We start from the raw sequence: 61,668 nt of genomic DNA on the forward strand, positions 1-61,668 counted from the left end.
GACACTGAGAGTGGGGCTCTACTTAGGACAGCATGTGTAGGTGGAATGGGGCCTTGCAGAGTGCTGAGTCCATTCGGCCGAGCTCTGGCTGGCCTCATGAGGCCTCAGAGAAATGGGAAACTCAAAGTATTTTTAAAGACCAGAACTACTAGAGAGACAGGGTGATGGATGGAGTGGTAGGATTTGCATTTGGGGGGGGCCTGCCAAGTTGACCTCAGAGCGCACAGACCTGCTGGGTGCTAATAGGGCTCCATGCCCAGGAAAGGTGAATTTGGGTGCAGGCAGTTCAAGAAGCAGTATGGAGGGATACCTCCATGCGGGGTTGGGGTGAATTCAAGAAGAGTTTTGACTTTTTTCTTGGATTTATTTATACCCAACCTCTTTCTAAAAAGGTATTATAGTAGCTTTCCACAAAGGACATATGCAAAAAGGTCAGGCAGCTAGAAATAGAAAATCAGGCCCGGGAACAATTTCCATCTGAAGTGAAGGGCCACACAGCAAAGGGCCCTGCTTCTCCCAGCTCCTGGGGATGAACCGGTGAGAAAAGCAGAATGATCCCAAAGGGGAGGAAGAGGAGAGGATCTGGCTGACATAAACAAACACTGCACCAAAAGTCAAAAATCTTGGGCTTCCCTGGTGGCGCAGTGGTTGAGAGCCCGCCTGCCGACGCAGGGGATACGGGTTCATGCCCCCGTCCGGGAAGATCCCACACGCCGCAGAGCGGCTAGGCCCGTGAGCCATGGCCGCTGATCCTGCGCGTCCGGAGCCTGTGCTCCGCAGCGGGAGAGGCCACAGCACTGAGAGGCCCGCGTACCGCAAAAAAAAAAAAAAAAGTCAAAAATCTAGATTCGTCTCCAGGTTCTTCCCCTTCCTAATTGTATGAGCTTGGGTAAACATAGCATCTTTCTGAGCCTCAGTTTCCTCATCTGTAGACACGAAAATAAAAATATCTGAGTCACCACAAGTGCATAACACAAGACTCCGTTCCTGGAAGCTACCTGACCCACCTGTACAATTTGCATTGAGACCCACCCTTGGATGGGATCAACTTCATGGTGCACACGCTGCATAACTGTGCCCCTGGGAATAGATCATCACTAGAGGAGGAAAGAGAGGGAAGAACCAAGGAAGTACGTTTATGGTGCCTGCCAGCCCCTTGCCCTTCTGAAGTGGGTCCACGCACAGTCTCTCTGAAGCAGTGGCCCACAAGCAGCCATGTTTTATATTCATGACCCCCTCCTCCAACCCAGTGGATTGGATCAGGGGTGGCACTTAACCCAAGGGCAACTTATCAACAGGTTTCCCAGGGATGTACGTATGACCGGGCACAAAATGGTGAGCCAGTCGAGTGGGCTCTTTCTCTCGAGAACTTGAGTCTGTGAATGCTGGGAGCTGTCACTGGAAGGTTGTGAGGGAGACTTAGAGCTGGAGATGTCTGGAAAGCAGAAGTCATGAAAGCGCAGACACTATGAGTCAGGAGAGAACTGCGTGGGTAAAAAGAAGCAGATGCTGGAAAGTGGCTGAGTCACGCCAGGGTGGTTATCGATTGCTGTTGTAACAAACCATCTCTAACCTCAGGGACTTAAAACAACGCTTATTTTATTTTACCCCATGACTTCATGGGTCAGGAATTTGGGCAAGCTGGGCTGGGCAGTACTTCTGTTCCCTGTGGCATCAACAGAGGTGTTCAGCTTGTGGATGGGCTGGTCTGGAGGGTGCAAGGCAGCTTCAGGCCCATGTCCGGTGCTTTGCAGGAGACGGCTGGAGGTCTGGACTCAGCTGGGATGGTCTACTAGAGCCCTTCACGCAGCCTCTCCAGCATGTCAGTCTTGGGGGAGTTGGATGTCCTACATGCTGGTTCAGGGCTCCCAGAAAGAACATTCCAAGAGGCCTGAGCTGAAGCTTCAAGGCATCTTCAACTCAGAATGTCACATTCTATGGGCCAAACAAGTCACCAAGACCAATACAGATTCAAGGGGAAGGGAATTAGAGTCCTGTTCCCTATAGGTAGGATAACAAAAGATTTGTGGCCATCTTTACTCTGCCAGGTGAGGAGCCATAAACTCCTAAAACTACCTTGAATGCAGAATACCCAGCTGGTTTAAGAAATTCATCCCTGTTATGGCTCTTGTGTTTGGCTTTCTGAGAAAGTCTGTCCGCCTCACTACATGGAGCCTCACAGTAATGCCCCTGTACTTGAGTGAGGTCGAGTGAGTCTCTCTTCCTGGTACCCAATGAGCCAACCCAAAGCAGTGGTGGGCTCCAAGCTCCAGAAGAGAAATCCCAGGTGTGGCAGCAACAAGTTACCCAAGGTGTGAGCTGACAAAGGTGGGGCATGGAGCCTGCAGTCTTGTCACCTTTCTGACCCTCAGTTTGCCCATCTGAAACAAGGAAATGAAACTCTCTGCTCTACCTACCTGTTACTACCGAGTAACACGATAAAGTCTCTTCCTGTTCTTTGCCTGATCTCCCGGTAGTTCATATCATGACACATCTGCCCTTGATTTGGGGTCATGTCACAAACCTTCACAAGGAAGTGAACGTTCCCCATCACTGCCTGTCCCCATGATCTTGGCAAGCCTGTTTCTCCCAAGGAAAGCATAGGAGTAGATGATTGAAATAAGTGACTTTAAGGACATCCCAGCTCTGAAATTTTAGCATTCTGAGAGGTCTGGGAAAAGGGAAGGGTTGGCACAAAATGATTTGGGGGCAAGTGGGCAGCTAACTGGTGGTGAATAAGGGAGGCCAAGTAGAGTGCAGAGTGGGGCTTATGGGGCCAGCACAGAAACAGAGATTGGGGGTTGGGGGTGGGCAGTACAAGTGTATAGGAGGGATGGTGGGGCTGGGTGTTGAGAAGGGAAAGGGCAGAGTTCTTACAGGTAGTGGATCAATTTTATTCCTCCTTCTTTGTCTTCCTTCCTCTTCCTTGAGCCTTCTAAGTTTTTGTCACCCCTCTTGGCCTGTGCATACTCTGTTTCCTCTGCTTGGAAGATTCCCTCTGCCCCCAAAGGCTAACTCCAATCATTCTTTAGGTATCTTCTAAATGTCTCTTCTTCAGAGAAGTCTTCCCTGGAGGCCCAACACAGATAAGACCCTCCTCTTACCTTTTTCCAGAGCACCAATTTCCCTCACAGCATTAATTGTGCTCATAAGGATACATTTTCCAGTGCAATTATGAGCTTAGTGTCCACTAAACAGGAGCTTCCACGAAGGCAGCATTTAGGAGTTAGTTGGGCTGGGCACCAGGCTGCAGGTCCCCACTGTCCACGCCACAGAGCAGGAGCCATGATGTTGGGGCCGAAGGGAAGAAGGGCTCCCTCCAGGGGCCTGAGGGGAATCCCCAGGCTCTCACCCATACCCCCTCCAGGCCCAGCCCACCTGCCGCCAACACACAACGCCTGACCCGGAGCGCTAGAACACCGCAGCTTTATTGATTGAAACAACCGCGTCCGCAACTAGAGGTTACATCTGGGGGGTGTGGGGGGGAAAGGGGAACAAAGAAGGGGCAGAGGCTGGGGCGGAGACAGAGAGCAAGGCAAAGGGGTGAGGATGGGGTCATGTGACTAAAACAACCCCAGTCCCTTTCACCCGTTAATGAGGGTCTCCGGTTGTGCTTTTTACCTTGGTGGTAGGGTGGGCCTGGGCACGGAGGGGTTGGCTTTCTTCCAAGTCTGGAGGCCGCAGGGCTGGAGCAGTACCCTCCTTCCCCTGCCCTTTCTCCTGGGTTGGAGGTAAAGGCCTTGGTGAGCTGGCTACCCTGGGGCAGGAAGGATGCTTGGAGGCCATGGGTGCAGAGGGGCCAGCAGAGTTGTGCTGAGATGGTGATTATGTGAGCATCTGTGGGGGGATGCCAGGAGGGAGGGCATTCCTAGGGGTGCCCCTGGGAAATGAATGCAGGTGACATGAGGGGAGGGGCTGGTGGTGGGCAAGGGCCATCTCTCTGGACCTCAGCTTTCTCACCTGTACAGTGGGGACACTGGATTAAATGGTCTCTAAGGTCCCTTCCAGCTCTAAGGGTCAAGGGATCCCCAGGAAAGAGTGGTCCTTCTGCCCTAACACACACCCTCACACACACACACACTCTTACTCGGGCATACACCCTCTATCTCACACACACACACACCCTCTCATCCACGCACACACACAGAAGCACTGACTCAACAGAGAGGGGGTGCTATCCTGCCTTTGGAATTGAGGAGAGCTCCCCTGAACCCAGAAACTCAACCAGTGGCCCTACAGGGACCCTCCATTGCAGGTTCACCCACCCCATTCCTGAGGACAGACCCTGAAAATACCCCCGTCCCCCTTGAGCTGTCCAGAGAGAGGAAAACACGAGGATTAGCCCTGCTCCCCCAGGTTCCCCTGGTCCTTAGGGGGAAGTCAACAGGATAAGGACACCAGGACACATTGACCTTCATTCCCAGCCCAGGCTCATGTGAAGACAGAGGGGAGGCGAAAGAGAGTCCCTTTCATCTGGGAGCCTGGGGGAGGGCAGCAGCCATAGCCAGTGTGGGCAAAGGGTGTCAGCCTCCATGTGGCACCCAGGCTTGACCTGGGGCAGGAGGGGCCGTGGCCTGGGATGCGGGGCCAGAATTGGGGGCAGGGAGACAGTACCTCTCCCAGTGCAGGGCCCAGTAACATCTGTACCAGCACCCAGAGACAGGGATGTTTGACCAAGCTCCTCCTTGCTGCCTGGCATGAGCAGTGGCCAGAGGTGTGACAACCCCAGGACTGTAGTACCTGGCTTCCAAGGCTGGCTCCACCTTAACTGTCTGTGTGACCTGGGGCAAGTCCCTCCTCCTCTCTGGGCTTAACTCTCATTCCTACCATGAGAAGTTAGGATCTCTATGCCCCATCCCAGCACCGACAGCCTGAGCCAGGGGCTTTCACTGAGCATAGGGAGAGGGCAAAGTGAATGAGAAAGAAGAGTCAGAGCTATCCCAGAGAGGGCAGAGGCGGAAGGAGCGTCCCAGGAGCAGGGGGCTTGGTCTGCAGGCTTAGCTCGGCACCCCGGGTGGCCGTCTATGGTTCCAGGGGCAGGACAGCCAAGCTGAGGCTCCCTGTCTCTTACCTATACAGCACCTGGCCCCAGGAGTCCCTTTGTCCCCCAGACACCAAGCTGGAAGGGACAGGGGTAGAGGACCCTAACACCCTGAGGGCTGACCCTGGACTCCCTGTTTTAAGGCCACAAAATGCCTCAGCCACCCTGACCCAGAGGGTGAGACTGCCACTGGGGAGATGCACTGGATCCAGCCAGACTGGTCTCCCCTGGGCTGGGGGTCCTCATGGGCCACCAACCAACACATGGACACTGATACCCACTGGCACACAAAGACACGCATGGCACAGGTGACGCTGACACAGAGGTGCTGACTCACAGGCACACAAACACTGACTCACAAGTCACCCAGGGACACACAAAGACACTCATTCCTTGCAGGACCCCCCACCACACACACACACACACAGGCTAGCACCCCCCTAGGTGCTCGCATCACACACTGTTAATGTCAGCACACACTGACACCCACATCCGCTGCAGACCTGCTGGCACATGCAGACACACGCAAGGACCAAGGATCTCAGCGGCTCCCTCGGGCACTTTGTTAGCCCAGGTCAAGCCACCCTGGAGTCAGGGCTGCCCCGGTCCCACCCCGACCTCCCTCTGGAAGTGCTCCCTGGTGCTCCCCCACTCCGCACTCTCTGTCCACATGACCATGTCCCCTCTCTCCAAACAGACCAGAACTCAGAGGCCATGTGTATGTGCTTCAGCTCAGCTGACATATGCTGACTCCCTTTTCTGTATCCAGCTCTACAGATGTGGAGGTGAACAAGGGAGAGAGGGTCTCCATTATGGAGCAGCCAGAGCAGGGGACAGATGTATTCAAAGGTCATCTGAGGGCAGTAGGCATGGGGCACCATGGAGCCCCAAGGAGGAAGCGCTCTGATCTCCAGCACCCATGCCAGCCAGGGCACGGGGGAAGCACCTGGCAGGTGATAGGCCAGTGGTTCCTACTCTAGGGTTCTCCTGAGGAGCTTTCAAACATTTCTGATGCCAGGTTGCACTCCAGTCCAATTAAACTGGAATCTCTGGAGCGGGCCCCAAGCATTGGTACTTTCTAAAAGAATCTCTGGTGGTTCTATTCTGCTGGGAACCACTGATTTCTATAATCCATTCCGCTAGGCAAAGCCCGTTGAGAGATTTCCATAACAGACCCACTTGTGCTGGGCATGAGGGTGGGATGGGGTCAGGGGAGGGTTGGAAGGCTCAGAGGAGGAGCTCACAGTCTAGTTGGGACAACAGACCCTGCACAGATGGGACAATTAAGGAACAATACCCGCAGAAAAATGGCAGCACGTTCTGGGAACCTGGAGCCACTCATTTCGGACAGAGGCCTTGGCTTGGCCGGGAAGGCAGCCACGCTGGTCGGGTATCAGGAGTCCCCACTCCAGCCCTGGCCTGGCCACCCACCAGCTGTTGGTGATGATGATAACACCAGCCTGGCAGAGCTGAGATGGGCAGCGTTTACTCTGGTTTCCCTTCTCTGCAGCTGTCCCCACCAAATGCTCCAGGAGGAGCCCTGTGACACCTCCACCAAAGATGCCTTCATTTCCATAGGGTCATCTGTAAGCTCTTTGTCACCCGTAGGGGATAAAAGGTAGAAATTCAGGTGGTAGCAGGCAGCTTGAGACTACAGAATAGGGCTGAAGTGGCATATTTGGCCAGCACTCCACAAACATTCATGTCACAAATGAAGATGGACATACTGACATACGCAGGCACTCACAAGAGACGGGGGTTAGACCCAGCCTCGCATATGGATAACTGCACACGCAGATACATATTTGCACACGCTCCTGCTAGAGATATACCCACAGTGGTACACAGACAACAGATGGGCCCACACATGCTCACACGTGCACACCCACACAGCCCCATGCACACGCACGTGATGACTCACCCTGGAAGGGGTTGGGCCTCCTCTCTCCCATGGACTGCTAGGAGGGGGGCTCAGGGATGACAGTGAGGAGGAGGTCTAGGTCCCATCATGTCCGTCTCAGTCTCCCAACCCAGGACCAAGGGCATGGAGCCCTTTCCCAGTTTTGGGGCACAAGGCTCAGCTCCCAGGGAACATGGTGACCAGCAACTGCCCCACACACCACCCCCAGCCCTACAAACCCCTCCCCTTTCACTGACCCTGGGCGGGGAAGGGAACAGCCTATTAGACAGTGCTTTACGGTGGAGGAGGACAGGGCAGCCCCCTACACACACCCCATCCAGAGCACCCCTTTGTGGCAAGTATATAAGAAATGGAGGTTCCACTCTACTCCTAAGATCAATGTCCAATATGGGGGCATGAAATCATAAAAGCAGGACTTCTCCTCTGCCCCTCTTGGAGCCAAGCCTCACCCCAGAAAATGGCTTGGCCACCACCCCTCCCCCATGGCTCAGCTGGGGTCTGAGGTTAGGCCAGCCGAGCAGGGCAGGGACTGTGCTCTCAGGAATACAGCTGCTTGTGGGGTGGGGTGCAGTGGGATGGGGACGGTGGGGAAGGGGTCAGTCTCCAGACTGTCCGGGCCCAAGACCCTGCGCTAGGTCCCTTCGAGGGGGGCACAGTGAGGGGCAGGATATGACATCCCAGGAATGAATGGGTCAGGGGATACGGGTGGCCTGGGCTCTCCGGCTTCTGGCCTTCGCTCTGGGAACAGAGTTGTGTGCAGCTGGTGCCTCATGTCCTTTGTCGTTCGCAGAGTCAGTCCCGCTTGGCCCCCGATGACCCCGGCCTCCTCCATTCCAGGGGGCCCCAGAGTCCAGCCAAGGGCAGGGCTCCTGTGTCTGCTCCCCTTCTAGCTCCTTCTGGTAAAGCCACGGGGCTGAGCTCAGCCTTGAGTCAGGGACAGGGGAAGGTCAGAAACACACCGCAGGTGCAGCCAGGACAAGGCCTATGTGGCGCCGAGGTCCCTGGAGTGGTGGATGCCATTCAGGCGAGTCCCCTGTCTCTGCAGCAAAGAAGATGCTGGCAGGTCAGATAGAAACTTGTGCTTTAATTTATCTCTGTGTGTGTGAGCGTGGGTGTGTGTGTGCGTGTGTCGAACAAACGTCTCCGGGGCCTCAGTGCTGGGCCGCTGTCCTTGTTCTCTGCTCATCCTCACAGCCAACGCAGGCCCCCTCACTGGCGGGCGGCTCTGCCCCTGGGCACCCCGGCTGGCATGGGGTCAGTCTTTGGTACGATGCAGACACTTTGGTGTGCCGGGGGCGGGGTGGGGGGGCCACAAAGCGCTCATCATCTCTGCAACGCCAAGAGGAAGATGGCCATGGGCCCCCAGAGCTGTGGGCGGGACTGCCAGGGGGCTCCACTGCCCGGCATCACCACCACTGTGATGGGAAAGAGAAGGGAGACAGGCCAGGGCTCCGGTCAGCTCAGCAGGGCCAGGGAGGAACAGCCAGCAGGCCACGGGAGGGCTGTTCCTCTGCCCCTTCTCTGTGCTCACAGACACACTCGTAAGACATGAGGTGGTGTGCTCTGCCTGCTGGGTCCAAATCCTGGCTCTGTGGCTCACTACATAAGACACAGAGCAATTCACTCAACCTCAGTGGCCTCAGTTTCCTTGTTTGTAAAATAAGTCTAATAGGAAGAGCCACCCAGAGGACTGTGAGAAATAAATGAGATCACGCATATACAGGTGTTTGTACCTTGCCTGGTACATCGTAATCACTTGGTAAACGCCAGCTGTTATTATTGCAAACACCTGGCCCCCAGTGGCGGAGGGGGAGGGGTACACATTCACACCTGGACACACACACACACACACACACACACACACACACACACACACACACACACACACACACACACACACACACACACACGGATGCACCCAGACACAGACGCTGCTACTGTAAACTTAGTAAGCTCGTAGGAGGGTCTGGTGGTCTCATTGTCCTCCATACGGCCCACAGCCTGAGCCAGGGTGGGGCCCAAGGTGGGTACCAAACACATCAGCAGCTGTTCCCACAGCCACCAGCACACGCATCCCATCACCCAGCCACTCTGAACCCCAATTCAGACAGCAACGCCTCCCCTGACACAGGCACCCACCCACACAGTCCCCCAGAGATTCAGCACCCCCGCCCTCTTTCCATCCTGCACCTTTATTGGGATCCATCTGCTTCCTGGGACACTCTCCCTTCTTCAGTGTGACGTCATCTATGGCGATATCCCCCAGGTAGCCCGAGCCTCGAACCCCCTCAAAAATAATCTGGGGTGGGGTCAGAGAACAGGCATGAGGGAGGTTCTGCACCACAGACTCCCAGCCCTTAGCCTCCGTCTCCCTGGAAGGCCCCCCGTCCCTGCAAGCTTTTCTCCTCAGCTCCCAGGAGCAAGCCCTGGGCCCTCCTGAGGGCTCCCCGGCTGGAGCGATGGCCCAGGGCCTGGAGAGCTGTGAGGAACCCTGGGCCCAGCAGACTCACCTGGAAGGGCCCACTGGGGTTGATGGGCACATGCGCCTGCTGCCACGCGTTGCCCTTATTGCCACTGAGGGACCAGGCGTGCGTGTCCAGAGCCCCTTTGTTCCGGGACCGCACCAGGAGGTTGAGGGAGCCTGTGGTGGGTGTGAGGAGAGGGGGCAGTGAGGGGGCACCCTCACCTTTCTCCATTCACCAGGCTCAACTCCCTACCACTGCCCGCAGCACAGTCCCCGCTGGGCAGGACATTCTCCCCATCGCAGACTGGCTCGGTGTCCTGTTATCCCAGAGGGGACCTCAGCAAGGGAAAGAAAGGGGACAGCAATAGGGCAGCAGGGCTTCCACTTATCAGGACGATTGGCAAATCTTCTTTCATTTCTTCCTTTCCTTCCTAATCAGCTAATTCCCCCTACACACTCACTCACTCACACACACAAACACACCCACACACAGCACCCTTCCCCCCTCTAGATAGGGGAGTTGTCCCAGGACACTGGGGCCCATATCTGAACACAGAGCAGGATTCCCGAAGCACGTAATGCACACGCTTGGTGGTACACGATACATGCAATGATTTCTGGAGGTACAGGAACAGACTTTAAAAATGTTAACACTTGGAGGGTGGCAGGTGGGTGAAATGGGTGAAGGGACTAAAAAGGTACGAACTTCAAGTTATAAAATAAATAAGTTCTGGGGATGTAATGTACAGCATGGTGACTATAGTTAAGAATACTGTATTACATATTTGAAAGTTGCTAAGAGAGTAGACCTTAAAAGTTCTCATCATAAGAAAAAAAAATTCTGGTGACGGTTGGTTGTTAACTAGACTTATTGTGGTGATTGTTTTGCAATATGCACAAATGTCAAATCATTATGTTGTACATGTGAAACTAATATAATGTCCATTATACCGCAATGAAAAATTTCATACTTGTATATATGTTTTAAGAGGTGAATAAAGCTAGCCTTTCAGACCCACAACTTCTCTAATATTGATGCTTAGGACAAAGCTAAGAAAAAAGGAGTTGATTCAAAGAAAGATATTAGTATATGTGCTACATAGCTGTGGTAAAATGTGAAATTTTGGAGTTATTAGCCTAGGGGTGCTGAGCCCCTTCGCCCACAGACCCAGGGGCCTGGCACTGTGGAGATGCTGAGGGGCAATGGAAGAGAAGGAAGGGATCAGGCCTTGATGAAGAGCACCCAGGCAATGTCATGCCCCCTCGCCGGCTCTTCTAGCCTATCTCAAGCCTCCTATGACATAAAAACTTGGCTCAGAGAGAAGGGGAATCAATCTTAGATGGCACCTGGTAGCTGGCATTTCCATGGCACTGCCCCAGACAAAGCCACACCATCTGTGACACCAGATAGACAGACCCCCCCCAAGTGGGGGAGGGCCACCAAATGTTATCTGCCTGAGATTAAAGGAGTTGGCTTGGACCTAGGAGAGCCAGTGAGGCACAAGGACTGGGGACAGCTGGTGCCCAGAGCTGCCAGGTGGGGTAGGAGGGGAGGGGAGAGGAGGGACCTGGACAGCAAGAAACACCCACCCCTCCCCAGCAGCAGACCCAGGCCTGGGGGAGGAGCAAACAAAGGTTCAAGGCATGTGGAGAACCCTCACCAGCAGATGGGGCCCTGAGAGGGCTGAAGCCAGCACCCAGTGGGTCGGGAGATGCCACACTGGCTTAGGCAGGGCCCAAGCCCCAGAGACTTTTGGGCTTCTCACCAGCCCCAAAGGGACCTCCCTCTCTTCCCCTTCCTGAAGATCTTCCCCGGTTCCAATCCCCCGACCTCCAGGGTCCAACCTCAATCTCCAAACCGTTTCTTCCTCCTCCACCACCCTGCCCCAAGGACCCTAATGGGGGAACCCCACCTTTTCACTACTCAAACCAAAATTGAATTTCTGCCCCCTTCCCTGATCATCCCACCAGCTCCAAGATCTCCCCTCTTCCTGACAGTGTTTCACAGGGTCAGCCAGGGCCTTAAGGGTGCCTGCTCACTACATTCTTCCCTATCTTCCTGTCACCTCCAAAGCCACACTGAGCTACATGCTGCAGCCTGGACACAGTCCAGCTTTCCAGACTCTGGGCTTTTGCCTGGGCTGTTCCCACTGCTTGAGATGCCCTCCCCTACTATGTTCCCCTGACCGAATCCTTTTTGTGCTTCAAGTCCTCTCTGAAATGTCACCTCCTCCAAGAAGTTTTCCCAGGCTTCAGCTGGGAGCCCTCTGTGCTTCCTCTGAACTCTGAGACCTTAAACTGCAGTTCCCCATGCCCAGACCACTCCCTGCTCTACAGTGTGGCAGTTACTGGGATTCACATCCTCTCTCCCTATTTGGCTCCTGAGGGAAAGTCCCCATCAAATTCCTATCTGTTCTCGATATTTGAATGCTCAGTGAAGAACTTTCCATCACTGTCATCAGGGCTGACTGAAAAGAGGCTTCTCAGGGTAAGAAGTTATCTCAGGGTTCATCAAGCCCAGCCCTCCCTACCTCCCCATCATTCATCCATTCATTCATCTAATTGAGCAGGCACTATTCTAGACACCAGAGACACATCCATGAATAAGATAAAGAACTCTGCTTCCTGAAGCTTATGCTCTTTTGGCAGTAAGCACTATAAAGAAAATAATGCAGGAAAGGGATACAGAGGTGTTTTACATGGGGCTGTCGGAGACCTCTCCAAGGAAGCCTGAATGAGGGGAGGGGAAGAACATTCTAGGCAGGGGAAAATATCACAAGCAAAGGCTTCTAAGGCCTCAAGTACTTAAAGAAAAGCAAGGAGACCGGCGTGCTTGAACTGAGTAGAGTCAGGGGAGAGCAGCAGAAAACGAGGTCAGAGAAGCAGCCAGGGGCAGATCGGTACGGGAGGCCTGGAGAAGATGGTGATGGAAGGGGGCCGAGCAGGGGAGTAACATGACCTGGGACAGGGGTCACCTCCACAGCACCCCTGCTGGACAGTCCTCCTGTCCAGGCACAGGATAGCCCATTCCTTTGCTGGGAAGATCTGATACTTATAGGATCTTCCTTAGGTGGAATTCAAACCTGCCTCCCAGAGGCTTTCAGTGACTGGTGTTTGTCCCACCTGCTGGGGGACACCAAGCAAGCTCTGGAGCACAGATGGCTCCCTCGGGGCTTTTTCTGCTCCCAGGCACCTGGGCATCCCAGCTCTTAAGGCTTGATCTCCCAGGGCCCTACTGTGTCCAACATGCTCTTCTTGCCCGCTGGGTCTCCCGTGCCCCTCCTGAGCTGAGGATAAAATGACCAACTGTCCCGGTTTGCCTGGGACGTGGGACTTCTAGTGTTAAAAGTGGGAAAGGCTGGGGCAAACCAGGATTGGTTTGAAGTGGTTACTCTAGCTGGGCAGGGAGGTCCTGGTCACCCTCACCCCCACCTACCCCACAGGAAGCTTCTCACAAAGTCCAGACCCAGGTCCTGGGTGAATTGGATTGTGTGGATGGCCCGGGGGACCCCAGTGGCTGCAGAAGGTTCCATCCCACCTCATTCCAGTTCATCAGTTCGGCCCGACCCATCACTCTAGCTGTGGACACTTCACAATGAGCCTTTAGGTCCACACTTGCTTAAAGTCACTTCCTCTACCATGTAGCTGAGGAAAACAATGAAGCTTTCTATGGTCTGTTAAGGCCTGATCACCAAGATGCACAGTTTAGAGGGAAAAGCAAGGCACAGGACAGTGTGTGTAAAATGGAGGGAAAGAGAATATATGTGTACTGGCTTCTACATGCTTAAAGCATTTCTGGAAGTTTGCCCCAAAATCTAATACATTGATTGCCTCCGGGAAGGGACTCTAGGTGGCAGGAGGACTGGGATGGGAGAGGGACTCTCCTTATGCACCCTTTTGTACCTTCTGACCTGTGCAAAATGCACTACCTTTCCCATAAATATGTAAACAAACAAACAAATAATTAAAATTGTCATTTCCTCAGCAGAGTCTTCCATAACCAGCCCCCAGAGGCAGTCGGCTATTCCTTTTATCAGCTGTCTTGGCCTCTGTCCTTCTGCTGCAGACACACATCACAGTGGTCACCAAATCCTATCTGGTGCAATTAATTATTTAACGTCTGTCTCTCCCACTTGACTGTAGGTGCCAAGAGGGTGAGGGATTTGTCCACCCTGTTCACTGCAGCACTAGATGCCTGGCACAGAGCAGGAGCTCTGGAAATGATGGCTGAACTGATGAGTTCATTGACTAATGTGGCACTCCTACCAGTGCCATCTCTTCCCAAAGGGCACTCCTTAGGTTCATGGTCATGCTTACGAAGTAGTACTTCCCCTCACTGCTCACAGAGCAGCTCCCTTCCAACCCTGCGTTTAGGGCTTGGGAGAGTCAGACAGACTTGGGTTGCTGTGTGATCTCGGGCAAATGCTTAACCTCTCTGGTCTATATGGTAACACCTCCCACACGTGGTGGTTGTGAGGGTTAATAAGACCACAGATGCATCCCTAACCCAGGATGTCACCTGGCACCTGGCAGGCACTCAATACATGCAACCTTTTAGCTGATTTCTCCATCCCCTCCAAGACTCATCCTGGTGGATCCATTTTCTTTGCACCCTCAGAAAGCCTTGATCATCTCAAAACCTCAGACAAGCTGGCTCTGGACTTCCCCCTTGCCCAGATTCTGCTCATATTCCCTATAAGGATCTGTGATTCAGCCAACTTGGGACGCCCAGGCCTTACCCGGGCCAGTCCCCAGCTTCCTGTGGACACCCCTCCCTGACCCAGCACACACTCGTGCAGCTTACCTGGTCCCTCGACTCACCGATATGCTTCCCGTACATGTGGTAGAAGAAGGAGACGCAGTAGAACTTGGCGCTAGCGTTGTACAGGGGACTCACCAACCTCGCACGGTCCCCCAACTCCCGGGGCCTTGATGTCTCAATGAACATGTAGTAGCCTGCAGGGAAGGGGGAGATGTGCCAACAGCCTCCCCCTCACCCCTCCCAGGCCTCTTTCCATCTGATTCCTTTTTGGCCTTAGTATCAGCTGCCTGAATCCCAGGTGCCTCACCCCACCCCTCCCAGTCCTCCCTGCCTCACGGCACAACACAGGAGTCTGGGCCAGCAATTGTGAGTGCTTAGCTCTGCTGCAGTTTCTCTTCTTCCCGATCCTCTAGCAGCTCAGAGCTGTTTCTCTCCTCTCAGACCGGGGCTCCCTGAGGCCGGGGCTGTGTCTCCTCTCAGACCGGGCTCCCCAGGGCTAGACCCCTCCCTGAAGCTGTTCTCCATTCCTAGCAGCAGGCCATGTCCTCACCCTCAGGGGTGCCACTTATGTCCATGGGGGGACCAGTGTTGGGGGAGCGCTTGGGGTTCTGGGTGAGGGCATTCTGCCAGGTCCAGTCAAAGTTGTCTGTCAGGTCCTGGGTGTAGCCGCAGATCTTCTCATCCTCAAAGTGGCAGGTGTTGTCTGTATTCAGGGCAGAGTTGGGAGGGAATGAGACAAAGAGAGTCAGCCTCCTCAAGTCCCCTGGTCCAGCTTTGCCTTCCTGGTCACCCATGAGACAGCTCCCAAGCATCCAAGCAGCGGGCCCAGGATCCCAGGGCTTCAGAAACCAGGCAATGGAACCCCTGACCAATCTATTCCCGGAACAGGACCTCTTAATCTTTTTTGTGCCACAAACCCTTCTGGCGTCTAGTGAAGTTAAGAATCTCATCTCAGAATAATTATTTAGGTACATAAAATGAAAAACACAGGGTTACAAAGGAAATCAATTATATTGAAATACAGTTATCAAAATATTTAAAAAATAAATTTGTGATATAGTAGTAAGTGGGCTTCTCTATTATCTAATTAAATCACAGGATCCAGTGTTAGGTCTAACTACTGTAGTTTGAAATACTAATAAATGGAAATGATATTTAGAGATGGCTACAAAAACTTTTAGGTGATGTGAAAACATTGGATTTCCACTGATGACAGAGTCACAGGTAGTGATTATAGCACATTCCTACATTCATCATTGAAGATGTTAAATTTCTAGAAGTTAGGGAAAATAAAGAAGTAATTGTATGCCCTTCCAGGGTCCAGTTTCATGGACCCTCCTCATCCTTTGTAGGGGTGGTCCATGGATCTCAGATTAAGGACCTCTGCCCCAGGGAACAGAGAATGTGGATTAGCCTGGTCTTTCCATTTTTCTTTTGGGGACAGTGAATGGTGCTGAGTGAGGACAAAAGGCCCTGAGTTAGAGAGATGTCCTCCTGACTCCACCCTCACTTCAAGCCTTTAAGCCCCAGAATAAATCCTGGATGCAAATATCTCCAAGCCCAGCCTTGCTCCCTTCTGCTTTTTCTGCCAACTTCTGGCCTCCACACTATTTACTCTCTGGGTTATCTCTTGGGGTCCCTCCCACCCGGGGAGCCTTTGTGTCCCTAAAGGGAAGGGGAAGTGGGTAGGGGTGTCTCACCTGACAGATTGGGAGAGTTGATGGCTGAGAAAGCAAGCAGGAAAACCAAGTCAGAACCAAGGTGTGGGGCTGTGCAGAGGGTGCGTGGGCTTAGGAACAGGGTCCCAGAGTAGGCCTGGGGGCCAGAGGCTCCTGGCCTGCAGTGACAGGGTAGGATACTGCACATTGGAGAACCCCAAGCTCGGGAACCACGTGGGGAATATGGAGGGGTCCCCTGGGCATGAGATGGGCCCACTTATCCCACCACCACAGCCACCACCACCTACGCTCTGTGTAGTGGATGATGCGGGAGGCCGTATCTCCAGCCCCAAAAGTGGTATAGGGCGTGAGGCGGACCTCGTAGCTGTGGGGCACTCGAAGGTCGGTCAGGATGTACTCCAGCAGCTGCCCCTTCTCCACACGCCGCACCGGGATGGCCTTCACCATGGCGTTTTGCTGATTCAACTGTAGATACAGGGAGTTCCCAGATGCCCGACACCCTCCACCTAAGCACCAGCCCAGGCCCTGGTGTGACTTTCGGGGGCAGTGCAGGGGAGCAGAAAGAGCAAAGGACTAGGAAGCCAGGCCCTCAGTTTCCTCAGCTGTAAGATAGAGCAATCACCCCTTCCATGCCCACCTCCCAGGGCTGTCTTAATAATAAGTGATAGTAACACGTATTGAAAAATTAATGTGTGCTAGGCACTGTTCTAAATGCTGTGCAATTATTAACTCATTTAATCCTCAAAATAATGATCCTATCAGTTGGAACAGTATAATTACCCCCATTTTACAGATGAAGAAACTGAAGCCAAACAGATGTAGCTTGCCCAAGTTAATACAGAACTGAATTTTAGCTTAGGCAGTCTGCCTCAGAGTCACACTCTTACCCTCCACCCAACTACCCCTTAGTCTGGGCAGAACCACATGCAATTAGACTGGACTCGAGACTCATATAGTGGCTCTGGCCTTGTGTCCTAGAGACCCTGTAGATGAGACTTAAGCTCATGCTTTAAGCTTCTGATATAAGAGTAGATTCTCTGTTTTGTGAGCAGGACTGGCTTTACCCGCCTTCCCCCACATGAACCCAGCAGACCCCTGCCTAATTCTCAGGGCTGTGCCCAGAGCATGGGTTCAAAGGGGACAGGTCCCTAGAGCGTCCCAGCTCCTGTGTCCAGAACACTTTTTCCCTGGCTCTGAAGAGTTATCTCTAAGAGGGTCAATGTGTCTCCAACCCCTTCCCCCTGGCTTGATGAGTATTCCCAGGGCCAGCCTGCACCTGAGCCCCTGTTCCCCTTGGCCCACCTGGCGGACACTGAGTCTGTAGTTGAGCAAAGGGTCGACAGCATCAGGCTCCCTCTGGGTCCACTGCAGCACGTAGGAGTAATTCTTGGACAGCTTGTGGCTGCGGGTGGGGTTGGGGGTGTCGAAGTAAAACTCCGGGCTGTAGGCTTTGGCTGAGAGGGCCGGGAGGGGGGCATGGGGCCGTGAGGGGCAGGGGATGAGGAGAGACACAGAGAGAGAAGGTGCGGGAGAGGGCGACAGAAGAGGATGCGTGGTACAGACGGGGTGAGGGGGGAGACAGAAAGAAGGAATATTGTGAGGAGAGGAGATGGTGGGAGAAGAGGAGATTGGGGAGAATGAGGGGTAGGCGGGAAGGTGGGAGATGGAGGAAAGGGAGATTGGGAATCCAAGAGGTGGTGTTGGTGAGAAGGGAGTGGAAAGTCCAAGGAAAGGATGGAAAAGAGAAATGTGGTTAAGACACAGAGAAGGGATATTAGAGAAGACACAGGGGAAGAGAATTGGATAGAAGACACCAAGAAGGGTCATGGATTTTGAGGTAGAAGGAAGGGAAGAGAGATAGAGAGCGGCCAAAAGGTGGGGAGACAGGGAAAGTGTGGGAGAACAGGGGAGGGGGAAGGAGGTGGGAAATGTCACAGGGGCCTCTGGCTGGCAGGGCTGGGTGGGGTGGGGAAGGGCTGGGTAGGTGGCCAGTGACCTGTGGCCCTAGCCCCCCACTGTGAGTGAGGAGATCCAAACAAGAGCTAAGGGGCACCCAGTCAGTCAGAGGCTGTTGGGAGAGCGGGGGCACAGTAAAATGGGGGACAGGCACACCTGGGGCTCTCCTCTGGGGTGCTGCTTCTGACAGGGTACCGGCTCTCTCCAAGGGAGGAAGAGAAGGGAGTGGGTCCCGCCTTTCCCCTCCACTCTCACCACGACCTTCCCTCCTTTCTGACCCACCCACGCCCATCTGCAGCCCCAAAATGCCCACCTGAATGACATGAAGAGATGGGGCTGAAAGGGATTTCTGGGCACCGAGGGGCCTGAACCTCTAGGGTGACAGCTCAGGAAATGTGTGCTGGCTGGCCCAGCGCCACCCACGACGTTCCAGAGAAGCTGTTGAGGCCTTCTTCCCTCCTCTAACAGCTCAGACCCCTCACATTGGGCCCGCAGTCAGGAAGAGATTTCCTATCTGCAGCCTCTAAGGCCAAGGACGAAGGAGGAGGGGCTTGAGAAGTGACGGCTGAGATGCGGCGGTGCCCAGGGCTTGAGCGGGTCGGTCTAAACCTGACGTGGACAGGGCTGGAGGGAAAGCGATGCCTGCTACTCAAACAGGTGGAAGCAGAGAGCTGGAAGGGGTGGAGCCTATGCCTCACGTAGGCAGGGCGTAAGCCAGGCGTGAATGGGCCTTTAAAGGCAAGGGCCCATACCTGGTGCTCCTGGGGCTAGAGGGGCGAAGTCTAGGCCTGGTGAAGGGAGCTGGTGTGTCAGATGCCAGGAACCGGGCAAAGCTAAAACATGCGAGGCTTAGGCCAAGTCGAGGCGGGCCTCGAAAGGGGAAGGCCTAGACCTAGAGTGGGCAAGTGGAGGGTTCAGGGCTGTGAGAGAACGTCCCGGTTATATCCGGGAGGCCTGCGTGGGATCTGTACCTAGCATGGGCGGGTCCGGGAAAGGCAGGCCCTAAACCAGGCGCAGTGAGGCCGCAAAGGGCGGGGCCCCAGGCGGAGCCTGGGCAGGGCTGGGGTTGGGGCGGAGCCTGGCCCCAGGTGGGCGGGGCTGGCTGGGGCGGGGCAGTCGGGACACTCACCCGAGACCTGGAAGAGGCAGGCAGCAGAGCCCACGTCGTTGGAGATGCTGCACTCGTAGCTGCCGCTGCTGTCGCGGGTGACGGCGTCGAGGCGCAGCTCAGAGTGGTCGGGGGCCTCGGCGGCGACGGGGACGGCAGGCGGCAGAGGCAGCAGTTGCCCTTTGAAGCGCCACACAGCCGAGGAGATGCGCTGGGGGCTGCCTCGAAGCAGCGAGCAGCGCAGCAGCACTGGCCGGCCCAGTGCCTGGCGCACGTCCTGGGAGCTGGGCTCCACCTCCGGCGGGACTGGGGGCGGGGGCGGCGGTCAGCGGGGCCTCTCCCCACCGAGTGGGGTCTGAGGAGCGGCCCCATGGGGAGGCGACGTACTCGCCCCTACTCCCGCCACCCCCCCCCCCACCCCGCAGCATCCTGGAAGGGTCTCAGGGCGGATACATACTCACAACATACAAAATAGCCACCCTCATACCTCCCCGACCTGCAGATACCTACTCCTTCCCGGCCAAAACCTCCAGCCGAGCTTCCCAGACTGGGCCTCTATTCATGCCTCAAATGGTCCCCTCACCCTCCGTGTAATGAAAAGCAGCATAACGTCGGGATTTACAGCATGATCTCCGGAGCTAGATAGCTTAGGTTCAAACCCCAGCTCTGCCTCTAACTAGCTGTGAGATCTTAGGCAAGTTACTTAACATCTGTGTGACTCGGTTTCCCTCTTTGTAAAAATGGGTGAATAACAGAATCTATACATAGGACTGTGGAAGGCTAGATGAGTTTGGGCATTAAAACACTCAGTGCTTGGCACGTGGTAAGTTAACTCTCGTCATTTTACTATCAGAGGCAGTGTGTTCCCTTGAAGGTTCCTTCCTCCTTCAAACTCCCAGTTTCACTTGGCAAAATCAGTTATTTCTTTGCTTACTGGGTCCCTGGGAATGAAGATGGAGTAGAAGTGCGGCAAGAGTCATGGACCTCCATGTCTTAGAGCACGGGGGTCAAGGAGGGTTTAGGGGTATCAGCAGAGGGGTTTGGTTGGACTAGGGTGGGTGAAGGGGTGAAGAGGGGGCAGGCCTGACTGTAAACCGGGAGAGACAGCTCTGGACGGTAGTCTGGGTGGGGCGGTGGGACTCACACTGCACGTTCAGCTGCACCTGGGCCTCGCGGGGGCGCACGTTGAAGCCATTATAGCGAGCCGTCTGGCAGCGGTAGGTCCCACTCATGTCGCGGCTCACACGCTCCAGCCGCAGCTTCCCGTCCGAGGTCTCGAGGGGCAGCCCCGAGGGCAGCAACGCAGCGTCCTTGTCCACACGGGACCAAAGCACAGGCGGCCGCGGCTTGCCCCGCACCTCGCACTGCAGCTCGGCGGGCGAGCCCTCGCGCACGGTCACCACGGCCTTGCCCTTGGGCACGCTGATGGTGGGAGGCACTGCGGGGCAGGGAAGAGGTAGGAGCGGGGTTAGAGCTTCCCCTCACCGACCCCAATCCCCCGGCCTCTGCTCTGGGGCTCCTGCTTCCCTCCCACTAAGTGTGAGCCTCCTTTCCCATCCCTGATGTTCCACAGATCCTGCAGTATCTTCAAAGCAGAACTCCCCTCCCCAAATCCTCTCCACCTCCTGGGTCTCTACCTCAAGGTCTCCCAACTCAGAAAGAGTGTTGAAGTCGTCCAGGCCAATTCTTTCTATCCCCTTATCCCCAACATTACTAAGTTTGGGGGAATTCCACCTTTTATTTATTTATTTGGGGGGGTTCCACTTTTTAAATAGTTCTGCTAAATATCTTCCCCCTCAATCCCTTCCTTCCTGCCTACTGGCCCTGCTCTAGTGAAAGCCTCCATCTTCTCTTTCTGGAGTGTTATCACAGGTTGGTAGTCTGTCCCCCAACATCCTTACCCTTTCTTCAAAAGTGAAAGAATATCTGGGCTTTAGCAGGACACACAGCCAGAATAAAGACTGTATTTCCCAGCCTGCCTTATGGCTAGCTCTGGTCATGTGACTAAATCCTGGCCAAGATGGTGTGAGTCTTTAAATGGAGAGGCAGTGCCTCTCTTCCTCCCTGCAGGCTGGAATGCAGACTGATGGCTGCAGCTGGCACTGCCATCGTGGACGAGGGGGCACATGCTAAAGATAACAGAAAAGCAAGACAAGATGGAGCTGGGGCTCTGAGGATTTGGTGGAGCAGAGCCACTATTCCAGCCTGGACTGCTCACTTTTACTTAAAGAAGAAATACACATCTAGCTCATTTAAAGGCACCATTATTTAGGTTTTTTTCTGTTATTCACAGCCAAACCTAATCCAACCCAACACATTGCCCAAATTAAGGGTCTTTTAAAGACTTCCATGGGTCCCATCCCATATCACATCAAACAAATTAAATGTCTACATTAAATATAAATCGTAAATAACTCTACAAGGCAAGCTGAAGTCCAGTTATCTAGTTAGCATAATTTATACTCTGTAAACATTTATACATTTATTGGCTTTAATTCTGCAGTTTTCCCTTTGTATTTTGGAGCCAGTTAATTTTAATTTATTTTTCCAATTCTAAACCGTCTCCACAGGTCCTTAAAAAGCTTCTATGTCCTAGGCATCAAGCTGACGAATGAAATGAAGGAAATGGCCCTGTACCCCATTGATTTCCCTGTTTCTAAAACACCCCAGCTCCCAACCCTTCTTTGCCCCCACAAGATAAAGGGCTGTCCCATTTTGAGGCCATACTGCCCTCAGGTTAAAGCTCAAACTCCTTGGCTCTTCTAACAAGGCCCTTGTGCTCTGGCCTCTGTCAACCCCCAGCCTCATCTTCCTTTCCCATCCTGTGTTCCAGCTGTGGGATCCACTTGTAAGGAACATACTTCCTGGACACAGCAAGTCTCATACACCTTGGGGGCTCCGTGTCCCTCCTCTCATGGGCTTGAGCATGGGCAAATGCTCACATGGAAAATGGCTCCTCTAAGAAGCCTTCCCTGATGACCCCGGGCAGCCTGGTACTCCTCTTGTGCCCCCAGATGCTCTGCAGACCCCACCTTTAGCTCCTGAGTCTTATCTAAGGTTTGTCCTTCCTTTTCCTCCACCTTGCCTGGCCCTTCTGCAACAGGTCTATCTCTCTGTCTAGGCAGTGAGCTCTGATGATGGGGCTGTGGCATTCGTGTCTGAGTCCCCAGCTCCTCACCCCAGACATGGCTCTGTGATTTGCAAAATGGATTTGTGGAATCTGTGGAGGCCTAGTCCACTCCCAAAGCCCAGCTCAGGTCTGTCTCCTTCTGGAAGCCTTTCCTGACACCTCCAGCTACACCTGGCCTCTCCCTGTTCAGATGTCAGGATGGGAAGAGCTTCCAAGGCCATCTGGTTCAATGTCTCATAGAGGAGAGACTGAGGCCCAGAGAGTTGAAGAGGCTTAGCCAAAGTCAGCCAGCAACTCAGTGCAAGGTACTGGGGGCTGGAGATGAGATTCCAGAGACCTTCTCCAAAGTCACTCCCTCCAAACTCTTGTAATTTTCAAAGCGTAAACCCTTCACGGGTGGCTGAGAGCAGGTTCTGAAGTCTAGCTGCCTGGGTTTGAATCCCAGCTCCACCATTTACTGATGTGTAACCTTAGGTAAGATTCTTAAACTCTCTTAGCCTAAGTTTCCTCATCTCTAAAAACTGAAGATGAACCACCTACCCCATAAAGTAAATCATGAAGGTGAATGAGATAAATATAAAATCATCAGAACACATAGTAAACACTCAGTAAATGTTGGCCATTATTTCATTATCGTTATTTATTATTATTGGAATAAAGACCCAAATCCTCTGCAAAATCTGGCTCCTGCCAACCTCTCCACTCTCATCTCACTCTATTCTCCCAGCCACACTCTCCTTTCAGTGCGCCAAATGCTTCATGTACTTTCCTGCCTCGGTGCCTTTGCATATGCTGATTCCTTGGCCTGCTTTTCTCTTCCACCCTCCCTTTGCTCTCCTTTGCCTACTAAAATCCTGCCCCTCCCTCAGATCTCAGATCAAACCTGCTATCTTAGGAAACTCTTTCCTGACTCTCATGCATCACAGTTTGCAGTGATACATTTATTTGTGGGATGATCTGAAAAACATTTGCTACTAAGTTCAATGTGGCCTGTTTTGCCCACCACTTTACTCCAGTGCGTAGCATAATGCCTGGCACATAACAGGTGTTTAATAAATGCATATGGCATGAACAAATGGTATCCTCCTCACTGTGGCCTCCCTTTCCCAAGCTGCTGCCCCCACCTCCCCTCTGTGGGTCTCTCCAGCCCCCTCATACCTCCCTGTTGCCCCCCTCCAGCTGCCCACCTGTCTCAGAGGAGATGTTGACCTCGACGCTCAGGTCGGGCACAGGTGCTCCCGGGAAGGAAGCCACACACAGATAGGTGCCGTAGTCGCTGAAGTGTAGGTCAATGAGTTCTAGGCTGCTGGTGACAGCGGGCAACTCAGGGTCATTGCGAGTCACCAGCAGCCTCTTGGACATGCGTGCTGGCTTGCCATTCTTGAACCACTGGTAGGTCACCTTCTCCTGGGGCACTGCATCCACATGGCATGACAGCTTCAGGTCCTGGCCCAGCTGTATGTTCTCGCTCTCTTTGATCACATCTGGGGTGATCTGGAATGTGGCATTCTTCATGGCTATGGGTGGATGGGGAGGGAAAGGTGGCTGGAGCTGGCCCAAAGCCAGGGTTCCCTGTCTCACCACCCCCATCCAGATGCAGCTTCTACCCTCCAACTGGCCTTCCTGGAGTTTGGGGGCTACGATCCCACTCCCAGGAGAAACCATCACTTTCTCTGCTTGGAAATTGTTCTCCTCTCTCAGATGTGTTTCCAAAAGTTAAAAAAGAAAAGCTCGCCGTAGAAAAGTGGGTTTAGTAATCAATACAGCCACTGTTGACCAAACATACACTATGAGAGGCCCTGTTCTAAGCACTGTATGTGGGTTTCCTCGTTTAGCCCATCCCACAATCTTTGAGGGAGGCATTTTATTTTCCCTATTTTACAAAGGAGGGAAATGAGGCTCAGACAGTTTAATTCACTTGCTCAAAGAAGTATTGGTAAATAGCCAATCTTGAATTCATACTCAGAGCCTGTGCTCTTAACTACTATGCTGCTTTATTTTTATTGTTGTTTTAAACCCAGAATATACAAAATACAAATTTTGGAAAGAGGCACCAGAATGTAACACTGGTTCTATCTAGAGAATGGGACTGAGGGAAATTAAGGGGAAATTTTTAACTTGCCCTTTTGTGCTGTTTAGCTCTTTGTAACAAGTTTGTGTCATTAAAAAAAAAAAAGACCAATACAATCATTTTACATGCAGTTACATAAAAATACAGAGTTTAGAAAGAAAGTGGTCTGGCCTCCTTTAAAAATCTAAAAATTGTTTTATGTATGCCTAGAATTAGACAGAATTCTTAATATTAGGTGCTCATTGGAAAGGACTCTGCTACAACAGCCATAAATCAGGACTGGGCTGAGTGAAGCAGGCTGTATGTCACCCCGAGAGGTGACCACAAGTATTTGATGAAAATGGCAATCTTACCAACCCAGGTTTTAAAGGGCATATGGATCAGGTGGGGAAGAACAATCTTCTGATGGGAAAAGTACCATCAAAGGAAACAGTGGTCATTAGATAACCACAGTTTGACTATTATCTTTCTCACTACTTAATCATAATTAAGTAAAAAGTCATAGAGAGCTAGCTTCTCTTGGTGAGGAGAGTCAGGGAGAGACTGGTCAGTGACGGATGAACAAAGAAGAGTGTTCATCAGAAGATGCTCAATTGAATTTGACAGAAGCTGTATCTTACTTTCAAGTGCTAAAAAGCTGGAAACAAGCCTGGATCTTTAAAAAAAAATTTTTTTTAATAAATTTTAAAACAACCACCTAAAGCTGCACAAGCAGAAGAATTTAAAGTTTCCTCCTTAAAGCAGAGTAGTAAAATCAAGATCTTATCGAGCAGCTAATGATAATTACTGAGGCTGAAATTTAGTTAGGAAAGTATTTGTACTTCTTTATATTGTGCTCCAAGTTTTAATCATTTTTACATTTAGTAATTATCTTTATACTCACTGAAATGCTTTGCTAATAAAGATTTACATATGAGGTATGTGGAAATGTGTGTTATTTTCACTTTAATTCTATTAATCATGTAGAAACCATTGTACAGGGAGAAAGTCAGGAACTTTCTCTTAGAGTCTGGAATGTCCACATTTAGCTTTTTGCAGCCTCAGTTTCCCAGTCTAAAAAAATCTAGGTAATCAACACCAGCCCTTCCTACTTCTTGGGTTGTTGAGGTTATATTTGAAAATGTATTGATTGTAAACTGTAAATAAAACTTTATGCAAATTTTAGTCCTGCCATCTGCTGGCAGACACCTGAATTGCAGGGAAATCAAAGTGCCTGGAACCTGCCTTCTCAGCCTACCTCCCCTACCAAGGAGAAGCAGACAGGCCCCTTTCCCATTTCAGTTCCCAAGGTACAGGGACCCTGTCTGCTTCCCAAGTTTCCTTCCACCCCTCCGGAGCCACGTACATCGCACCAGGAGGTTGACAGTCTTCTTGGCAGGGTTGCCCACATTGTTGGTGGCTGTGCAGTTGTAGTAGCCAGAGTCTTGGGCCTGCACTGAAGGGATGCTGAGGGTGCCACCCTGGGCCAGGGCACCCAGGGGCAGTGGACCTGGTCCATGGGACCACTGCAGCTGGGGCAGAGGATCACCGCCTGTCAGCAGACACTGTACCGTCACATTCTCCCCAGGGTTCACCACCAGAGTTTCGTTCACAGACAGCTTCAGGGCTGGTGGTGCTAGGAGGACAAGAATGGGGTCTTAGGGGACCATGAGGCAGGGCCAGATGTGGGGGAGGAGAATCAGGGAGGGAATAGGGGCCGGGGAAGGCCTGCAGGGGGAGAAGGGAAGGAGCAGGCAGGAAGGAGGAGGGGAAACACTCGTGGTGATGTGCTTGGAGTCTTACATGAGATGGGCACCACCTCTTGGTTGAGGACTCAGCCCAGGTGGGAAAGGGGATGGGCGGGGAAGTGCCTGTACCCGTGGTGTTGGTGAGCCAGAAGGTGACGGCCTTGTCCGGGATGCCACACACGTTGCGTACAGACACCTGGCAGGTGTAGCTGGCATAGTCCTGGGGCCGCAGGTTCTTCAGCTTCAGGACCTTGGTCTCCCCCTGGGCAGTGACCACTGGGGTGAGGGGCCTGCTTGGGTCTCACACACATTCACCAAGCACCAGAGGCTAAAGCAAATTCCTATTCAGGACTGAGCCTGGGGTGGATGGCACACTCCCCATACCCTGGGCTTCCACAGGTCTGAGGGTGTCCTGGTACGCACTGGTCAGGACCAGGCCTCAGTTTCCCCATTCTAGGAAATGGAAGGGTAACGAGGGAATCCTGCTCTGTCTTACAACCCATACAAATATAGGGCTGGCCCTACAGGCCATGGCTACATGTGGAGTTCTGACAGCCACCTAGGAAAGCTGCCTCTGAAAACTCTCTTGCAGGATGGCTTCATCACCATCTCCTAGGACTGCAGGAGAGCCATGGGAAGTGACTCATCTTTCTACCCCAACTCCTGCTGTTCCTGCCCACTGTTCCAAAGACCCTGACAGCCAGCAACAGGCAGGGATGACTTGTCTGCCCCAGGAGGTGCTTCTCCTAACTGGCAAATTTCTTAGAGGACATGTTGCCTTGAGGACTCTCCTGTCCTCACCACTGCTTCCTGACCTTTCTGTCTCAATTCTGTCTGCCCCAGGTGGTCTGAAGCCCAATCAGAATGCTTGCTTCTGATGTCAGAAGAAACTTGTTGGAGTCAGGGCAGTCCCTGGAACTCCAGATGGTGAGGCTTCAGCCCCCCTGGCCCCCTCCCTTGTGGGGTGCAGGAGGAAGAATGTGGGGTGAGCCATGAGGAGACCAAGCCAGCTGCCGCCCATCCTGACCTGGGTGTAGAGGGGCTCATAGATGTCGACCCCATTGTCCTGGCTGTGAGACAAGGTGTCCAAGCCCCGCTTCCAGATGAAGCGGGCAGGTGGGTTGGAGTTGACCGTACAGCGCAGGAACACCGTCTTCTCCTGGTAGAAGTTGCCTCGAACATCGCTCACTGTCTGGTGTACTGTCAGCACTGGCTCATCCAGGTCTGCAAGGGCACAGCCCCAGTGGAGTCAGATGCGTGACCCCCTAGGTGGAGGGCTTGGGCCCCTGGCAGCTCTCAGGGAAAGTTAAGCTACCCTCATGGGATGCTTCCAGAGAGCAAGATGCTCTCCCAGCCCTGCAAGCTTGAGCAACCTGTCAGAGGCAGGGGACTGGATGTGTTGGCTTCTCAGCAGTCTCTCCCCAGGGACCTGCATTGGCTGGGGGGTGGGGAGGGCGGGGGGATGTGTGTGTCTATCTTCACCCTCCTACCATGGGATGGAGGAAGTAGCTGCACACTGGAAATCAGGCCATGCCTGCCAGACCCTTCCAGCTGCAATAACTTGAGAAACGACCCTCAGCCCCAGGGTTTGTCAGGCCCCTGGGTGGCTGAAGGGGGACAGAAGAGAGGGCCTGGGGTTCCACCACTCTATCAGGTCCCACTTGGGGCAGGGGGGTGTATTTAATGGATAGGTTCATTGTAGATATTAAGATGGTGGCAGACAGACCTTTGGGCCTGGCCCCACAGCTTCTGGGTACCTAGGTCAGCCTGGATGGCACAGAGGCAGATGGCAAGAAGGGAGATAGCCTCTGAGTGGTCAAGGGAATATCCGTGGATGGCAGGCAGGGACTGAGGGCTTCCCATTCAACCTGTAGCAAGGACTGAGGGGTGCCTGGTCCTGCAGGTGTTGGGATAGGGAAGTTTCAGAGCTTCCCTGGGACAAAAGCAGAGACATGAGGTACTGTGGGAAGGACACTGGACCATAATGAGAAGAGACCTATGCAGTGAGCAAGTCACAAGCCTTTGGTCTCAGCTTCTTCATCTGTAGAATGGGTATAATCCAACCTGTCCTGCCCTCCCTGACCACTTTGCAGGGATGCTGCAAGGTTCATATGGGATTAAAGATAGAGATGGGTGAATGGTATAAGGTAGTGCACGTCAAAGGAACATCAGGGATGCCCTTCTCTATCCTGGAAAAGAGAAAGTCTCTACAGTTGTTCTACATGGAGGTGCCACTTCTCTACCCTTCTCCCCACTCCTCCTTCCCAGCCTGAGCCCCCAGAAGCAGGCCCCTGGCCCGGGTACTAAGAGGCAGACCCGACTCACACTGCACGTCCACCCGGATGGACTTGATGGCAGGCACGCCCACGCCGTTCTCAGCCTTGCAGTAGTAGCGGCCGCCCTGCGTGCGCGCGATGCGCTCGATGCGCAGTGTCTCATTGAACACCGATGTTTCCTGGAACTTGTCCGACGCGCTGCCCGCGGTCTTGGTCCAACGCACCTGGGCCAGCCAGGCAGGGCAGAGTCAGACCGCACGGAGGGGGAGGGGGAAGGGGAGGGGGGCCCCCGCCCACCCCCATACTTTTCCACGAGCGCACATAAGGCATACACAGGCCTGCAAAACTAACCCAAACATGGGAATGCACGCTGGAGGTAGGACCTCTCAGTGAAGAGCCTGGGGAATCTGGGGTCAGGTGGAAGAGGCTTTTAAAAAGGCAGTATGTGCAGTTGTTAGCATCATGGATTTGCGGGCAAGTTACCCAACCTCTCCTGCCTTCCTTTCCGCATGTGTAAAATGGAAATATTACTCCCCTCCTAGGCTTACTGAGAAGACTAAATGAGTATATAATTCATTCCTGGAAAAGTAAGAATTTGATTAAATTTTTGTTATTCCACTTATTAGCTTAGTGGCCTTGGGTAGGTTACTCATCTCCTAGCTTCAGATTTTTCGTCTGTGAAAGAGGTCTATGTGATAGCCAGCCTCCACCATGGCCCGCCGTGGTCCCCACCTCCTGGTATTCACACCTTTCTGTACTTTCCTCCCATTTTGTACCAGGGCTGGTCTGTGTGACCAATAGAATTTGGCAGGAGTGACGGTGTGTCACTGCTGTTCTCATCTCCTCACTACCCTCAACTCTACCCTCATGGACCCAGGGGTTACAAAACTTGGGGAAGGCTACATGCAGTTTCAGGACATTCAGACGTAGATCAGAGGGTGCTTTGGAAAAAGAACAAGACCATGAAAATGTTTTTGCTTTTTGTACTTGACATTTTGCAGTTTTACCATGATTTATCTAGATGGGGTTTGTTTACAAATGCTTAGGACTTGGTTTATCCATCTGAGAGTTCATACCATTCTTCAATTCTACAAAATTCTCAGGCTTTATCTCTTTAAATGTTGCCTCTTTCTAAGTTTTCTCTAGTCCTTGTAGAATGCCTAAATTTGTTACAGCTTCTCATTCTATCCTCCATGTCTCCCAACTTCCTTTTCACATTTTCCATCCCTTTGTCCTCTCCAGACTGCATTGTAGCTGATTTCCTTGGATCTATTATCCAATTCACCAGTTTCTTCTTTAGCTACTTCTATGGTATTGAGGCCAAATTTTTCTAAAGACTATTATTTTTTATTTCTAGGATTTCTATTTGCTTTTTTCCATATCTTAACTGATCAGGTTTTATAATCTCCCGTCTTATAGATTCTATTCCTTCCATTGTCTCTTTAAACATTTTAAACACATTTATTTTAAAGATCCTTTCATATTGCTCTATCATCTCTGTTTTCTCAGATGTGAATTGTTCAATTATTTGGGTCTATGGACTGGCTCTCCTGGCACTGTATTTTTAGATATGCTTTAAAATTTCACCCCATGGGCTTGTATTCAGTAGGAATTATCTTCCTCAGAACTCCCACTTGGGCACTGACAGGCCTGTCTGTGGTGTAGCTTTATGGTTGCCTATGCCCAAGATATATGCATTCACAGGTTTCAACCAGTTTGAGTATTTTTCGGCCATGCCCCGCGGCATGTGGGATCTTAGTTCCCTGACCAGGGATCGAACCCATACCCGCTGCATTGGAAGCACGGAGTCTTAACCACTGGACCGTCAGGGAAGTCCCAGTTTTTATATTAGTTTCTCAGCTTAAGGTCTCCTCACCACTTGGATAGTGCAAGACACAGACTGGATTAGGGTTATTCCCTCATAGGTGACTCTGTTTGCACCCACACCCTGAAGCAGAAAGTCTGCTCCCTGCTGTGACTCTGGGCTATGGGGCAGAGATCTTCTGGTCCCCATTCATAGGTGGTATCACTCTTATCAAGCTTCCAGCTTTAGGTAAGAAGTCCATTTCTAGCTCCAGTCATAGATGGGCCTGTGGCCTCAGCGCTTGCCCCCCATGTGTGTATTAATACTACTACCCCTGAGGTGAGTATGCAGTTAAGTCCCTCAAAGTATCAGTTTCTTCAGCTTTTGCTCACTACCATCGCTATAGATTTCTTCTTCATTTTAACCATAGAGAGTCCCTCTCTCTTGCTATTTGTTTGGAGTAGGGAATTCCATGCCCACTCATTCTTCCATCTGACAACAAACTGGGCTATGAGATGATACTTGCTCCACCCCTAGACTGGATGCTCCATGACAACAGGAACTGCAGCTGTATCCTCAGGACCCATCACAGTACTTGGCACATAGCAGGTGCTCAATAAATATTTATTGTAATGAAATGAGCAAAAGGCACTAGAAGGCATTTCAGGACAGGTAAAGAGCAGTGGCTAAAGCAAGGATGAACAGGGTGTATTTGGACAGGTTCACTGAAGACGGGGTGTGAGGAGGATGGCCGTGGGAGATCAGACAGGACAGGCAGGTGGGGGCTGGATTGTGGGGGGCGGTCTTTAGTTCCACCCCTATGAGCCTGAATTGGGTCTGGTAGGTAATGTGGAGTCATCGAAGGTTTCTGAGCAGGGGAGTGATATAATGTAGCAGGTCTAAGGATGATGATTCTGGGAGCAGGGTGCAGGAATGGATTGGAGGGGGAGATGTAGGAGAATGGGAGCCCAGTTAGAGTCTACTGCAGTGGGCCAAGGGACAAGACTAAAGGTCTGACCTCAAGGGGTAATGAGGAATAGGAGACCTATGCAAGAGACGTAAAAAGGAAGGCCTCAGAGCCTGGCTAGGTGTGGGGAATGATATGCGGAAGAGTCAAATATGAGCCCAAGGGTTTGAGCCTAGGTAGCAGGAAGAATAATGAAACTACAAATGGAAATAGAAAATGGGTGCATGGACTCACAGCCACAGCCACAAATGATGCCTACATGTGATGCACAAGGGGACACACACAGATGGCCAGTGCAGCCTGAGGGAGAGGTGGCCCAATGCCTAAAGTCACACCTATGCAAACACCAACCTGAAGACTGGCAGCATTGTTTACACTTCCAAAAAACAATCATTAAGAAGGAGGAAGCAGTGATGACAGTTTCAGTTTGAAAAAGTCTTTAGGAGTTTTCTTGTCCATCTGCTTGTCTCAAGACCAAACCTACTAAAGCTGTCCCTGTTCCCAAAGTTGTCCCCCGAAAACAGGATTTTGCAATCACTGCGCTTCCTAGGATCCAACCAAAACCTTTTCTGTTGCTTTTAAAGGTCACCGCAGCTCGCCAGCAAATTTTACCCATCCCTCCAGCCCACCCTCCTGCCTCCACCTGTCAGCTCTCAGTGATAACCAGCCAATACTTCCTGCCTGAACCAAACACTTAGTCTGGGACAAAATTCACCCAGATTTTCCAGATACGCATCTTCTGTTACTTTCTAATAGCTTTGAGTCTCTTAATGTCAAAAGTGTGGGGCTTGCCTACTGGAAGCCTCCTGAAGTAGGAGGAAGTTACAGAGAATGCTGGTTCTGGATTTGAATTCTGCTCCCACCCTCACAAAAGCTGGGGACCTTGGGAGTTTACCCAACCTCTCTGAACCTCGATTTCCTCAGCTTAAAATGGAGGCCCTGATGCCTTCCTCACAGCACGGTTGTGAGGCTCCAAAGAGAAAACGCTGGAGAAAGTAACGAGCATAGTGCTTGGCGCGTGGTCTGCCTTCAAACAGTGGTTGAAGGTATATATCTGATAGAGCGTCTGCTCAACAGATACAGGGATTGGAGTGGAACTGAACAACTGACATTCAGTTTTTGCCCTCAGTCATCAATATTTCCAGGTGAGTAAGCCCACAGCCTCTAGCCCTTCCCCACAGGGTTTATTTTCCAGCTATTTCCCCAGCCCCAGGCTCCTGTCTTCTGCTGACTTGCTGCTGTCTGTCTCTAGTCACAGCTCCCACTGCCTCTTCTGATCCCAGAGCGGGGTGGGTCAGGAGGGGCCTGCTCAAGCCAGGCCAGGGGCTTACCTGGGGCCGAGGGTGCCCGGTGACAAGGCACTGCAGCACCAAGGTGTCCCCCTCCCGGATGGTGTAGACGCGCTCACTGATGTTGTCCTCTTTCACCACACACGCCTGGCCCGCGTGCACGATCTGAGCCTGGGCTGGAGCTGGCGGGAGATGGGGAGGTTTAGACAGGAGGCACCAAGGCCAGAGGGGGTCTAAGGCTCCCTCCTGAGTGCGTCAGGGGGAGGGGTCAGCCCAGACTTCTCCATGACATCCCTCAGAGGCCTGCTCCTAGGACCCCGGGCCAGACCAGAAGGGCCAGGGACTCAGGACAGGGGCAATTCCTCCCCATCCCACGGCCCTTGCAAGAGATCTGTGCTCTTCAACGAGCTGAGGACTGTGAGGGGGCTTTGTAATCTGTACAGAGTGGTTATCACCCAGTGAGCATCACGTCTTAGCAGCCCCCGGTCGTGCAGGCTGCTGCTGCTCTGCCCAGCTCCCTGTATCTGGCAGGTGCCTCCATTCCCAGCTGCTGTGTTAGCTGCTAGGCACGCAGAGCTCACCTGCCCCAGGGAATTGCCCTCAACCAGTGGGAGCTGCCTGGACCAGACATGCCTATAGGAGGTCATCCCTTCCCCAGTACATACACACCCCAATGACTGGCGGACATGATGCAAAAGCCCAGCCACCTTGCCTCAAGCTGGGGTGACCGCGGTTCTGTTCATGTTCCAGAGGCCCACTACCCCCACCCCAGGGAACAGGCTGAGACTAAGTCAACTAAACCACATTTTCACCTGGCTGTTTCCCTTGTCCCCTTTCAGTTGGTCCTTAGAGCACTTTCTCAGCAAATCACTTGCCTGAACTCACTGCCACCAACCATCCAAGGCTCAACCTTCAGCGAACCTAACTAAGATAGCCCCCAGCCCCGGGGACTGCACGTTCCCCTCACCCAAATGCCTGTTACTTTTCCCTCATTGCTCTCTGAACCTATGCCAGCCTCCTCTCCAAGTGAGAGAAGTTCTCACCGGGGGCCTGGAAGCTCTCACAAGACTTTGGATCCTCCCTAACCTCTCTCACAGTGGCCAGGGCTGGGATCTGACCAGGGCTGGGGGACCAGAGCTGCGATATGGCTGGGGCACCCAAAGGGAAAATGATTGAACCAGAAAAGTTCATGGCCCTCCTTCAGTGTCTTAGCCCCACTGTCCTGAAGGCAAACCAGCCCCCAGCCCACCAGTACTTGGGCTCTGGGAAGGAGGGCAAGGCCCCCAATTTCAAACCTGTCTGCTCACATATGAGGGTGGAGGGAGTGGAGGCAGGAGAGCTAATCCAGGGCACGAGGGACACAAGGGGGTGAAAACTCAGTCCTTGCCCTAAAGAGGTGCAGGGGGGTGAGATAAAACCTGTTCATAAAATGTGTAATTTCCTCCGGGAAGCATTCCATGATTGACCTACATCCTCCCTCCTTCTGTATCCATCACTTTTCCAGTGCAACAGCAAAGCATCAATCTGCGTGTCTACCAAATTCAGCATTCTTATCTTTCTGCCTACCAGACCATGAGCTTCACACCTTGGTATCCCCAGCGCAAAGCCTTGAATATAGCAGGTACTCAGTGAACACTGAATGAATGAATTTATAGGAATATGCCATGGTGAAGTTGCTAAGCATTGTTAAGAAAGGTAAAGAGGAGGTGAGAGGAGAGAGACGTCACTGTCTGCTGGAGAAAGAATCACAGAAGGCTCTGTGGAAGAGGCAGCTTTTGAACCAGCCCTCAGAAAACAGGGGGGATTCCTGCAGGTTGACAGGGCAGTCTTATATTCCATATTACCTGGGGTAAAACATTAGTGATTTTTAGACCTTCATTTTCTCATCTCTAAGATGGAGAGAATGCTACCAACCCTGAGAACTCAACAAGGGTGGATGTGATCATCACACAGGATAAATGAGAAGTGCTTAGTAGAACTCTGATGTGTTCTACTGTTGCCACAAATAGCACCTTAACAGAGTCTTTCCAACCAACACTGATGGGACAGTCATGAGCTCATTACAGAGGTGGGTCCACAGAGGCAGCCCGGCCACACATCAAGAAGTTTGTGGGGCAGCCATCTGGGGGTGATGTAGGCTGTGTTTAACCATGAGAGTCTCTGCAAACAGCAGCAAGTTCTGCAAACAGTGGCAGCTGCTACCAACCCAGAGTCTGAGTGTCCAGTCTGGCTGCCATGGAGGAATGAACCTAGGCTAGTTGTCAGGAGACAAGCTGTGTGACCATGGGCAAGTCAAACCTCATGGGCCTCAGTTTCCCCACCTATAGGAGGGGAGTGTATTAGATGACTTCTGAGGTCTTTTTTCAACTCCTACTTTCTATGAATTTTATAAACAGCACGTGGGCCCTGTATAAGATGAACCCTGGAATCTAGGGAATGGGTCTGAACTATCACCCCCTGCAATGAAAATGCTTTGGAAAAGGTAGCCATCTGTGGCCAAGGTCCTCAGGAAACAACCCACCAATGTGTGATGTGTGTGCCAGTTGTTGATAAGCCCAGAAGGCTGCATGGATGTCTGCAAGAGGCCTGGGGTGCCTCTCAACAAGGAAGACATTGATTTAACAGGCTCCAATGGAAGATAAGCTGTAATCTTGGACACTGTGGCTTGCCTGTAGCCAGGCAGTGTTGTAATGATAGACACTTTGGTGACTGATAAGGAATACTGAAAAAGAGCTGGAGAGCTGGACTTTCTCAGGGCCTGGCCAGCCCAAGCCAGAAAAGATGGGGCCTGGCCAGCAGACACCAGGCCTCTGGCCCCCTGACAGGTACTCTTCCTCACTGGACATTGGGCTATGAGCTGGCATCATGGGTGATGACATCATTCAGGTTATCTAACGCCCTTTAATGACATTAACTCCTAAGACTATCCAACTCTAAAATAGTAGAACCACCTTGGAAGAGATTTTTTCAGCACCTACTCAGGCTAAACAAGTGTACACCCCATGATGCAGGGATTCCACTCCTGGGTATGTACCCAATAGAAATTAGTGCTATGACAACCAAACAATAGGTCCGAGGATATTCATAGCAGCTTTATTCATTATAGCTAAAAACAAGAGAGAACCCTCATGTCCATCAAGAGCAGCAAGGATGAATAAATTCTGGCATATTCATACAATGGAATATTACACAGAAGTGAAAAAAGAGCTACAGATAGACACAACAACCCTGCTGAATCTCACAGCACAATTTGAGGGAAAGAGCTCAGACATAAAAGAGGAAATAGTGTATAATTTCATACATTTGAAATTCGAGACTGGAAAAACCAACCTTATAGTAACAGAGATCTAAACAGTGGTTGACCTTGGGTGGAGGTGGGCGATTATTTACTGGGAAGGGCACAAGAGAAGTTTCTGGGGAGGAGGTGGGATCCCATCTAGTGAGATGGGAATGTTCATAGTCTTAATCTGAGTGGCTGTTACACGGGTGGATGTACATGTAAAAATGCATCAAGGTATTTGCTTAAGATTTTACTATATCACTTTACACTTCAATTAGATAAAAAAAAAAAAGAGCATCCACCCCCCCTTGGATGACACTGTCTGTTGATGTCATCCAGCTTCCTCAGTTGACACTAACCGTTACAATTACCCACTCCCTTTACTCTGAGTCCTACTTGACGAGCCACTTCCCATGGCTGACTTCTTCCCGGTTCAGATTTGCCTTCTGGTGCAAGTGCTGCCTAATTGCGAAGTACTCAGACCCCCTTGGCATAGACATTCCAATTTGCCCATCACCCCCACTGAGTTTCGTTAACATGAGTCAGCCTCCCCCACTCTGCTCACCCCTGGAATGGCTGGAACTGCTCTCTGACCCTAAACCAACGGAGATCCCACCAAGCTACAGACCCCCAAAGGGGTTCTGTCCCACTGAGCCTCAGCCTCTCACTCTACACACCCCAGGAAGTCACTACCGGTGGCAACATTTTCTGATTCTAAAGGCAACCGGGCCAGGGCCTGAGTCAAGAGGCACCATGACATAATCCCTTCATTCAGTCTATCAAACAACAAAAGCAGGCCGCTGCTCTGGATGCTAGAGAGACTGTCATGAAAAGCAAACAAAGACCAGCTCTGAAACAGCATTGTTGGGGAGATGGATGGCAAACAAGGAAACAGAAATGAACGGATGGTTTCAGAGTGTGTTAAGTGCTAAGATGACCCTAAAGCAGGGCGTCGTGAAAAAAGGAACAGTGGGCGGAGAAGGGATCTGCTGGAGAGAGGTGGAAAGAGCAGACAATCTGGGACTAATTTCTGGCTCTGCTACCCACTAGCTGGGTGACATTGGGCAAGTTACTTAACCTCTCTGAGCCTCAGCCTCTTTATTTGTAAAATGGGAACAATAATGCCTTCTCCCAGGGCTAGTGTGAGGGTTGAATACAATATATGTAAAACATCTGGCCAAACAGTATGTGTTCTGTCAATAAATGACAGCTCCTGAGATGATTAAATAGGAGCAAGAGGTGGGGACAGATGACCACCCTCTGTGGCCCCCTCTATATCTCAGGGGTGGAGCTGCTCAAAGCAGACACTAAACCATTAGGGGTGTTTCATGAACATGTTCAGAGTTCATGTTGAGGACTGTGCAGGGAGTCGGAAAACCAGAGGGGAGGGATGGAATGGAGCCCTTTCTGAGCATCCCTCTTACACACTTAACTTTCAGCAAGTTACCTTGTGACTTTTAGCAAGTTATTTAAGCCGTAGTTTTCTCATTTGTAAAATGGGGTTATGGAGAAGAATAAATAAGTAAACTCAGGTAAAGTGTTTAAAACTGTCTGGTACACAGTAAGCCATCAAGCATGTCAGCCAGCATTATTATTCCGTAAGTGATCCTGCACTCCTCTTAAAACCCCACCTCCCCAGGGGACTACAAGGCCTTCGCATGAAAGGACGATGTCTTATCTGCCACAGGTGATGAGGCCTGATACATTCCTGGGGTCCACTGTATATTTGCAAGCTCCTTGCCTCAGTTCTGAGCCAGAAAGGGCACGTCCTATTTAGCCTCCTTTGGCAGAGAAGGAGACTGAAGCCTGGAGAAGGGAAAACCCTATCCACTCACAGACACAGGACAGTAGCAGAGCTGGGGCTCGAACCCAGGCCTTCTTCCCACTAGCTTGGAACTCAGTTCACTGCCCTCCACAGACTCCTCTACCCCCGCCTTGTGTCACTAGGGGAGCCCTTTGCAATGTTTGCAATGCATATTCCCAGGCCCATGCAGCACCACTAGCCCTGACTCTTCAGGGGCGGGCCTCAGAGGTTGTATTTGTAACACGCTCCCTTTGAATTTCAGAGGCACTGCTGGATCTGTTTATCTCTGCTTGACGCCATGTTGGTGGATAGAAAATAGGAAGGATTGTGGAACAATTTCCCTGCTTCTGGCCTATGAGACTTCTGCTATTTCACTCTCCCAATATTTAGCAACAAACCCCATGGAAAAGGAAAACACTGTCTGCCAAACCTGTGCGCCATAAAATGCTCACAGATAGCCCATCGCCAAATAAGGATGCTGCATCTTCTCCCTCTCAGAGTCTCAGCACACAAGAGTATACTATTAAAGGCCCTGAAAAGTCCTGCAGTAAACACATCCATGTAACTTGGTTTAATCCAGTGCTTTCCACTTGACCATAAAGCTCTTTCCTAACACAGTATAATGGCTGTGGAGCCAAGTAACATTCCCCTCCCCAGCCCCTTGGTTGAGAGTAACCAAGCGGCATGAGACATGTCACCAATGAGGCAGCATCCTAAAGAGGGCAACTGAGCAGAAATGGCAAGTCCCTGGCACATGCTTCTGGTCTGTCAGCTCACTCCTTTCTACCTCCAAAAGTGTACACCCCAAACCGTAGGTAGGGGTGGGGACTGCCAGCACCCAGGAGGCCCAGTGAGGAAGCCACAAACTCTCAAGGACGCATGTTAAGGCAAATTCCAGCTTGCTCCGTGGCCTTCTGAAGAGAATTCTCACTGGAACCTAGAAGGGGAATTTCATCAAGGATCCCCATCCCCCATCAGAGAATTTTCTCCCCAGCTGCGAGCCAAGGGGGTGGGGGACACTGGCAAAGTACACGAGGATGCAACAGTAGGATGTAGAGCCAAACAAGGCTGACAGACAGCAAAGGGAATGAAAACCCTTGATTAAAAGCCCCATCACATCAGCTTTCCTGCAGCTTTCTTCCCCACCCTAAATTTTAAAAGGTTAATCATGACCAAGTGGGATCTGGTGTTCTGCTTCCCCCTCCTGACTCTTTCAGGGGAAGTGTGTCTGCAGGCTGCGGAAACTTCCAAACAGAGCAGAGTGGTGGGAAGGCAAGGAGAGAAAAGAAGAAGGGGGTGCTGCCGACTCCCCCACCTGAAGTTGGTTCTATCTCCCAGTTACTGGATGGCAGGGCAAGTACCATCACCCTAACCACCTCCTGGAAGCATCACTGAGTGTTCCGGGCCAGGCGATATGGAAACAGAATCTGTGGTCTGGTCCTAGCTTCTATCAGATAGTCATTCAACAAATCCTTATAAGTGTGACGTGCTGAGCTTGGTGCTGGGGGTACAGAGAGCTATGGCACTCAGGCCCTGCACTAGGGAAGTGCGTAGTCTAGAAGAGGTGGGATAAGAATGATGCCTATAAAGGCCTGCTGAGAGGCAGAAAGGAAACAAGGAGGGATTACTGTGAGCTGGAGTTATGTCTCAGGTCTCCCTCCCATCACCATGATATAACGATCACATAATAATATATACATAATAATAATATTACTCTGCGCAGGCGTTTTATTGAGTGTTTTATATCTATTATCTTATTTATTGCCCACAACAAGCCTATTATTGTTCCCACTAGTCAGATAAGGAAGCTGAGGCTCAGCAAGTTTAAGTAACTTGCCCAAGGACACCCTGCTGATTTGGAGTCCATCTGACTCTCTGACTTTTGTGCTAAGCCCCATGCATTTCCAGTTTGCAAGTGCCGGGCACAGTGCTGAGGACACAGGGCTCCAGGTGCAGGACATAGTCTCTGAGTCACTGGTTGGGCCTGTCCCACGTGGCATCCTTAGAAACTACTCCTCCCTTATTCTCCCAGCTCCTGGTACACACATGTTTATCGATCCTTTTGTGTATGTAATGCAAATGGACACTTAATAATTTAGCAGAGTTAACAGTGCTGAAATATTAACAGGCTTTTCTCTTTTAATTAGCTGCTCAGAGAATGGCGGCCGGGGCCTGAAAGGAGGCTCTCAGGGCAGGCGCTCGGCTGGCTCCTCCTGGGCCTCCTTCTGCCAGAGATGATGCTACACACCTCTCCTGCGGACCACAGGCCATCAAATGTGTACCTCTCGGGAAAATTAACCCTGCTCTCTGTGCTCTCCACAGTGGGGCTTCGCCCTGCCCTCCCCACAGCCCTGTCTGCAGAGCTGGCTGAAGTCTGCCCTCTATTTGGGCCACTGGCCAGGGGGCAGGCCAGGTGGCTTCTCAGGAGTTCTGGAGTCTAGGGGAGGTGCCAATTCCATGCTGGGAAAACAAGTTTGAACCAGTCCCCCCACCAGTACCACCTCCCCTGGCCTCTCCTTAGTGTCAGTCATCTTGAGGGGAAGCATCAGCACACCCTGCCCCGTCCACCTCTGGTCACTGTCTCAGGGCATTAGACCTTGGTCCAGGATGATTCTCTCTCCATCTTCCCTCTTGCTCCCTGGCCTCCCAGCCCTTCAAAGGCACATACGATCACCTGTTAACTTACCATTGATTCATGGATCCCTTCTGTAACATTTCCTGAGCACCTGTTGTCCTGCCCTCGGCTCTAGAATGCAGAGGCAGTCAGGCACATCCCCCTCCCTGAAGCACCTCTGCCCTCCCCTTGCTGCCGACTCTATTAAAGTCTGCTCTCAGCAATACGTCTTTTTTGCTTACCAAAACCAGATCCACATTCAGCCGACCTCCCCTTTGGCTTCAAAAATCTCTCCCCAACCTGAGTATGTATGTATCTATCTCTGACCTCCGGGTCCAAGAGCACTGTTACTGAGTGTGGAAAGCAGCCACAGCTGAAAGATCAGGGCACAGGCTGCCAGCCTGTCACCATGATTGAGCATGAAAATAAGCTCTGCTCTCATAGTCAGAGGCAGGGCCTGGTAGGGCTCGCAGGGTCTGCCGCTGTGTGTAACGCCTGGTTCCATTTTCAGGAGCTGATACTGTTTGCAGAGCCTGATGCTTCCGGCAGAGCCTGGCACCGCTGAAAGTGGTGGCCAGTCCATCTGGGCCCCCGTCCCTGGGAAGGTTTGGCACCACTGCACCTACATCCTGGCCCCATCAGAAGGCACACAGGTTTTGAGAGGGCCAGGTTCTACTCCTAGAATCTTCACTGTCTGCATACCAGTGGAAGTCTAACCTGCACACAACTAATGAACTCAGGGATGTTAGGACAGGCCACCAGAAAGCCCTCTAAAGTGGGGGCTCTGAGGTCCCCTGGGGGAAACTATAAAGGGACTTTCTCCCTGGTGGGCAGGGAGATCAAAACTGTCAACAAATGAGGTGCCCTAGGACAGTGCTAACATTATAGGCAGGACCCTCGGGGAAGAGAGATCAGAAAGGCACATGCCTCAAGTTGGGCACTGCTTGAGCCGAAGCTGTAAATGCAAGTCTGAGGGGCTGCCCAGATGGTGTAGTATGAGGGGCAGGAGGTAGGGCTCTATCTCTCCTCTAATAACTATGTGACCTTGGGCAAGTTATTTAACTCCTCGAAGCCTCAGTCTCTTCATCTGTAAAATGGGGATAATACTACATCTCAGCTCTAGTGAAAATAACTTCTGGGTTGTGAGGATGAAACGAGATAATGCACATTTGGTACAGAGCATAATCACTAGTATCTAGTAAGTGCTCAATAAATTTCAGTTCCCTTTCCATTTGATCATATAGCCTGGGACCCTTTGGGAGCCTGTTCCAAGGGCCTATAAGAGGAAAATGTAAAATTGAATGAAGAGGTCTACTTTGGGGGGATGCCAAGAGCCATAATCCCGAGAGACCAGAACATCAATATGGACAGAAAGCGGTAATCACTGGAAGGAAAGCTCTCCCCAGAAGAACATCCAGGATGATGGAGAGAGAGAGGGGCTACCACCTATCAGAGCAGAGAATGGTTTCTGGAACCCAGGACCTGAGCCTGCCTGGCCCAGGGCTGTGGGGCCCATGGACATAGGGTTTCTCGTGTAAAAATTTTCTGCTGGGGTCCCGCTACGCAGCCCCACCAAGATCTGCAGTCCTGGAGACCCCACCACTGCAGTTCACTTGGCCCTGGACCCTGGCAGTGGGCCAAATTCTGGAGGTGACCAAGCTTCCAACTGACAAAGCATACCTATTGAACCTAGCCCATGGGAGGGGCAGGGCTGGAGTAGACACAGCGTTCTCATTCAGATTGTTTGCAATAATTGCTGTGTGACCTGGGGCAAATCATTTAACTCTCTAGTCTACAACCTCAGTTTCCTGCCTATAAAATGGGCATAAGAATGCTCCCTATTGAGAGTGTTAAATACAATAAGAATGGAAGCCACCAATCACAGCACATGCTGCCTAGTAGATGCTCTAGAAGTAGAGTTAGAAGCGAGCAGAATAAAACCAAACTCATGGGCTTCCCTGGTGGCGCAGCGGTTGAGAGTCCGCCTGCCGATGCAGGGGACACGGGTTCGTGCCCCGGTCCGGGAAGATCCCACATGCCGCGGCACAGCTGGGCCCGTGAGCCATGGCCGCTGAGCCTGCGCGTCCGGAGCCTGTGCTCCGCAACGGGAGAGGCCACAACAGTGAGAGGCTCTCGTACCGCAAAAACAAACAAACAAACTCATACCTAAGGGTGTGTCCACCCTGAGAAGGTCCCCCTAGTCTGAGAGTTGAAGCCTCCAGTGTTGAGCCTGACAGGCCCCTGAGTAACCCTGTTTATTGGAGCCTGAGGCTCAGTCACCTGGGCACCAGTGTACCTGTGACCAACACTACGGATGGGGCACATCCTGGGTGGGACCAGAGACACACTGCCAGGTCCAGGCCCCCAACCCAGAATGCAGAGCCTTGGCCAACCCTGGGCCAGGGAATGGAGGGAGCAGTGGCCTCGCTAAAGCAAAGAACCCTCAAAGGCCCCTATGACCCAAAAGCCCAGTGTTTTGAGACCCAAGCCTGAAGCACAGGGCACAGCTTGCAGCATGACACAGGCCTGGCTGTGGGAACCGAGGGAGACAGGGGGCTGAGGCACTGGACTGGGGCTGAAATGAGCATCTGGGGACCTGGGTCCTCAGAAAGAACAGGATGGTGGGGGGGCGGGGCTTGGGCCCCCTGAAAGAATGGGATGGTGGCAAGTGGGTGGGAGTTCTTTCCAACCAAACCTGCAAGAACTGGCTGGAAGTTCCACTCCAGCGCTTAACTTGACTAAACCCCCATCTCACCATACAAAACAGAGGCCAATAATATTAGGCTCATCGTGTCTCACTTGATATGTCATCTCAAGTGAGATGACATATCAGAAAGTGCCATGTAAACTGTAAAGTTCTGCACAGATCAGGTCTTATTATTATTAGGTGTTCAAAAGATCCAAATATAGCTTCTGGAAGTTAAGAAGCAGGCCATAATGCACCTATTAAACCAGTGAAAATAAATTAAAATGATAAAAATCCATTGTGGCTGGGCTGCGCACAAGCCCGGCTCAAACTTTTTGTAGCACGGGCCGGCAGTGCGAAATGAGAACCATAAAACTGTTCCTATCCTATGACCTATTAGGCAATCTCACTTTGGGGAATAGGCCCCAAGGAAATAATTTAAAAGGAAAAAGTAATTCACATGAGGATATTCATGGCAGAGCTATTTAGAAGAAGAAATTGGCATCTGCCCAAATGCCCAGCACTGGAGAAATGGTGACCAAACTCCAGCGCATCAATGCAGGGGGTGCCCTGCGGCCATTAAGCTGACAGGTCTGAGGGCTCAGTCAATACCAGGAGATGTGTGTAGGAGATAAAGTCAGCCAAGAGAGCCGAATGGACCACTGTTTACTGCTATGTAAAAATGTATTGACAGGTATGGGCAGGGAAGTTAGAATGAATGGTTAATGTTTGATGGTCACTAGGTTCCGTTTTTTTCCTATGAAGTTGTTTAAGTGGATAATAACAACCCTGAAAGCAAAATCAATCTTGAAGCTTAACAGCAGGTGGGGCCTTAGACACCAGGACAGAAGGACAGGGGACAGAAGGACAGTGTTTCTGCAGAGCTTACCACCGCCACTCTGGCTGGGCAGCACTCTGCCCCCCCCCACCCCCACCCCAGGCTACTGTGGGTTCCTGAGCATCATCCCACCCACCTGGGGGTAGAATTATGGGTGTCACAACCTGACGGCTTGAAACCTCTTAAAGCAGCCCCTGTGTAGTTCCTCCAGGCTGGACCTTCACCCCAGCTCAGGAGGCAGGAGGAGGATTGCCTCTGAAGGTTTAAAAACCAGGGATCAGAGATGCAAGGGCCTGATTAACTTTATGCCTCTGTCCACATCCACTGACCTCAGGAGGACAGCACTTAGTGACCCCGCCACACCCCCAAGGCCTGAGAGCCATTCCTCACCCTCCGTCACTGAAAACACACTGGCAGCCAGAAACCTGAGAGTCATCCCTGCCTTCTCTCTGTCCACATCCCATGCCCAATCCACCAGCTCAACCTTCGGAACTGATCGTGCATCTGACCCCTGAAACACCAACCTGGTCTTAGAAACCACTACCACGATGCCCTGCCTGGATTTTTACAGCAGCCTCCAGAGACCTCTACCCTGCTTCCTCCCTTGCCTGGCACAGTCTGTTCTCCACAAGCAGCCAGAGGGATCCCTTTACATTAGGTCAGATCCTGTCCCTTCTCTTCTCAAAACCCTACCGTGGGTCTCCTCTCACTTTGAGTCAAAGCCATAGCTTTTTCAATAGCCTGCCACACCCTGCATGTGCCCTCCTCCCAGCTGTGGCCACACTGCTGTCTTTGCTCTTCTTCAAGCAGACGAAGCCCACTTCCACCTCAGGGCCTTTGCACTTGCAGCTCCCCCTGCTGGATGGCTCTTCCCTGGATTTCCAGAGCTCACCCCATTGCTTCCTTCAGCTCTCTTCTGAGACAGGCCTTCCCTGACCACCCTTTTTAAGACAGCATTCCTGCCCCCACCGCCATCAATCTCAATCCCCTTACCTGCTTTGTGTGTTCTTCATACCACTCATCAACACCAGCATGTTAAATAGTCACTTGCGGGTTTCCCTGGTGGTGCAGTGGTTAAGAATCAGCCTGCCATTGCCGGGGACACGGGCTTGTGGCCCTGGCCCAGGAAGATGCCACATGCTGCGGAGCAACTAAGCCTGCGCACCACAACTACTGAGCCTGTGTGCCACAACTAGAGAAAGCCCGCGTGCAGCAACAAAGACCCAACGCTGCCAAAAAATAAATAAATAAAATTTTTAAATAAATAAATAAATAAATAGTCACTTGTGCATTCTCTTTCTGTGTCCCTTTCAAAAGGAGAACACCTCTGGGAGGGAAAGCACGTTAAATTTCTGAAAGGGATGACCAGATGACCAATCTTTTTTTTCTTTTTTTTTTCAAGAGTCAATTCCAGAAGCATAAAGTTTGGGAACATATTTTCTTTTAGCATCAGGTATATTTATAAATTGGGAAATGTAATACTTGCCCCTCTGCTAAGTATTCTCATTATTTTTTTCTTCCATCACTGAAGCGTTTCGCTCCTTTTTGGCTGAAATTTAAGAATCCACATAAGTGGCATGCACTGTAGGATCTCAGCATGCCAAGTCTCTGAACAACTTGTAAATGACTTGAAACCCAGTCGGCTGGGGGAGAAAAGTGAAGGATCTGTGGATGGGGGAGGCCAATTGGACCTAAGTTCAATCACAACCAGGGACAGAAAAGTCACTGCCATTAGGAGGCTCCTGGGGGCTAAGGACAGGAGGTGGGGGGCACTGCCTCTTAGGAGGAAAGTGAGGTCTGGAATGGGCAGCCATGTGGGTAGCAGTAAAGGGCTGGGTGCAAAACACACCTGTCTCCCAACTCATAAAGTAGCTCATAGGGAATATTCTTACTATAAATTTCCCCAAGAGGAAGATGGGAGGAGGGGTGGAATTCTGCCACACTTTCTCCAGCACCAGGGTCTCGGCCTTTCCTCCAATATTGTGTCACATGCCTGTACATAGAGCCTCACATGCCACTTCCCTGGTGGCAGCCTCTGTGATTCATCAGAGCAGGCCTGAGCAGGCCTGGGCGCTGGAATCACTCACTTAGCAGTGCCTCCTCTGAAAAGCCCCAGGCACTGGGCCCAGAATGGTTTTCCACAAGTTCCCATTTCCTCTTCACCACAGCCCCCTGAAGGGAGCGCTATTATTATCATTTGCTTGTGCACAGGGAAACTGAGACACAGAGTATACCCTGCCCAAGATCACACAGCCAGTGAGTGACTGGGGCAGGACTTGAACCCAGACCTGTTGCAGAAGCCTCTGCTACGAGCCTGCAGGCCACACGGCTTCCCACACTCCCACCTGAGCGAGAGAGATGACTTTGATATATTTAGTTACTTGCTTCTGAAATTAGACCTCGGTGGGGTCATGGAGCCTGGCAAGTCATGTGCGACAGCTGACCTGAGAGCTGCTAGTCACTGACACCTTGGTGTGAAGAACTTCTCTGGTTACTCTCCTCCCTGGGGCACTGAGGCATGAGGGAAGGAAACAGTGGAGAGCAGGGGTTGGGGGCAAAGCTGCAGGACCACTTGGCTGACCCTTCCCAGAATCCTCCTCTCTGGTTGCCATGGAGCCACCTCTGCAGAGGCTTGAGCCCTGGCGGGGAGCGGAAGACCAGGTGGCACCAAAGAAAGTGATCCAGAAGAAAGGAAGCTGGCCTGTCTGTGGAGGCCCTTGGAAAAGGGGGGCTGCAGAGGCATAAGTCCTGAGACCCTGGGTCACTAGGGCCAGCCGCAGGTGGAAGGGAGAAGTGATTCCCAGGAGAAACTGAAAACACTGAGCAGAGACGGCTGAGGGAGGTGACAGAAGTATGCAGAAGGTTGAGGAAAGTGAGGTGCAGGAGGACGCCTGGACCCTGCCAAAACTGGGTGCTTGGCAGCACTAGCCCAGTGCCCAGCAAGTAGCTGGTACTTAATAAATGTCAGCCAGAGCTATCGTTATCCTAGGTGCTCAAAAGAGACTCCCTGGTTAGGACACCCGTGAGCTCCAGTCTGCTCAGGCCAGGAATGAAGCGTGAGCACTGTGTCAGGCAGATGTGCTCAGGGCTCCCGCCGTGAGGGGCCCCCTGCCCTGCAAGGGGACTCTCCAAGGTGCCAGCTCCCCTCTGAGCCTGGGCAGTTCTGCTCCTGCGAGGATGGCTGGGGAGGGCTTCAGGAGAAGAAGAGGCCCCCTGCCACTCAGCCCAGCTAGGGCCACTGTGCCCATGCGTTCAGCCCAGCCCCTACCCTGGCACAGGCACAGCGGGTGAGCGCACGCCTGGCACAGGCCCCAGTGCGGGGAGAGAGGCTCCAAGCAGGCAGCTTTGTATTTTGTGAAAACCACATCCACAACTGAGCTTTCCAGCCAAGCAGGGCCTGCTGGGAAGGGTCTCTCTTCCCATCCCCCTGCTGGGGCCCACCCTCCCCTCCTCAGCCCTCACCCCCAGGAGCCATAGGGAGTACCAGCTGCCACCCTGGCTGGCATGGGGGGCTGAGGGGGATGGCCTGGGCCCAGCTCTGGCCGTGCCAGGGTTCCCCGTTCCCCCACCCTGACCCCCTTCCTGCCTGGAATAAATTGGAATACAAATCAGAGGGAAATGCTTTCCTCTGTTTGAACAAATTGCTATGGATTCCTCCCTGTCTCAGGTCAGGGCTTGAAATGGGGGATATTTTCACTCGCTGACTGCTAATAGACTCAGGAGAAGTTTCTGGATCGATGGAGGCCGGGAAAATTAGCCAGGAGCTTCAGGCCAGCCTCAGCCTGTCCCTGCCCCCCACTTCAGGTCTCCCAGAAGCAGTGGTGGGCAGTTATAACCCAGGCTGGACATAGCGCTGGGTTGACGGTCCAGAGAGCTGGATGCCCATTCCCGCCCCCTGCCTGGAGACCAAGGCAAGGATGACCAGGGGCTGCCCAGAGGAGCAGTTGGATAAAGGTGGACCCAAAGAAGCCCCCAAAGAGGTCTGTAGTCCCCCCACACATACATACATGACTCCCTGCACATAAACCCATGTTCTTGTGGGCATGATCACATATATGCATACTTTCAGCACATGCATGCCCACGTATATTTACATGTGCATGAAAAATACTGATGAAGTGTACATGCCCAGCATAGAGAGGACTTGGGGAATGTATTTCAGCTCCGGCTGAGGTACCCAGTGAGCACAGCTTATCTCCTGCCAATGGTTCTCCATACACAAACAGACAGACAGAAAGACACACACACACACACACACACTGATCTCCACCAGCAGCCAGGGCTCCCCACCAATCATTCCTTTCACCCCTCAGCCCCGCATCCCTGGCTCTATAATTCTGCAAGGGAGCCTGAAGGAGCCACTGGCTTCACTGGCCCCAGCTCCGCCAGAATGAAGGGCAGGAGACTGTGGGGAGATGCAGCCCACCCTCGCCCTGGACAGCCTCACAGCCCCTGCTCCCTCAGCTCCCGAGAAGGTGAGGGAGTGAGGCAGGCAGGGTGTCGGTGCTTCAAGCAGATTAGGGCATCCCTCAGGGCTGAGCCCTCCCAGCACCCCCGAGGTCACTGTGCCAGTGGGCAACGCCAGGGGCCATGGCTGTATGGGGAACTGGAGGAAGCCAGGAGCGGGGGCGAGAACTCACTGTAGCCTCTGAATGCCCCAGAAGGAGGTGGGTGGCTTGATCTGGAGAAAGCCTCTTACGTCTCCTGCCTGCTGCCCCTGGCACATTAAGCCACACATGCACACGCACGTGTACACACGCACACACTCCTCTCGGTATCCTAGAGCCCAGATATGACTTGGGAGATAGAAGTGGGAGAGAAGGGTGTATTCAATGGCAGGTAGAGCTTGGAGTGACCCTTCACCTCTGACCACTGGTTTCTGCCTCTAAAAACTGACCAGTTAGGGCCAGGTAACCTTTAAGCCCATTACCTGTGACCTTCCATGATTCCAAGCTGGGCTGCCTGTTTGCTCTGTGGTCTGGGGACTTCTCTTGCCCTCTCTAGGCCTCAGGTTTCTTTTCTAACACATTATTATATTTGATCTAAGTTCCCTCCTGGCTCTGACAATGCCAGTGCAGTTTTGAACTTCATGGGAGCTTATAAATGCCATGCAGATGTGCCCTTGCTTCTCCTGAGCCCACAGGATAATATAGGAGAATGAGAAAGATCCAGCTGGAAAGTCCTTTGACGTGACTTTTAACTTCAGCCTTGGCACCTAATTGCTGTGTGACCTTGACCTTACCTTCTCTGGTCTCAGTCTCTTCCTGCACAAACTCCTTGCGATTCAAGTGCCTCTGGGTCAGTTAAGACCACTGTATCACAGCTGAGCTCACTTCTTACCACACCCTCAAGCTCCAACTCCTGGCCTTCTCTGTGTCTGGAATACATGGCCTTATTCCAGAAAGGAGAGTAAAGCCAGGTCTTGTGATGGCACAGACCTTCAGCTTGCCTTGTGGGCTTACGTATTTTGCTAGAGATAAACTGACCTCCCCAGAGGCCCCCTGCATTTTACTGGAACACCAGAATCCAGCTCCCTCCCCAAGTCTACCCTCCGGATGTCCCTCTCAGTGATGGGATAAGTGCCTTCATTTAGAGTTTCACATAGGAAAAGTCTCAGGGCTAAGGAGATATTCAAGTTCAGGTCAGAGGCCTCAGCTTCTGAATCTTTCTGATAAGAGATTATGTTACAACAAGCTGAAATAAGGTTAGACAATGAGAAGAACTTCCCAACAAAGGATTAGACATTGAGCAAACAGCAGTGGGGTTGCCTGGGCTCATGCGGGTATGGGCTTGCTGAGAGGCAGAAAGATGAGGTAGATCATGGTTTCTAGCACAGTCCCTCAGTTTCTGGTTCCCGCAAACCAGGAGGGTCCACAGAGCTCTCCTGCGGCTAGGACTGAAAGGAGCCACCTGCTAGTGGAGGGAGGTACCAACCAGTGGAAACGAACAACCTCACGGAAATGTGAATGAACAGTGTGCTGGGGTGAGGGGGAGCAAACGAGCATTAGCAGATGGGAAGCTGGACCCTCACATGAACGTCTGGGTTGCCCCAAGCAAGCCTTTTCCCTGCTCTGGTTCTCTGTCTTCTCTAAGGTTCCTTCTGGCCATACTCAGAGCTGCCAGAGCACCCCACCCAACCCGAGCTAGGCTGGCAGGGTAGAGTGAGGTAGGGAGAAGAACAGCTGTTCACATCCATCAAAATCCTTTCATTTCAAGAAATGCCAACTGATCCTGAGGTGGGGATTTGTGGTAAAGACTGCTCATGACCTATCCAACTTCCATTCTCCCCTTCTATCTAAATAAACCCTGATATTCTCTTAGGTGAGAATATGTCCATCTAAAAGACTACATTTCTCAGCCTCCCTTCATCTAAGAATGGCCAGTAAGGGACTTCCCAGGTAATCCAGTGGTTGAGAATCCACCTTCCAATGCAGGGGACACAGGTTGGATCCCCGGTCAGGGAACTAAGATCCCACATTCCGCAGGGCAACTGGAGCCCGCACGTCGCAACTACAGAGCCCTCACACCACAACTAGAGAGAATCCTGCGTGCCACAACGAAAGATCCCATGTGACACAACTAAGACCCGACTAAGCCAAAAAAAAAAAAAAACAGAATGGCCAGTAAGATGTAAGCAGACATCATTGGGAGGGGGCTTTTGGAAAAGCTGACTCAACTGGTAAATGACTCAGCCTTTTAAGTGTTCCTCCCTTCTTCCTGCCTGGAATGTCTCATGATGGCTGAGCCCCAGCAGCCCCTTGGTGACATTAAGGCAAAATGCTCTAAGGCAGGGGTTCCCGAACTTTGCTGCACATCTGAATCATCTCGGGATCTTTCTTTTTAAAAAAAAAAAAAAAAAAATGCTGATCCCTGGTTCTCACTCCCAGACATTCTGACTTAGTTGATGTGAGGTATGACCGAAGCATCACAAATTTTAAACACCCCCAGGGAATTCTAATATGCAGCAAGGTTTGAGAAGCACCACTGTGAGGAGATCAGAACAGCAAGATGAAGGGAGCCTGGATCGCTAGTGACCAAGGAGCCACCAGAGCAGCCATGGATAGCCTACTTCTAGACTTAAGAAAGTCACTTTAGTTTGTTGGAGACTCTGTAGTCAGGTCTTTGGTTCTGGCAACAGAATGTGATTCCTAACTGATATAGGACTGAGGGTCCTCGTGCTGCTCCCATCAGCAACCCATTCTCCACAGCACAGTCTAGGGGAAAAAAAAAAAAATAGGTCAGATCCTGCCCTCTGGAATTTCACACTGGGGGCAGTAGGCAAGTACCAGACTTGGTATTGGGCAGGCTTGAGTTCAAATCCTGACTCCACTACCTGCTAACTTCAGGGGCTTGGGCAAGTCCCTCAAGCTGAGCCTCAGCTTCGTCATCTGGAAAATGAGGACGCTGGAAAAGGCTGCGTTCTCCCGCACCACTGCGAGCTCCTTGGGGGCAGGTATCCTTCAGCCCTCCCTGCAGTCACAGCGCCCACCTCCCTTCCAGACACTTAGCAACTGCTCATTAAACATTTGCTCAGTTTACATTTGAGTTGAATTGCTACGATGGGGCCCCGCTCTGAAATTTTCATTTTCTCTAAACCAAAAAGAGAAGAGAATAAACAAAAGGGCCACATTTCAAAAAGGTAACAGAATTTACCTATTGAAAATCAATGAAAACAACATTTCTGGAGCAGTTTCTTTCAGTCTCTTTAGGTTCAGGTCTGGAAATTCCCTGGCTAGAAGCAGAGTGAGAGAGGCTACTCTCCCAAGCTCCTGACCTTTCCAGTTAGACTACTAAACTAGAAAGTCCCCTGGCTCATAATTTAAAAAATGGTAAGTGTGTTTTTTTTAAGACCTAAGGGTCTAGATGAGCATGGCTGAAACAAAGCTTGGGCGGTGACCTGGAAAACCCAGAAATGCCCTCAGAAAGCCCAAGGGAAGAAGGCATCTGTTTGGGCCTGACTCATTCAGATGCACTGTCTACACCAGCTGTGCCTGAGAATCAACTGGAGAGCTTCTGACCACAGCTGCCTTGATGCCACCTGCAGAGTTTCTGATTCAGGAGGTCTGGGGGTGGAGTCAGGCATCTGTTCTTGAAAAAGCTCTCCAGGTGGTTCTGACATGCCCGCCGGGCTGAGAAACACTTCTCTACACAGCTCCCAACCCTCCAGATAATCAAAGTCAATCCCTGCTGAGTTTCTGGGACTGGAAAGGAACCAAGAAGAGCCTGGGGTGGAATCTCCAAAGCTGGCCAAGCAGCGGCCTCACGCCCGCCCACATCACACTCTCTCCCTCTCCCTCTCTCTCTCTCTCTCTCTCTTTCTCTCTCTCTCTCTCTCTCTCTCTCTCTCTCTCTCTCTCTCACACACACACACACACACACACACACACACTGAGGTCACCCACCCCTGCAGCCCCAGCTTCCCACAGGCAGAAGGCCCGGCCTGGGTAGGGGAACTGCGGTTCCAGCCCTCCCTGGCCTGCGACATTTCTCAAAAGAGCAGCCTGAACCTCCTGCTTCCATACACCACCCACACCCAGGGCTCCCTACCATCTGCCTGCCATCTCCTCTGCTCTCATGAAACAAAGTCCACATAGATTGCCTTAGAGTTTACGAAGTGCTATCACTCTCGGCTCCTCTGTAATCCCAAGAGGTGGGAGCGCCTGAACCAGCCTTCCAGACAAGGAAACTGAGCTCAGAGAGGTGAGGCTCCTGGGCCAGGCTCTCTCAGAGGCAGCAAGCTGCCCACTGACCCTCCAACCCAAGTCTTCCCATTTGAGTCCAATCCTCTTCCCTGTCTGCCCTTGCTGTTCAAAGAGCAATCTGTGGGCTAGCAGCGTCAGCATCACCCAGGAGTTGGTTGGAAATGCACAATCTCTGCTCAGCTCCAGACCCACTGAGTCAGAATTTGCATTTTCACAAAATCCCCAGGGGACTCCTTGGGAAGTCCCCTTAGAAGGAGCCCCGCTCTGTGCTGCAGCCGCATCCCCACCAACCTCCCAGTCCCCAGACGGCCCTTACTCTGTCTCCTCCCCCACCTCAGATGGCCCTTCCTCCCGTGGACTCCATCCCTTCCCTGCCTTTCTGGTCCCTGTCCCCTCCTGGGTCTCCTCCTACCTCCCTGATGCCACCTGCTCTGTCTCCTCTTTCTCCTCCCACCCCCAGGGCACTGGTCTCAGCCCAGTCTCCTCTCTCACTCTACTCTCTCTTCCTTGGCAATTTTATCCCACCTTGTGGTCTCACCTCACATCATTGTGTAGACATAAATCCAGATGTGCAAGTCCACCACTCAGAACAGATCTCTCCCCTGAGCACCGCCACTCATGTCCATCAACATCTCTCCCAGACATCCCAGCACCAGAATCCCATGAAGTTCAAAACTGCACTGGCATTGTCATTCAAATAAAACTATTCACCGAGGCCTTGCTAAGTGCCAAGAACAGTGCTCAGGGCTTTCCAGGTACGGCTTATTGCATGCTTATCACAAACCCATCTGACAAGCAGAAGAGCCACGGCTTTGAAAGCAGATGTAATTTCTCGGGCTCTCACAGCTGGTTCAAACACGGGTTCCTTACCCAGAAGGCCAGGCATTTAACTGCTTCACTCCACTGCCCCAGACCTGTCTGACTTCCCATGGCCTTCACTCCATCTCATTGCCATTGTGTGCCAAGCCTCCCAACACCAAACTTCAGAGCTGTTTTCAGCTCCCATCCCTTGCCCAAGCTCTGAAATACTATCAGGACCCAATGATTGTACAGTCTCACTTCTCGCCTTTTGTAACAGTCTCTGACTGGATCCTTCCCCCATCCCCAACCTCCTACGGTCTATGCTCTACATGGCAGCCAGAGGGATTCTATTAAAAAGGTGTCAGTTCATGTCTGTCCTCTGCTCAAAACCCTCCCATGGCCCCCACCTCTCTCAGGATAAAATCCAAAGTCCTGGGCTTCACTGGTGGCGCAGTAGTTGAGAATCTGCCTGCCAATGCAGGGGACACGGGTGCAAGCCCTGGTCCGGGAAGATCCCACATGCCGCGGAGCAACTAAGCCCGTGCGCCACAACTACTGAGCCTGCGCTCTAGAGCCCACGAGCCACAACTACTGAGCCCGCGTGCCACAACTACTGAAGCCCGCGCGCCTACAGCCCGTGCTCCACAACAAGAGAAGCCACTGCAATGAGAAGCCTGCGCACCACACGAAGAGTAGCCCCCGCTCGCCACAGCTAGAGAAAGCCCGTGCGCAGCAATGAAGACACAGCAACAAAGACCCAACGCAGCCAAAAATAAATTAATTAAATAAATTAATTAATTAAAAAGAAAGTCCAAAGTCCTTACTTAGCCTTCAAGGCTGCAAACAACCTGCCCCCATTAACTCTCTAACCCCACCTCCTACTCCCTTCCCCATGGCTCACTCTGCTCCAGCCATACTGGACTCCTCGTTGTTACTAAGTAGTCCAGGCATGTTTCTACCCCAGGGCCTTTGCACTGGCTATTCTCCCGCCTGGATCACACTTCCTGCAGACATCCACGGGGCTTCCTCCCTCCTCCCTCGGGCATCTTCAGGTCTCTGCTCTGATGGCACCTACTCAAGGAGCACTTCTACCCCCAACTAATGGGTATGAACTTGAACCACAGCCTACCACACCTTGTCCCCTTAGCTGCTTTACCCTTTTTTTATAAAATTCATCACCATAGAATGCATTACTTATTCACTGACTTGTTTACTGCCTGTCTCCCCTCAACTTGAACTTAAACTCTAGGAGAATAAGAGCATGTTTATTTCATCAAATATCTCAAGTGCCACTTACAGAGGCTTCACTTACATGTTTGTTGGTTGGCTGCAGTTCTTGTACCCACTCCCTCCTGTCCATTCTCACAGCCACCACCCTGGATCAAGCTCTCATTATGACTTCCCCAGACAACTTCTGGATCTCCTGACCAGTCTCCCTCCACCTGACTGCAGCCAGTTCAAACACACAGCTGCACGGCTACCCAGCCTGATATGAGGTACCTGGGCTCATATCAACCCATTCCCCTGCTCAACACCCTCACAAACCCAAGATTCCAGCCTACTCCCCACAAGCACAGGCTTTATAATCAGCAAATCTGGGTTCAAACCCAGCTCTGCCCCTTGGACAAGTAACTTCATCCTTCTGAGCCCTCAGTTTACTCATTGGTAAAATGGGCTGATGAGTGACTCTCTCTTAAGGGATTATGGTAAGGATTAAAGAAGACAATACATATTCCTTATCTCAGCCTGGGCAGCAAATGTTAGCAGTTTTTATTATTATTCCTTTACTGTTCCAACTCTAACTGCCCTGACTCCCTTTCAACCTACACTCCAGCCCAAATCAACGACTCACAACTCCCCACACACACCCAGGTTCTTTATGCTCCATGCCTTTGCCATAATGAGTCCTCCACCTGGGATGCCCTTCTCACTCCTTACTTCTATTTGTCAAGGCTGGTTCAAATGCCCCCTCCTCTACCAGGCCTTGGAAGTAATTTCCTTCCTCTTCAAATTCCCACAGTCCTTTATCTGCCCTTGTCACATGGCATTTATCAAGATCGTCCAGGAACCACCATCTTGTATGTGATTCCTCTCCCCTTCTCCTTGAGAGCATCTTATTCATCTCAGTAGCCCTGTCAATGCTCAGAACAGGGCCTTGCTCAAGGGAAGTGCTCAGTAAATATTTAATGAATGGCAAGAGGGACACCATACTGTTTTCCAACCCCCAAATCAGAAGATCCACTGGAATCGAGTCTACAAGCCACTTCTTACCAGCTGTGTAACCTTAAGCAAGTTCTTAAACTCTTAGAACCTTGGTTTTCCCATCTGTTAAATAGGGACAATAGGACCCCCTGTTCTGACCTCTCAGAATGTTACGGAATCAAAGGAGTTAGACACATGAAAATGCTTGGCAATGCACGTGGTACTTACACACCTATAAGATATGGTCGTCATAACCAACGATTCTTCCCTAAAAAGTTCATTCCTATTTGCCCAAAAAGATGCCTGAAAGAATCATCATCGAATGCAAGGCAGGATGTCAAGTGAGTTTTACTTTCTTCCTTATACTTTTATGTTTACTCTGATTGTTTTTGCAGAGAACACGTGTTACTCATAGACTTGGGAAAAGGGAGATTGCATTGCTTAAGAAAAAACATTCATTCCTTTGGGTTAAGCATTGCTTTTGCCTTCCATATCAGCATTTAAATGCAGTAGGGGCCACTTAATACCTAGTATCAGCCGTCAGCAGATGTGTGCCTGCAAAGCAGGGTCTCTGACTATGGGGAGGAAGATGCAGAAGAGGGGCCATACCCAGGTTCACAAAGAGGCAGCTCTGCCAAGGCACAAGCCCCTGCTCTGCACACAACCCAGCCAAGCCCCACCAGAGAGCTCTCCTCCAGCCTAGGGTTCAGGAAGTGTGGCTTTGGCCACAGGCGAATGCCCTGAGACACTGGGGTGGGGACACAGGAGGTGGAGGGCGGCCTGGGGCTTCAGAAGGCCCTAAGGGGCTCCTGTGGGCCCCAGGCTAAGCTCACCCTACTGGGAGTCTTGAGGCCAAAGGAGCCCAGGAAAGGCAAGAAGCAATGTGACAGCCAAGCCCTCCCCCTGCTGGCCATTTCTGGAGTGGCAGTGCAGGGCCAGCAGCACAGGGCAGGGTCCCCAGACACACACCCTCACACCTGGAGCCTAGTCAGGTTCAGGTGTCCAGAGGCATGTCAGAGCTGGGGAGCGCTCTTCCAGCACTGAGCGGCCCAAGGTCCCATCTCCCAGGCCCCCTGTTTTTGCCAGGTGGGGCATCTCCTGGCCCATCCTTCCTGAGCCCAGCCACAAGGAGATGAAAGGGAGGAGTGGGGGAGAGGAAGGCAGATGAAGGGGAGGGGGGAGGGTGTGGGGGAGAGGAGGGTCCTCACACTGCTGCCTCTGTCTCACTCCTCCCAGGCCCACCTGCACCTCCTGGGCAGCGGGAGAAGCCATGGCTGCTACCACTGCCCGGATTTCCACTCCCGCCCCCAGGTATTGATTTTCTGCATCATTCATTTGTTGGCCTTGGCAGCTGTGATTAGCTCCCTCCATTCTCCCAATGGAGCCCTCACCCGTCCCTCCATGTTCCAGCAAAGCAGAGCTAATACCAGGCTCTAATCGAGGCTTTGCCACCCTGGCCCCAGCAGCTCACAGCCAGGCCTGGCCAATTACCAGTAGGCTCTTGGCATGTCCCCAGCCCGCCTCTCGAAGGTGCCTTCCTGGCTAACAAACTCATCCTCTCTAACCACCCCCAGCCCCATTCCCCAGAGCCCCCTTCCAGGCAGGAAGCACAGGTTTGCAGCCTGCAGTGTACGATGGGACATTATGGGGCTCTTGACCTGAAGGAGGACTCTCCGGCCCGACGCCAGGCCTGGGAGCCCTCAGACTAGCACAAGGGTCAACTTAAACTCGGTGGGGCAGGGGTGCAGACGATGCTGACAAAGCAAACAAAACAGCCTGGATTTGTGGACACGAGGCCCTCTTTCTCCCTCATGTAGTTTCTATAACTGAGAAGGAAGAAGGGACAGAGGCAGGGATCTGCTTGAGGACATTTAGAAACCCCCAAGCCTTCTGCTTGCCCTGGGAGGCAAGAGTTTTCTGATGCGAAGCCTTCCTTCTCCAGGGGACAGCCAGTTTCAAGGCATGGGGTAGAAATGCCAGTGAAAAATCCCAAGGGTGCCCACACTCAGATCAACACCCAGAAGACGGCACTGGGAGACACACTTCCTGAAATTCCCTCTCCGCACCCCTCAGAGGAGGGGAAAAAACCTGACTTGGTGATAATTCTGTAAGCTATGTTACTCTTGTCAAATTATTCAACATCTGTCTTCATGTTCCCACAAAAATTAGCATAGGATAGTAGTTTCTGATGACACCTTTGGTGAAATATTTTGACTTCCACCAGTAAGTTGCAAACAACCTGTCTTAAGGATAATGTCAATTCGCACTCCTGCATATTAAATAATCCAGGGGTTTGTTGTGTTTTTGTAAAGGAGAGGAGTCCCACTGACCTGCCCCTGGCTGGAAGTCCAGCAGCTATGGAAGGAAGAGAGGAAGCCAGGATGGAGGAGCGGGTGTTTTCTGATGCTATCCACACATAGATTATTCCTCCTCCATTACCCAGCTACTGTCTTTGCCCCAGAACTAGGCGTCTGGGGCCAGCCCACCCGCCCTGGTTTGCCAGAAAGCAGATTACAGGATCCACTGGGAGCACAACAAACTGGGCCAGGAGATTGGGAGGTAGGAGGGAAGAGGGGACAGGCTCCAAATGGACCATCTGGTCCAGTACTCAGCTCCTGTAGCATCTGTGCCCCCAAGAAGAGCAAAACCACCTGACCAGACTGACAGCACCTCCCCAGCCCTACTGTAGACAGCGGACCTCAGAGATGACAAGAGCACACTCAGAGGGAAGCCAGGCATAGGGCTCCAGGCACCTGCCTCCCACCAGCCTCACCGGAGACCCACAGCCCAGGCCAGATCCCAACGGGTTTACCCTACACAGCCTGCTCTTCCTCCCTCTCAATTCAGCTTCCATGTTAATCTGCCCCTCCCTCAGCCACACAGGCTGGGGTTCCCTCCCTCCGGCACACTTTTTCTTTTGTGCCTTGAATAAAACCTGCCTCCCTTCTCACTGCCAGGGAAGCTGAGGTCCCCTCCGGCTGCCAGCCTAGGACTCCATGACTCTCCCTAAGCAAAGACTCAGAGACCCCACTACGCTGCTGGAAACCATCCTAGACAGAGTTCTTGGAGAGAAAGAATTTCAAGAAGCATTTCCTCAACTTCCCCCCAACAATGGCCCTTCATTCGTGCAACAAGTACTTGCCAGCTCCTGCTGTGTGCCGGGCACCGTGCTAGGTGCTGACATACAATGATGGGCATGAGTGGCCATCCCTCACCCCTGCACTCTACTCTTTCTCAAACTGCTTCACGTGTACCCTGCATTGGCAGGCGGATTCTTAACCACTGCGCCACCAGGGAAGGCCCTCCCCATACTATTTCTTTAACCCAGACCCGGTGATACCATAGTTCTCCCTTCTGCTATATCTGGCCAAAGCTTCTAGCATCACAAGGAACTCGGCAGCCTCTTGTGGTCCTCCTCCTCACTAAATCCTCCACTCTCCATCCACCTCGATTAAGACTTCTCACCCTGCAGTTCCCCTGAGGCCTTCCTTGGAGTCATGCTCTCAAAGGGCAAGTGGAAAGAATGTCACCCAAGAGCTCCGGGTTGGCCCCAGTGCACAGCAACACACCTTGATGTGCTCTGAGAGCAGCTGGGACCCAGGCACACGAGGGAGTGGAGAAAATACAGAGAAAGGGGGACTTACAAGCCAACGGCTAAATTCTGGCCCCAAAGTACTCTGAATCAGGGTCCACAGAAACTACTGCCCCACCCCCTGCCTTCATTGCTGGGGTTTCCAGGCTAGGCTCAGGGGAGCCTCTTCAAGATGGGTCCCACGCAGCCCCAGATAAGGTTGAAGAAACTGGAGGGGATAGAGAAGAGGAATGGCCAGGAGATGGGCCTGCCAGATCTGCCCAAGGGCACTCAGAGGGAGGAGCAGGGTGGAGGATAGCAACAGAGGCGGAGGGCTCCCCATCGCTCTCCAGAGCCCCTGGGGTGTGGTGAGAAGGCAAAGACCTCAGCAGGTCCCTCCTTAGGCCACCTCTTAAGGAGACAGTGAAGCTGTAGGGAAACCTTGAGGAGAAAAAAGAAAGAGGACCCCCCAGTACACCCTGATGTCTTCCCCTACCCTGGGGAGGCCAAGGCCCTTGGAAGACGCTCAGTGGCCTCCTCTCCACAATGCAGCCTCTCTCAGTCCCTGCTGCATTCTTCCTCCTTCTTTCCCTTTCTGGCCTATGTAAAGGGCCAGGCAGTAAGAGACACACAAACTAATTAAGAAGCAGAGTTTGGCCAGATGCCTGGGCCAGCCTCCCCAGGGAATTAAGCCCAAGCCAGCTAGCTGTGTAGAGCCAGGAGGATGTCACCTCCCAGATGCCCCCAGGACACCCCTCCCTCTTGCTAGGCTCAGGGAGACAGGCCAGGCATCCCCAGAAGGAAGCATTTAGCGTCTGCACTTGAGGCTGGCAGCTGAGGGACAATGCCTCTGCCCCCACCCCCTCAACAGAATAGGTCAAACCCTCTCCCGATCTAAAGATGAATAATTAGGTCCTCAACCCTAGAGAAAGAAGGAAAGAGAATCTTCCTCACTCCAGCTACACATCATTAAAAAAGTGACCTATACAGACCACCCTGCAGTTAGAAGAAGGTAAAGTAAGGGCCACCGGGCCCCAAAGACTTTTTGTGCTGTGGGTCAGGGCATTGCTGGCTGCCAGAACTCAGAGGGAAAGTCCCTGAGAGGGATGAGCCCTCGTCATCCTGAACGGATGATGCCCACTCCCGGGATCTTTCTCCCGGAAAAACCACGAGGGAGAAGGAAGAAGGGGTAACCAGAGTTCCCTTGGCGCCTGAGAGTGTGGGTGCGGACGCGGGAGCAAAGCTGAGTGGCAGGAGGCAGAGTTTCGACACGTAGCCTGATGGGTGCGTGCAGTGTTTGCTTTTCTGGGGACTGTGGTTGAATGTGTGCGCGCAGGCAGAAGGAAGGTGGGGCTGGGCGTTTGTAGCTGGGAACCGGGGACAGAAAGAACTAACTGGCTCAGGAGAGGTCCGAAAAGGGATTCTGGGGTCTTGGGAGCCGGATCTGGGGGATGCCTGCATCCGCTTGGGCTGTCAAGAAGCGAAGCAGCGAAGCCCAGCGAGAGCCGGGAAGGCGAGCCAGCCGCCGGGCCGCGGTACCGACAGCCAGCTCGCTCGCCAGCCGGGCGCAACTCCGCATCGTGCATCGCTCGGCTTCCACTCCGGAGGCCGAGCCAGGGTGGGATGAGGTTTCGGTGCAAGTCGTTTTCCCAGCCCCCGGTGTGCGGTCTGTCAGGGTCTCCCGAGCCAACTGGGTGCTCTCAAGGGTTCCGATTCACTCCCGCCCCTGGCAGGATTTGGGAAAGTGGGTACTACCTCCCCCTGGCATCCCTGGCTTCACGCCAGACCCTACAACCTGTCTCCGTGCTCTGAAGCAGCTAGCTCGATCTCCTCGCTCTCTGGAAAAGGGCGGGGACCCGGGCATCCACTCCAGAGTCCGAGCCGGGGTACCCACCAAACCCGGGCAGCGCGCACTTTGCGCCTTTTGCAAAGTTTCCGCGCGGTGCCAAGCCGGCATGGAGCGGGACGCGGGCTCTTACCGTAGACTCCTTGTCCCTGGCAGTGTAAGGGGATCAGCGCCAGAAGTAGAAGGCAGGTCACCTCCATCTTCACGGCCCGTGCTTCATCCCCGCGAGGCGGCACAGCCCGAGAGGCGGTGGGGGCGCCTCCGCCGGGGCCCTGCGATGCCCCTTGCGTCTTCCCCTTCCCCGAGAGGCGACGGAGGGGGCGGCGGCGGCGGCGACGGAAATCAGGAGGCTGAGGAGTCGGCGGTGGCGGCGGCAGCGACCTGGGTTTCTCCTCCGGCGGGGCCGCTGCCCGCGTGGGAACGCAGGGGGCGCTGGCCCGGCCCCGGGTGCCTCGGCGCGCCCGGCGCAGCAGCCAGCGCCCCGGCCCGAGAAGTCCGGCCGCCGAGCCTCTCCGGGTTCCCAGGGATGTCCGCTCGGGGTTCTGGGCGCCAGGGACCCCTTTGCGGAGGCGGAGGCGCTTCGATCCAACAGGCCACCGACGACTGACAAACTTGTCGTTTCCCCGCCCAGGGGACGCCCCTCCGCGGAGCTGGGGCGGGGAGGCCGGGGCTCCGCTGGGGTTAATCCGCTGTCTCCAGTTCTGCGGCTGGTGCGGGGGGCTCAATGGCCCGACCCAAGGGAGCCGGGCTGGGCGTCCTCTCGGAGGCGAAAAGCCCCGGCTCTGGCCCTCCTGAGCAGGGGAGAAGCGCGGGCTAGGCTCCGCGGAAGGGCGAGAGTCACGGGTCCACGGGTCCGCGAAGTTAGCCGAGCCACCGAGGAACCCCGGGGAGGAATCGCGCCCCAGCGCCCCGCGGGAATCAGGAGAGCAATTCCATCCAAGAGAGACCCCAGAACGCGAGGAAAGAAGGAAAGTTTGAGTCGTTTGAAAAATATTCGCGCTCTCGCCAAGGCCTGGGCTGCGGCGCGGGAGTCGCTCGCCGCCTCTGCTCGCCTCGCTCCGCTCCCGCCGTCTGGCCGTGGCGGTGGCGCTCCCGGGCTCGGCGCTCTCGGGAGAGCCGGGATGCGCCG

The 61,668-nt window shown here is 52.5% G+C and overlaps 1 protein-coding gene across 1 annotated transcript; it reads right to left on the reverse strand.

Moving 5' to 3' along the window:
• Positions 1-8,029: 8,029 nt before the first annotated feature.
• MDGA1 (MAM domain containing glycosylphosphatidylinositol anchor 1) lies at positions 8,030-60,740 on the reverse strand. The gene is made up of 17 exons (XM_024766214.1): positions 60,673-60,740; positions 32,238-32,377; positions 28,185-28,359; positions 26,887-27,083; positions 25,989-26,121; positions 25,478-25,747; positions 23,249-23,578; positions 20,076-20,369; positions 18,953-19,237; positions 17,170-17,321; positions 16,155-16,332; positions 15,889-15,912; positions 14,739-14,891; positions 14,248-14,382; positions 9,473-9,603; positions 9,153-9,261; positions 8,030-8,377 (listed from the first exon to the last, which is right to left on the reverse strand). Exons 1-17 carry the CDS (start codon positions 60,737-60,739, stop codon positions 8,286-8,288), a joined length of 2,865 nt encoding a protein of 954 aa, XP_024621982.1. The 5' UTR covers position 60,740; the 3' UTR covers positions 8,030-8,285.
• Between the last annotated feature and the right edge of the window lie 928 nt (positions 60,741-61,668).

The sequence above is a fragment of the Neophocaena asiaeorientalis genome, unplaced genomic scaffold (genome assembly GCF_003031525.2).
Source record: "Neophocaena asiaeorientalis asiaeorientalis breed wild unplaced genomic scaffold, Neophocaena_asiaeorientalis_V1.1 scaffold46, whole genome shotgun sequence".
Classification (NCBI taxonomy): Eukaryota; Metazoa; Chordata; class Mammalia; order Artiodactyla; family Phocoenidae; genus Neophocaena; species Neophocaena asiaeorientalis.

Coding starts and splice junctions, on each gene's coding strand:
- MDGA1 (XM_024766214.1), bottom strand. CDS start 60,739: ATGGAGGTGACCTGCCTTCTACTTCTGGCGCTGATCCCCTTACACTGC. Junction 16,333..17,169: donor ACAGACTCAGTGTCCGCCAG/GTGGGCCAAGGG, acceptor CTGTATCTACAG/TTGAATCAGCAAAACGCCAT. Junction 9,262..9,472: donor ACCCCAGTGGGCCCTTCCAG/GTGAGTCTGCTG, acceptor ACCCCACCCCAG/ATTATTTTTGAGGGGGTTCG.